This window comes from Triticum urartu, chromosome 5A, assembly GCF_056163025.1.
Source record: "Triticum urartu cultivar PI428250 chromosome 5A, HENAU_Tu73, whole genome shotgun sequence".
Taxonomy (NCBI): domain Eukaryota; kingdom Viridiplantae; phylum Streptophyta; class Magnoliopsida; order Poales; family Poaceae; genus Triticum; species Triticum urartu.
This window is the reverse complement of record NC_141877.1, coordinates 618,235,852-618,307,940: the sequence shown is the minus strand read 5'-3', so window position 1 is coordinate 618,307,940 and position 72,089 is coordinate 618,235,852. Positions and strand designations below refer to the sequence as shown.

General features: G+C 42.7%; 2 protein-coding genes and 1 pseudogene across 2 annotated transcripts; 2 read left to right on the top strand and 1 right to left on the bottom strand.

Annotated features, from left to right (window-relative positions):
• The first annotated feature begins 20,050 nt into the window (after positions 1-20,050).
• Positions 20,051-20,905, top strand: LOC125528959 (protein H2A.6). Its single transcript, XM_048693380.2, has 2 exons — positions 20,051-20,310; positions 20,411-20,905. The coding sequence occupies exons 1-2, from the start codon at positions 20,134-20,136 to the stop codon at positions 20,672-20,674; spliced, it is 441 nt and encodes a 146-aa protein (XP_048549337.1). The 5' UTR covers positions 20,051-20,133; the 3' UTR covers positions 20,675-20,905.
• Positions 20,906-25,833: 4,928 nt separating this feature from the next.
• Positions 25,834-27,705, top strand: LOC147973405 (uncharacterized). The gene is made up of 4 exons (XM_087524986.1): positions 25,834-26,119; positions 26,244-26,525; positions 26,622-26,747; positions 26,843-27,705. The coding sequence occupies exons 1-4, from the start codon at positions 25,912-25,914 to the stop codon at positions 27,703-27,705; spliced, it is 1,479 nt and encodes a 492-aa protein (XP_087381112.1). The 5' UTR covers positions 25,834-25,911.
• A 4,813-nt stretch (positions 27,706-32,518) lies between these two features.
• LOC125528961 (BTB/POZ and MATH domain-containing protein 1 pseudogene) lies at positions 32,519-33,883 on the bottom strand (annotated as a pseudogene).
• Positions 33,884-72,089: the final 38,206 nt, after the last annotated feature.

The window sequence follows — 72,089 nt, the reverse complement described above, 5'->3', positions numbered from 1 at the left end:
ACCTAAGAAGAATTTCAACTCTCCCATCATAGACATTTGATATTCTTCACTCATCATATAGGCAAATTCATCACTATAACATTGATCAGTACAGCCAAAGATAATATCATCAACATATATTTGGCACACAAACAATTCACCATCATAAGATTTAGTGAAAAGAGTAGGGTCGAGTGAACCGGGTTTGAAGCCTTTCGTCATGAGGAATTCCTTCAAGGTATCATAACACGCCCGTGGGGCCTGCTTGAGGCCATAGAGGGCCTTGTTGAGTCTGAAGACTTTGTCAAGATTCTTTGGATCTTCAAAACCTGGGGGTTGAGCAACATATACTTCTTCCTCAAGCTTACCATTGAGGAATGCACTTTTCACATCCATTTGATATAAAGTGATATCATGATGGTTAGCATAAGCAAGTAATATGCGAAGCAAGTAATATGTGAATAGCCTCAAGCCTAGCAATGCAAAAGTTTCATCGAAATCAATTCCTTCAACCTGTGTGTAGCCTTGAGCTACAAGCCGTGCCTTATTCCTCACCACAAGGTCGTTTTCATCTTGCCTGTTGCGGTAGATCCACTTTGTGCCAATGATATTGTGCTTGCAAGGATCTGGACGTTTGACCAGTTCCCAGACATTGTTGAGCTCGAACTGATGTAATTCTTCTTGCATGGCCCGAATCCACTCAGGCTCCAGAAATGCTTCATCTACCTTAGTGGGTTCTGTAATAGAGACAAAAGCATAGTGCCCACAAAAGTTAGATAAATGTGAAGCTTTTGAGCGTGTGAGAGGACCTGGCGCTTTGATGTCATTGATGATCTTTTCAACTTGCACTTCTTTTGCAATGCGAGGATGAGCTGGTTGTCGTTGAAGAATTTGATCAGCATTTTCTTCAGCACCATTTTCTTCAGTATTTTCTTCAGGTGCATTAGCTCGATGTTCTTCATGTTCTGGAATGAATTCTTCAGCAGATTCTTCAGTGGGAATGACATCCTCAGTAGCCTTGAACTTGATAGTTTCCTCGGGTGCTGGTTCATCTATCACAGTAGGTAGGTGCTCTCTTTGCGAGCCATTACACTACAGGAATCAGCTACTTTGCCGTCTGCCACGGCGGACGGCAAAGGCATGAACGGCGGACGGCAAAGGCCTTTGCCGTCAGCCGCGGACGGCAAAAGGCTCCGGCAAAGTAGGCTTCGGTAAACAGCTACTTTGCCGTCTGCTACTGATGGCAAAGTCTTTGTCGTCCGCCGCAGACGGCAAAGAGAGCGCGGCAGACGGCAAAGAAGGCGGACGGCAATAATTGCGCTGTCAGTCCGTTAAGTGGCTAATGGCAGGCCTTTGCCGTCCGCCACTGGCGGCAAACTTTCTAGTGTCTTTGCCGTCCGCCGTATGATGTCATCTACACGTCACTACATGGCAGGTTCTTTGCCGTCTGCCACTGATGGCAAAGTCTTTGCCGTCTGCCACTGTAGGCAAACTGACCAAACGGGTCAGCTCCCAGGAAGCACAGCTGGATGCCACGTGCCTTCTTTGCCGTCCGCGGCAGATGGCAAAGAGCCCGTTGCCGTCGGTGGCAGATGGCAAAGAGCCTGCATATTGGCTCTTTTATCTGTTTTTTATTAAATCCAACAATTTTCATCACAAATATAGATGACATATATAGATATATTTCAAAAGGCCATTACAGAGCAAACATATAAGATATCCAACACATAACTTCATCATCCAACCATATATATTACATGCATAGTTCCATCATACATAACAAGTTCAACATAGAGGCATCCAACCATATATATTACAATAGTTTCATCCAACGATACATGCATAGTTCAACGATACAAAAGAAACAGAGAAAGGGATAAGGAGCACTCCATCTATGCAAGCTTTCGTCAAGTGAATGAACTCTGCAAAATGAAAAATAAGAAAGTTAGAAAAAGAAGAGTAGAACAAGAAGAAGACTAGAACAAGAAGAGTATGTCATTTATGAGCTAACTTATGTGAAATGGATCATATATGAGCTAACTAAGTTGAAATGGGTCGTTTATGAGCTAGCTAAGGTGAAATGGATCATTTATGAGCTAACTTAGTTGAAATGGGTCGTTTATGAGCTAACTAAGGTCAAATGGATCGTTTTTCAGGTAACTAAGGTGAAATGGATCTTTTTTAGCTAACTTAGATGAAATGGATCATTTATGAGCTAACTTAGTTGAAATGGATCGTTTTTGAGCTAACTTAGGTGAAATGGATCATTTATGAGCTAATTTAGTTGAAATGGATCTTTTTGAGCTAACTTAGGTGAAATGGATCATTTAAGAGCTAATTTAGGTGAAATGGATCATTTTTAGGTAACCTAGGTGAAATGGATCGTTTATGAGCTAAATTAGTTGAAATGGATCGTTTATGAGATAACCTAGGTAAGATTGGTCATTTTGGAGTTAACCTAGGTGAAATGGGTCATTTTAAAGCTAACGTAGGTAAAATGGATCATTTAGGAGCTAATCTAGGTAAAATGGGTCATTTTTGAGCTAACTTGGATGAACTGGATCATTTATAAGCTAACCTAGGTAAAATGGGTCATTTTAGAGCTAACTTAGGTAAAATGGATCGTCTATAAGCTAACTAAGCTAATTATGCAATTTTTGACATAAGTAAGCTAAGTACAGATCATTTTAGAGCTAACTTAGGTAAAATGGATGGTTTTGGAGGTCAGTAAGCTTATTAAGTCATTTTGGAGGTGAAGAAGCTAAGTCTAGGTCATTATGGTAAGCATTGGAGGAAATAAAGCTAAGTCTAGGTCTTTATGCATGTGTTAAGCAAAACACTAGATAAACTTACCAAGATGTAGGAGGTGTAGGAGCGGGGTGGCTCGTGTCGGTAGCTGGAGAAGGATCGTGCGATGCTTGTCTGGAGTTACGCTGCACCAAAGATCATTTCCAATGTCTTGTTAGCATGATGACACTCAAATGTTAAGACTAGCAAGTAATGTCCATTCAAATAAAACTCACCGTGGTCCCAGGAGCAATCACTGGCATCGGCGGAGCGGTATGACCTGTCTTCTCGCACACAGACTGCACATTTGGTTTTGTCGACTCAGTCATACTAGTTAGTAATGAGACAAACACTACATGAATGTTTTCGCTAATCTGCAGAAGAAACTTACCAGAAGGAGCTCGTACATGGCCCTTGCCTGCATGTCATTCCGTGCCCTCTCCTCCTCCATCATCTTTGTCGTCCTCTCCTCCAACTCCCGCTGCCTCTCCGCCGCCTCCGCCAGAAGTTTCTCTGTTCTATCTCTCTCACTCTGTATAGCAGCCTGCAACACCACTCACATGACCATTTGTAATCATTGATGGAAGCACACACAATGTAATGGAGAAAGATAACTGAGTACGTATCACTAACCTTGATGGCGAGTTGCACTGGCAGTTCACGAGGCCTTATCTCAGGAGCGGAGATCGACTGGCGCGCCTTGATCTCCGGGAGAGTGCTAGGACAACGGATAAGTCCATCTCCAATGGCTATGGAGCCATGGGACCTCCCGCCGCCAGATATCATCAACAGCTCTGGATCAATGGGACCCTGGCTCGGGTTAAAGTCCTCCCCTTTCCTCGCCTTCCCCTCATCTCTATATCTCACGAGCTTGTTGTGGGAGGAGATGTTGGTGAAGTTGTTTGCATCATCGAGGTCAGACTGAGAGAAAGCCTTGACTTTCTTGAAAGAGGCACTGTGGGCCATGGCATACAGGTCGTACACCTCTGGCACCTTATCCGCCTTATTGTAGCGTGCCTGAAAGAGAGAAACAATGAAAATTAGTAATTAAAGGGCTCAAGCTAGCATGATGAATGAATTGCATGAATCATGAAGCAAACCACATACCCAGTTGCGCCCGAACTGATATAAGTTGGAGCTGCCTTGATGGTGTGGCACACCTTCCATTTGGGCACGTTTGTCCTTGGCCTCGTTGTGGAGGGCTAGCCATCGTTGTGAGCACCACTCATCGACCAACACCTCCCAACAATCCATCCGATCCGCACACCATCTCGGAGGCGCCTAAGTTAGCAAATAGAAACTTGAGCGCTACGGCTAAGAATTACTAAATGAAGGAACTTAAGTAGAGAATGCCTTAAGAATTACCTTCATGTACTGCTCCTTACTCAGGAACTTATCGCGGCACACCGGCTTGGTCTTCTTGATACCACGCAAGGCGTAGTAGTCTCGAACAGCCTGCACCCGAGCCTCGTGCCGTAAGTTCTGGAGTAGGCGCTTGCAGACGTTCTCGATAACATGTGCCGCGTCCTCCTCGTATCCCTCCTCACACCTGTAGAATGTCTGCAATCAAATGAGACAATATTGATTAGTACAATTAATAACTAGCTAGTTGAATATTTTTAAATGTGTAAAGGAGAAATTACCCAGAACTTTCTGATCACCATGTCTGCCCTCGTGTTGCACACGACACCGTCGATAATCTCATCCGGCGGGGCCGGGGCAGCCACGTAGTGCTCCCAGCTCAATCCACGCTCTGGAAGCCGACCCTCACCAGGCAACGTGACAAACCCCGGGAAGTTTTGCCGGCAAAGAACTCCAAGGACGGAGTTGGGCCGGCGGACACTATGATGGTGGTCCCAACCCCTGCAGCATGACAAGGCCAACGCATTAGTTATTTGAAAAAACGTGAATGCACAAGGTACAAAAATATTAAATGCACTTACGTACCTCTCCCCATCAAGGAAAATCAACCACCTCTGCTCGCGGGTCACCGGCACGGACGGGAGCCGTGTAGCACCACGCTGGTAGACGGTGCCCCCCTCCTCCTCAAGATCAGTCGGCTCCCCGCCATCATCAGCATGGCCAATCGGCTCCTCGGGCTGATCCGGCCAGGTACCCCATCCGGACATGTGCTCCTCCGGGGTCACGTGGGCCGAACTCTCGTGGGCCGAAGGCCAGTCGACCCGAGGCTCATGGGCCCAAGACCCGTGGACCGGAGGCTCGTGGACCGGAGTCCGTGTAGCCTCCTCCTCGGACGAGTCCACCCTAGCAGTCACGTGCTCGGGTGAAACGGCTGGGGGTGGCGGCGAGGAAGGCGCCGTAGCAGTCACCCTACCTCCTCTCCCACGACCACGTGCCCCACCTCCTCTCTTCCTACCTCGTCCCCTGCTGGGCACCGCGGTCGACGAAGAAGGGCCCGGCGTTGTGGCCATACTGTCCAGCAACGCTCGGCGGAGAGGTGCGTCTGGAATGGAAGACCTCAGACCACGCTCCCGACCAGCGCCCACCATCTTTCAACACCTGCCATGACAAACAGTAAACGAAATTAGTACAGCATAAAAAAAGACCGACATGAATAATAATATGTGTATCACTTAAGTGTATCATCATCAAGTACAACATAAAAAAATGTAATACCTGACACTACTAATAATCTCAATCAGTATCATCAATAAATGCATAATCATCATCATCACTATAATCAATGACGGGCTCATAGGGTTCATTGGCATCAACATGTGCAAGGCCACCTTGACGTAATCGGTCAAGCATTGACAGGTCATCCTTAAGCGGATGCATGTACACATTCATATTTTTGCCCGGATAGTTGGGTCCTGGAATTATCAACGTCAGGAAAATGTTCTTTCTTTGCATAATCTGTCCGAGGGGGAGATTGAGTGGAAAGACATATACGGGCCAACAACTGTACTGGGCTGCCGTCATACCAAACACACTGAACCCATCCGTGCTGATGCCGACTCGAGGATGCCTCGGATCTGCCGCTTTGTCAGCATGTAATTCATCAAACTTTTTCCACGCAACACCATCCGATGTGTGTACCATCATCAGATTCCCATCTGCATCTAGTTCGGTTCTTTTGCCTGTTTTGTGCCATGTCATCTGTCTGGCCGTCTCTTCGACCATGAAAAGACGTTGAAGTCTTGGTACGATTGGCATGTACCGAAGAACACTAACGGGGATTTTGGTCTGTGTCTTCTCACCCATACCGTTGTCTACCACAATATACCTGGAAGACTTGCAAATGGGACAATAGTTCAAGTCCGCATAGTCAAGCCTAAATAAGGCACATCCTTTCTCACAGGCATGTATCTTCTCATAGGGCATCTTCAGTGCACGGAGGATTTTGTCCGACTGGTACAGGTTTGCAGGCATTACATGGCCTTTGGGTAGAAAGCATCCAAATACTATCATAATTGCGTCATAGCATTCTCTGCCCAAGTTGAACTGAGCCTTCAGAGCCATTACTTGTGAGATGGCATCCAACTGACAAAGCTCAGTGTGCTCGTGGAGCGGACGTTTCGAAGACTCCAACATTTCATTGAAGGCCTTTGCAGATTCCTCCATCTCCTCGTCCGAATCCCGAGCATCATCATAGCCTTGCACCATGTTTTCCATCCCGGTACCATGCTCGTCGGTGCGACGACGATCCACCTCAGCTCGGTCACATTGGGCAGACTCACCATGAAATGTCCACACCGTATAATCGGGCGTAAAACCACTCTTCTGCAGGTGTTTGCCCATTTCAGCCTCTGTCTTCTTTTCCCAATTGCCGCACCGGAAACAGGGGCACCAGGTTTTCTTTTGGCCATTTGCAAATGCGGCTTGCACAAACCCCTTAGTTTTTGTGAACCATTCAGCGCTCCATTTGTTCTGACCAGTGTGACCGGTATACATCCAAGCACGGTCACTCATCTTGACTTTCAGAGCTACTGGACACACAACAATTATATATGTAATTCACCATGTATATATTCATCAGTTGATCTACTTTGTCAATTTTATTACGTCCATGCAACCTACACTCTAATAGGTAATGATAGGTCCTAATCCCACCCGTGTATGTGTAGATTGGGTTTATTTTCCCATGCTATGCTCCGGATCCGACGCAAAATTTCGGTAGCACCTCCCCGCTGTTCTCCTGATACACGTCTCTGCAATAAACAGAGAGGATGTGTACCCGGAGAACAACAGGGGAGGCACTGACGAAATATATGCGTCGGATCCGGAGTAAAGCATATGGGAAAACGAACCCAATCTACACATACTCGGGCTATCCATGGATAGCGTTGGACAATTCGAAAGAATCAAGGTTATAAATATGCAAATGCATGCATATTTATAACTATGACGCTTTCGAACGGGAGACACATATTGGTTACGCATACTGATGATTCAAGACACATATATAGCTAGCTATCAAGTTTCATCGGAATAGATCAAATAATTAATGGGGGAGGAGGACTTGTCATTTGTGCTCACCCACGAACGAAGGGGCAGAGCTCGTCAAACGCACGGCGAGGTCGTCGAACACCAAACCTCGCAGCGATGAAACAACTGCACATTTAAAACTACACGATCAACACAATTATATATGATGTTTTTCATAACAAAATCGAAAAATATATGACCTAACTAATAATTCACAAATATATGACCCCGTCGGCCTCTGGAAGGCCAAAGAACACCTTTTCGGGAGGTGTCGGTGGTCGGGGTGTCCTGTCGGTGTCGGGGTGCCGTGTCGGGGTCTCGGGGTCGGGGTGTCGGGTCGGGGTGCCGGGTCGGGGTCGGGGTGCCGTGTCGGTGTCGGGGTCGGGGTGTCGGGTCCGGCTCGGGGTCGGGGTGTCGGGGTCGGGGTCTCGGGGTCGGGGTGCCGTGTCAGTGTCGGGGTCGGGGTGTCGGGTCAGGCCCGGGGGCGGGGTCTCGGGGTCGGGGTGTCGGGTTGGGTGCCGGGTCGGGGTCGGGGTCTCGGGATCGGGGTGTCGGGTCAGGCTCGGGGTCGGGGTCTCAGGGTCGGGGTGTCTGGTCGGGGTGCCGGGTCAGGGTCGGGGTGCCGTGTCGGTGTCGGGGTAAGGGTGGGTGTGGTGTCAGGGTGTCGGTGTCGGGGTGTCGGTGTCGGGGTCGGGGTCTCGGGGTCGGGGTGTCAGGTCGGGGTGCCGGGTCGGGGTCGGGGTGCCGTGTCGGTGTCGGGGTCGGGGTGTCGGGTCAGGCTCGGGGTCGGGGTGTCGGGGTCGGGGTCGGGGTCGGGGTGTCGGGGTCGGGGTCTAGGGGTCGGGGTGTCGTGTCGGGGTGCCGGGTCGGGGTCGGGGTGCCGTGTCGGGTCGGGGTGCCGTGTCGAGTCGGGTTTTTTTCCTCTTTTTTCCTTTTCTTCTTCTTCCTATTCTTCCTTTTCTTCCTTCTTCTTCTTCTTCTTCTTCTTCTTCTTCTTCTTTCCTTTTTCCTCTTCTTCTTCTCCTCCTCTCCTCTTTTTTCTTCTTCTTCTTCCTCTTCTTCTTTTTTCTTCTCCTCCTCTTCTTCTTCTTCCTTTCCTTTTTCCTCTTCTTCTTCTCCTCCTCTCCTCTTTTTCTCTTCTTCTTCTTCTTTCCTCAAACTAAACTAAACCTAAAACTAAAACTAAAACTAAAACTAAACTAAACATAAACCTAAAACTAATAAAACAGAAAAAAAGGAAAAAACTAAATCTAAACCTAAAACTAAACTAAAACTAAACCTAAAACTAAAACTAAACTAAAACTAAAAAAGAAAAAACATGAAAAAAAACAGAAAAAAGGAGGGGGGCTCACCTGGGGCAGGGCCGGTGGAGGAGGGGGGCGGGGCGGTGGAGGAGCTGGCCGGGGCGGCCTGGGGCGGCGGGGGGGCCGGGCCCGGGGCGGTGGGGCGCGGGGCGGCGGGGCGCCGGGGCGGCGGGGGGCCGGGGCGGCGTGGGGCCGGGGCGGCGTGGGCGACGGGGCGGCGGGGGGCCGGGGCGGCGGCGGCGGGGGCGAGAGGCGGCGGCGGGCGGCGGCGGCGGCGGTGGGGTGGGAAGTGGTGGTGGGGCGAGAAGAGAACAGAGAGGGGCGGGGGGTACGGGCCGTTAGATACTGCCCTCTTTGCCGTCCGCCCCTCTTTGTCGTCCGCCCTTTTGCCTCTCTGCCGTCTGCTGGCAGACGGCAAAGAGGTGGGCCGTTAAGTTTTCCCAAACGGGCGGGGGGTGGGGGCCACCTCTCTCTTTGCCGTCGGCCAGCTGACGGCAAAGAATCTTTGCCGTCTGCTGGCGGACGGCAAAGAGCTTCTTTGCCGTCAGCCTGATCTTTGCCGTCTGCTTTTTGGTAGCTGATGGCAAAGAGCTTCTTTGCCGTCAGCTAGCAGACGGCAAAGAGCTGGCAGATGGCAAATTAGCTGATTCCAGTAGTGTTAGTTTCATCAAACCGCACATCTACAGTTTCCACAACCTTGGGAAGAACGTTGTTGAAGACTCTGTAGGTGCGCGAGTCCTTTCCGTAACCAAGCATAAAACCTTCATGTGCTTTCGGTGCAAATTTTGAGTTGTGATGAGGATCTCTTATCCAACATTTAGCACCGAAGACTTTGAAATAACTTACATTGGGTTTCTTATCAGTGAGGAGTTCATAGGCAGTCTTCTTGAAGAATTTGTGAAGATATACTCTGTTGATGATGTGGCACGCAGTATCAATTGCCTCAGTCCAGAAATGACGAGGCATTTTGTATTCATCAAGTATAGTGCGAGCCATCTCAGCAAGAGTCCTGTTCTTGCGCTCCACGACGCTGTTCTGCTGAGGAGTATAAGGAGCAGATAACTCATGAGTAATACCAAGTTCATCAAGATAGTCATCGAGACCAGAATTCTTGAACTCAGTGCCATTGTCACTTCTGATGTGCTTGATCTTCACACCAAAGTTGGTTGAAGCCCTCGAGGAAAATCGTTTGAAGACTTCCTGCACTTCATGTTTGTAAGTAACAAGGTGTACCCATGTGTAACGAGAGTAATCATCAACAATAACAAAGCCATATTGAGATGCTTCATTTGAAACAGCAGAATAATGATTAGGACCGAAGAGATCCATGTGAAGCAATTCAAATGGACGAGTGGTGGTCATAATAGTCTTCGCTGGATGCTTGGCCTTTGTCATCTTCCCAGCTTCACAGGCTCCACATAGGTGATCCTTGAGGAATTTGACATTATCGATGCCAATGACATGCTTCTTCTTCGCAAGCGTGTGCAAATTCCTCATGCCTGCATGACCGAGTCGTCGATGCCAGAGCCAGCCTTCTGAAGCTTTTGCAAGTAGACACATGGCTGGTTGTGGTCCTGCAGAGAAATCAACAATATATAGGTCTCCTCTCCTAAATCCTTCGAAGACTTTGGAATTGTCAGCTTCCATAACCACAACACAACGGTACTTGCCAAAGACAACAACCATATCCAGATCACAAAGCATTGAGACAGACATAAGGTTGTATCCTAGGGACTCAACAAGCATGACTTTGTCCATGTGTCGATCCTTTGTGATCACAACCTTACCTAGACCCAATACCTGACTTTTGCCTTTGTCAGCAAAGATGATGTGCTTCAGATGTGACGGGGATAATGGAGCATCCATCAATAGATTCTTGTCACCAGTCATGTGATTTGTACATCCACTATTGAGGACCCACTTAGTGGCTTTGGGTTGATCATCCTGCAGATGAATTAGTGCAGCTTACAAACTCATATACTTCATTAGTGAAGAATATGACATCAATTCATCAGATCAATTTCATCAAGCAAAAGAACAGATAAAGCAATATGAGGACGTGAGAAATGAAAGTTCATTTCTTCATGATTAGCCTGCGTCCTATCAGGCATACTCAGGTCTCCAGCAAATTCTTCAGACGATTATGTACGTCTGGAGACCTGACCCTGCAGAAGAGATTAGTTCTTTTTCTTCACCACCCGCATCTGAAGGGGTGGCAAAGAGTTCATCACTCTGGAGCTCCATACGAGAAGGATGGCATAGAAGCCAGTCCATTTCATTTCACATAAGAAGGGTTAGAATAAGCATAAGAGTAAGCAGAGAAATTCTTCGAGGACTTATGGACATAATGATTTGAAGAATAATGCACATATCCATAATCCTTAGATCTTCCCTGCGAAACAGACGGGTTAGCATGATGATGTTCATATGAAGACTTTGATCCTTTTGAGGAATATGATCCATGTGAGGAGTTTGGTCCGTATGAGGACTTGGATCCATATGAAGAATTTGGTCCATATGAAGAATTTGATCTGGGTTCCTATTCTTCACAGGTGGCGTCATGATGACATTCACCTGAAGATTTTCAAGGCATCTTTTGAGAACCCAGATTTTCTTCATAGGGGGACCGTTCCTGCAGTTAGTGCCAACATATCTAGCAAATACTTCACCATTCTGATTTTTGAACAGTTTGTAGTTGGAGTCAAATGACTCATCATCAAAATGAGGAGATTCACATGCAAATCCAGATAGGTTAGATGGATCAACTGGAGGTCCCTTTGCAGCAACCCATGTAGTTTTGGGGTACTGCTCAGGCTTCCAATATGTACCATCAGCATTGAGTTTCCTCTCAAAAGCAATACCCTCTTTCCTAGGGTTCCTGTTGAGGATCTGCTTTTTAAGCACATCACAAAGAGTCTGATGCCCTTTGAGGCTTTTGTACATGCCTGTCATGTACAATTCCTTCAACCCTACATCATCAATGATAATAGCAATGTCCTCAGATGAGGAATTAGTGATAGCAGAGGCATGTGAAGAATTTGAAACATTAGCAGCATTTGAACATTCAGGTGAAGAATTAGCAGATTCACGTTCAATGCATTTCAAACATGGAGGAACAAATTCTTCCTGAGAAGCGCTGATTTGTTGAGCAAGTCATGAATCGCGCTCCTTTTGAAGATCTTCATAACTCACTCTTAGCTTCTCAAGGTCTTGCTTTCTTTGAAGAAATTCATAGGAAAGCTTCTCATGATCAGATAAGAGAGTGTTATGCTGATCTTGAAGGGTGTCATATTTAGTATGAAGTCTCTGAAGACTTTCAGCCAAAGCTTTTGACTGATCCATTTCTTCATCCAACATATCATCGCTCTTGTTTAGCATATAGTGAACTTTTTCCAAAGCTCTTTGTTGTTTAGTGGCAAGGGAAGCAAGTTTGACATAGTTGGGTCCAAATTCATCACCGGATTCATCATCACTAGACTCGGATAGGTAGCATTCAGTTACCTCAGCATCTTTTGCCATAAGACATGATGAAGAAGATGATGATTCTGGTTCAAATGTCATTGCTTTGAGAGATTCCTTGAAGTCCTCAAACCAAGGATCATGACAGGTTTGATGACCTTCATAGACCTCAGAGAGACGGTCCCAGATGATCTTCACATGATTGAGATGCATGATATTTCTGAACTGATTTTGTGACAGACTGGAGCAGATGACATCCTTCGCCGTGAGGTTGAGAAGAGTGTACTTGCGAATGTCATCAGCTTCCGCCATCTTGCACAGATCGGTCAGACCAATCTCAGTGACGGTCCACAGCTCACTGCTCATCGCCATGAGGTGTTTCTTCATCATGGCCTTCCACTTGGGATACTCGTGACCATCAAAGATGGGGCATGTCACTTTCGTCATACCTGCGGTCGACATAACTAAAACTCTAGGCGGTTAAACCAAAATCACACAGAACAAAGGAGTACCTTGCTCTGATACCAATTGAAAGTGCGTTATATCGACTAGAGGGGGGGTGAATAGGCGATTTTTATGAAATTCTTCACTGAGGAATTTGCCGGTGAGGAAATTCCTTAGCGAAGAACTACTAGCAGCGGAATGAGTACTCAAAAGTAAGCATAACAGAATACAGGCATAGTCATCATGATGAAATGAAGATAGGCAAAGAGTACAGGAAGCGTAAGCATAGGATAACACAAGATGAAGACAATCAGACTGAAGAAATTGAACTAAGGAAATTGAGAAGATATTCAGTCAAAGTCTTCAAGCACAGATATGAACAAGCACACAACATAGTTATGAGGAAATGGAAGAGTTGAGGAAATGCAACCAGTAAGCTCGGTGAAGACAATGATTTGGTAGACCAGTTCCAACTGCTGTCTCAGTTGTACGTCTGGTTGGAGCGGCTGAGTATTTAAACTCGAGGACACACAGTCCCGGACACCCAGTCCTGAACACGCAGCTCAGGACACCCAGTCCTCACCGTATTCTCCTTGAACTAAGGTCACACAGACCTCGTCCAATCACTCATGGTAAGTCTTCAGGCGACTTCCAAACCTTCACAAACTCGGTCAATCGGCGATCCATAATTCCTCTTGGATGCTCTAGACCATGACGCCTAACCGTCTGGAAGAAGCACAGTCTTCAAAGGTAACAAGCGTCGGATCCACTCAGGATCAAACTCTTCAGTGATGCTCAATCACTTGGGGTTTGTAGGTGTTTGGGTTTTGGGTTTTTGGTTTTTCCTCACTTGATGATTTTCGCTCAAAGTCCTCAGAGGATGGGTTGCTCTCAAATGACAAGTGTCAGTTTCTCTCGGAGCAGCCAACCAGCTAGTGGTTGTAGGGGGCGGCTATTTATAGCCTAGGGAGCAGCCCAACATGATAAGACATAAATGCCCTTCAATGATATGACCGTTAGGTGGATAGATATTTTGGAACAGCTGGCGCATAGCATAGCAACGGTCGGAATTTTGAGTAGCAAAATCCTCAGGGCTATCATGTTCCTCACTGTGTAGGCAATCCGCACTGGCGAATTCCTAACTCCTCAGTCAGGACAAATTCCTCAGAGACCAGAAGAACTTCGTCTCTATCACTGAAGAAATTGACTGAACTGTATGAGATTTCCAATGGCTTCACTCGAAGGGATTGGTAGGTATGGGATTTTGAGTTGAGCATCACATGGAAATTTTTCCTTAGTATTTCCTCGACCCCCTTTAACAGTACGGTGTTTCCTATGACTCAAGAAAGAGAAAATGAAACTACGAAAACAAAAGTCTTCACGCTTCATGTTCCTCGAATGAATACCAAGTCTTCAAGGTCACACCAATTTCTTCACTTTCAAGGTCTTCAGAAGGTCTTCAGAAATCCAAAGTCTTCAGTCGAAGAACTTTATTTTTAGGGGTCAACTTTCTCTATAAATATCAAACTCCTCATAGACTTATAGACCTGTGTACACTCACAAACGCATTAGTCCCTTAACCTATAAGTCTTCAATACACCAAAATCACTAAGGGGCACTAGATGCACTTACATTCCTGATCTGGTGGCTACGGGATTGCTCAAACCAAGGGCAGGGAGAAATCCCTGCTCGGCTTGTCGATGCTTGCAGCAGCGATACTCACGAGTGTTGTTCCCTTCTTGGAGGTGTTGCCATGGCCTCCCTCTACGCCCCTCTTCGAGCACCAGGGGAAACCCTGGGTCTAATTCTTTGGATCGGACGACGATGGCGCCACAAAGTCATTATCCTTCTTGTAGGCTCGTCTTGTGTGCTCGCGACATCCCCGGTGATGAATTTGTGGCTGTTGGTTGCTGCGTAGGTTAGGATCTCCTCTCAAGTTAGGGGTTTTGCTGTGTTGTTTGCTTGTTCGGGCCGAGTACCCATTCTGTGCTTTGGGAACCTTGTTCACACCATCACGCGTTCGTGACCTGTGTTGTACTCCATGTACTCATTCTATTTTCTTCTATCAATTAAATGATACGCAAGCTTTGCGTATTCGCGAAAAAAAATATATATATAGTAGATCAACATTGCACAAAAGTCAATCCCTACATGAACGACATAGGCTAAAAGTACACTTGTACCCTTATCGGTCTCGATAAACAACTTTCCCAAGATTCAAAGCTAAGAAATCCTGCTAATTTCATTCAATCAAATAAAATGTATTATCAAGCGAGAACATAACACATGAACACAATCTATGCATACTACAAAGTATGCTTATGAGTTTTCACAATACAATGTCTCCGAGCTTAGAGGAAGATTATTGCTAATTTCTCCATGGGATCAGGGTTTGCAAATGGATGGCTCCTTCGCGCGAAGAAGATGGCTTATTGGCAGGAGTTGACTCTTTGGTTAAAGAAGATGGCTTCTTGGCAGCAGCTAGTTGTTTGGCCGAAGATGATGGCTTCTTCGTAGCAGCTGGTTATTTGGCCGAAAAAGATGGCTTCTTCATAGTAGCCGGCTGTTTGGACAATGAAGATGGCTTCTTCGCAGTAGCTGGCTCTTTGGCCAAAGATGGCCCCTTTGGCAGCTTAGATATAGCTAGCGTGCCTAAAACTTGAAGAGGGCCACGATAAAACATACTAGTTGGGCGCATCATTTCATTGTTAATTAAATGAGCCACCAAATATCTAATGCAAACATGGTCTTTGTGTGTGTCATATTTGTGTTGCATCAAGCCCATGTTGTTTTTGAAATCACTATGACTCTTTACTAGATTCTACTCACGGACTAACTCATCCAAACCGACACACACGTAAAACCTAACATGGCGCTTCCCGGCGACTGTTGCGAAACAGGAAGTGGTGGTGATTAAGCTAGTAGCAACCTTTAAGGGCATACTCTTCTTTGTTGGTGTGCCTGAACAAGTAGAACGCATAGTCCATTGCGCCCTTGATATCTTTAAGGTCCCATTTTTTCTGGCCATTACCATCTTTGGCCCTCATGGTATCATCATAGCACACTTTGTTCCAAGAGGGGACGATAACCACAAGGATCCAATGGTTAATTATGCATACGAGGGACAAAGGCTTTACTATACATGCGTGTATGCATAAAAAATAAATTCTGACTAGGTTGAAAGACTTACAGGATTTTTTAGGGCGTGATGATGTATGATTTATCTTTCTGAGCTACCCACGCCCGTGCAATATACTCGGAGACACACGTTGTGTTTTTCTAGAGCTCGTGCCAGGTGCAAAAGCAGGAATCGATGAAACCAACATCTGAGTAATGCGCTTGGCCTCTTTGGCTTGGAAAAGAGTCCATGGTCTAATTATGGACAACTCTAGTTTTCCCTAGGTTAAATAAATACCAGAAGTCCTAGTACTCAATGTTGAATTCATTTTCTTTAGAATCACGAGAGAAGTGAAACCAATGGCACCAAGACCCGGAAGTTGTCTCGGTATCCCTTTGGGTCACTACATTGAATCATGTACGCTTCATGCAGAGTTAGTCCCTCCTCCTCAAGGTTCTGAAGGGCCTTCGTGTCGAGCATTGGCTCACCTCTAGTGTACTTTGCGCGTCACCCTAGCTTCATTGTTGAAGACATATCGGCCTAGATGCCAATAGTGCTTTTTTCTTGCATTGAGAAAGATCAACAATAGTAGGGGACGGACCCTTCAGGGCAGTGTGCTCAAAGTGATCTATGACATCAATTTCCATATTAATGCCTAGATCCCGCAACTCGTTAAACGTGGCGTGGTCTTCAGTACATAAATGAGAAGGTTGTCGAACTCTGCCGCTATATTGTCCATGTGACAAACTTCGCGGAGAGGACATCCCTTTGATAATTATGTCTTTTTCGGCCAAAGGATCAATTTATTTATGCACTATACGAGCTTCGTGGATGTGTCTTCAGTTGGTTCGGACACTAAAAACTTCTCCCATCCTGGTTCAACTATATCCACCTGCACTAACGCCATATCCAGCATTATAGGGTTATGGTGCACACTGACCCATTCTATAGTTGGGATGGACAAGTGGGGTTCATGCCAGGTATGGTATATGTAAGTGACATTTAGGTTTGACTTGTGATATAAAAGTATAGCATTCTTAAAATCTATGTATCAAACTGAGTTACATGGTGGTAATAAGGGTACAATGATATGTAGTATTGAATCTAACTGTTAAATAGTAAATGGGGTGTGGACCTATGAGGCCTTCGGTGGCCGAGCCTTGGCTACTTTGTCATCCGGTGTGTGGAGGAGAAGACTTTGTCAATATGATAGAGAGAGGTGATTTTTTAATATAATTTGAAGTTGGTTTGAAGCTCCTGTCTTGCTCCTCTAAAAATCGAATGACAATTTTTTGAGCATGGAAAATTGAAGGCCCGAGATGGTAAATGATATTATCGCGAGAATGGCAATTTCCTTCAGTAAGCTTGACAAATTATTGCCATGTTCAATTGGAATTTGTAATGCTTGCTAAAGGAAATTGTCATCCTCGCGACAACATAATTTGCCCCAAAGACATTTGATTTGCCAGGCTTAAAAAACAGACGTCGGATTTATAGAATTTTTTTCATGTATGCATGTTTGCTTGCAAGAATGAGGCTACTGCATGTTTCGAGCTGAATTGAAGGTAAGACTAGAAATTACTTGCATTTTTTATTAGAGCGGAATTACTCGGTAGTTGGAACATGTGTGGAGTGTGTTCATGCGTACTTCCCAAAGGAACGTTGGTCATATTTCACAACGAAATGTCTCTCTCATAGTACTACAACCTTGAGAAAATCAATTAGAATTTTCGTAAGTGCATGAGATCCGGTTGTAAATAATATAATTTATTGTAGTGAATGTACTATCTGATAATGATAATCTTCTGATGGTTGTTTTGCAGGTTATCGTGTGAATAATGTTGCTCCGGTTCTCCATTCATATTAATTTACATTCATCAAGCCTTATATGTAATAGAGATGACGCAAGCAAGCACCTTGATCCTCAGGCTTATAAAAGTTACAATTATATATACTCGGCTTGGCATTTGTTTGTCTTGCTTGAGTTAAATCATCTCCGGCGTTGTGCGCTTTTTAGCGGAGGTCCACAATTTGGTATGCTCGCATATACTTGCCTTCAATTACTGCTCTTATGTTGTATGCAATTGCTGTAACTCATGTTGCAGTTCTATTACACCAAAATGTGTTATATTGAGCTTGTTCTATGCTAATTTTTAAATCTAGAACTACCATGGTGGAGGGATGTTAACACTCTTTTCTTAGTGACCATGTAACTTACAATAACTATGCAAAAGTATGTCATGTCTTTGAAAACACTATAATTCGCTTGAGCTTGTCACATTTAGATTTCTTGACTCACTAACGATGTGCAAGCTTTAGAGAAAAGAACTCATCATATCATGGAGGCACACGTTGCTAAAATTGCAGAGAGACAAACGGTAATTCTAGCTAAGTTCGCTAGAAAGCCGCCACCCAATCTGGTAGAGAGTGTCAAGATGATGAAAAACAATGAAGATTCTCCAGAGGTGCTTGATAAGAGTCATATACCCGAACAATCATACTCTATTGCAAACTTACTGAAGATATTGACACTCAAACATTCAGTACCCGAGGTATCAAATGATGAGGCGTATAAACACTTCGTTGATCAAGTTGCAATAAAGGTATGTGAACTAGATGCCGAAGAGAAGAACTTATATGTAAGCTTCTCGCTAAACAAGAGGGTATATTTGAGTGATTGAATCTTGAAATTGAATTGAACAAGTCCAATGCTTTATGTGATATAGGGGCCAGTGTTTCCACTACCCTAGGACAATTTATGATAATCTCAATCTTGGTCCTTTTGTTACTAGTGAAATTAAGTTGGACATGTCAAATTCTACCTTCCACAAGTATTAGGGAATAAACATGGTGTGGTCATTCAAATTAATGATTGCCTTGTTATGGTTGATCTTGTTATAGTTGATATTCCTCAATATCCCATTGCACCTATTATACTAGATAGGTTGTTCTTAAGGACCATTAAAGCTACCATTAATGTAATTGAAGTAAACATGTGATTTGACCTTCTATCGAATGATCCTTTTGTTAAACACCCCCCTCCCATGAAAAAAGATGAACAATAAAGTCTGGACATGCTGCCTATATATGTATTATCACAACATTATCTGGCATGAACATGAGTGTTCCATATTGCACTTACACACATGAGAAAGTCATTGTTCACACTTTTTATGCATTGGATAATTACACTTGGCGAACCAATGAACGCCATCCAAGTCTCCACCATAAGAAACACCTTCCAATGACATTTGCACGTTTTTTATTTCCACTTGGTTAGGATAGGCGAGTTTGCCACACAGGAGATGGAAATCCTTACTTTCAAACAAACGGGGAGGAAAGAGTTTAAAAAGGAGTTTGGTTAGAATAAGAATTAAATGATGAAGCAACAACTCTACGTCTAAGGAACTTCTACAATGTATTATCTGCTTGGTTCAAACATGTGCTAGATACTCTTTGAGGAGGAATTTTTCTAGGTACTAATACTTTGGATGCTTTTAATGTAATAGAGGGTCTAGTTGAGGTCACGATCAAAAGAAAACAAACCATGGTTGGTAAGTGAGAATGCCATTATCATCGAGAAACTTGAGAAATTATGTGAAGTTATTCCTATTTTGGAATCATTAGGTAATAGTGCTAAAAATACTCCAAGGGACTCTTGATAAGACTAGACGTGACTTTGGAAATAATATGAAAAAGTTAGTAGAGTTTGAGACAAGTTTGAGCAACATGAACAATGAGGTGACTAGTTATTCCACATATTGAGAACACCGAGTGATGTCACGACAAGCAAACGCGTTCCAGAACATGGCCCACAGCCTGTAGTATCTCTTTTTTTGTGAGTAATGCCTGTAGTATCTCAGCTAGGTTGAACTGGGCCACAAATGCAAGGGACAAAAATCGATGCAAGATACCAAACAAAAGTCAAAGGTATATACTTTACACCCGGCAAAACTCACCATGTGCATAATACGGAGCGAAGCAACAAGGAGCTTTCTGTGAGTCCAGCAAATACATGGGAGCATATTTTACTTGCTTCGTTTGGTAGTGTTGGACGTTGTGTAAATTGTAAATGGTTTGTGTCGTTAGACACTGATGTACTTTATCATCCACTTATGCAAACATTGATAAAAAATCTAATACTACCACATAACATTTTCTTTTACAATTTGCATAAGTAGCATTCGCTGGATTTATTTTATCGTGATTGGTGAATGGAGGAAGTTTATAACCAGATTTCTCTAAGTGAAATGTCTATTGGATGCAAGATAAGTGTGAAAAAAATATCATGTATAAATGCTGCAGAGAGAGAACCAAGTCCAGTGGTAAAAACAACATCCCTGCTCTCTGATTCGCCGATCGGACCCTCCCACGGATCGCCGCCAGCCAAACCAATCTCCACCGTCCGCTCCCCCAAGATCCGACGGTGAGCGCACTACGTCACGCGGATCGCCCTCCCCTGCCCTGAAGCTCCTGCCTCCAATAAAAGCCGCGCCCTCGCCGCCGTCCCAACACACAGACTCAGAGCATTTCGAGCAAGCACCGCCGCCGACGCATCTCGAGTAGTTTCCAGCTCGCCGGAGGAGGAGAAAGATGGCAGGAAGGAAGGGCGGCGACAGGAAGAAGGCGGTTACCCGCTCCGTGAAGGCCGGGCTCCAGTTCCCCGTGGGCCGCATCGGGCGCTACCTCAAGAAGGGCCGCTACGCCCAGCGCGTCGGCTCCGGCGCCCCCGTCTACCTCGCCGCCGTCCTCGAGTACCTCGCCGCCGAGGTATGTACCCATCTTTCCTGTCCCCGAGCATCTCTTCTGCTCTGTTCTTCTCGTGCTCGACAGATGACTGATTTTGTATGGGTGGGCTTCTGAATCTCAGGTCCTGGAGCTTGCAGGCAACGCTGCCAAAGACAACAAGAAGACACGCATCATCCCCCGCCACCTGCTTCTCGCCGTCCGCAACGACCAGGAGCTCGGCAGGCTGCTCGCTGGCGTGACCATCGCCCACGGCGGCGTGATCCCCAACATCAATTCCGTGCTGCTCCCCAAGAAGTCCGCCGCCGCCGAGAAGGAGGCCAAGTCGCCCAAGAAGAAGGCCGCCACAAAGTCCCCCAAGAAGAAGGCCGTCGCCACCAAGGAGTAGGCGCCCCGTAGCCTAGCCTGCTCCTTGATTCAGGGAGAAGATGATGAGACTTTTGATTGATTGGATCATGTGTATCTAATTGCCTATAGTCTAGTGGCTCTTTCATCACTTCGATGAGCAAGCCAGTAAGGGCTCTGTTGTACCCGATTAATGTCGAGAATGGCTGAAGATGCAATCCTTCACCATCATGTGCTCTACTGAATGTTTGTTGCGCTGCTTTTGCTTCAGAAAGTGTGCATCTATCCCCTTGTACCTTCTGTCAGTTTATAAGACGATAACAGAACTAATTTGGATAAAGAAGAGTTTAACTGTAAACGCAAGTTTCTTCAAAACTCTTTGCAGACAAACATGACGAATTAAGACTTGTCCATGCTTGATTATGCGTCAGGAAATTACAAAAAACCAAAACATTCTTTCAGACAATTCAATTTTGATCTTCCCCCCCTCTAGCTCAGTTGGTTGCAGATTATTAAGCATTTTTTTTCCTGTTCTAGTTGAGCCGGTGACAAGGGATCTAAACTTTCGCTAGTTACATGTAGTATATGATGCCCTTGGCAAATGAGGTAGTACAGTACTACTATTGGACCGAACTACTGCTTACTGAAAAATTAAGACATCGCAACGCTCATCAATCAAAATTTAAGACGAGGGCAGAGCTAGTAGTCAGGCCCTCCAGATGAGGTACTAGTAGAAGAATTTTTGTGACAGGAGGGTAAATACAGTATTGCTGGGGTAAATAAGGAAATTGATGCTGTGCTTGATGTTCTTCAATAAAAAGCACCATTTTCAGAAAATCAGCCGTTTCACACATGATGTTTATGACAAACTAATAAGTATCCCTCTTGCCCCCCCTTTTTTTTTTACATTTAGCGTCAACTGTAACTGTGCTTTCGAAATCAAAATATTTATGTTATCATATTACAGCTGGTGGGAGCAATTCTAGAAAATACTGCAAAATCTCGTACGGCAAAATCAGTTTACAGTATACTGCAAAACGTTCACACGGTAGGGCTTATGTTATTTTTTTCCTGAATAAAGACACCCAAAAGGTATCTTAGATCTAATCAATATCGAGGAAAGGGAAGGTGAATACAACGGATACATAATAGGACGTAAAGCAACCAATAAAAGCACAAAGTTACATTAAAAGCATACAAGTCTTCTTCCTATTGTACGCCGCCCGTCGGAGCTTGAAAATTGCACTGAACCAATAACAAAGAAAAGCAACAACTGCAAACGCCCTCGCCATACTGCAAATGTTTATACGGTATGGCCCGTGGTCTGGTAGAACAGACCATGTAAAAATTATTTCAGGTCAGATGTGGAGCCCACAAGTCATCCGTTGAATTTACAATAGGGTCCCTAAAAAATAGCACAAAGCACCCTGAAAGCAAAAAATAAATTAAAATTGGGTCCTGGACGTAGAATGATGCAGATGTTGGGTGAGTATGTCGGTGTCAAAACCGGCGGATCTCGAGTAGGGGGTCCCGAACTGTGCGTCTAAGGCGGATGGTAACAGGAGGCAGGGGACACGATGTTTACCCAGGTTCGGGCCCTCTCGATGGAGGTAATACCCTACATCCTGCTTGATTGATCTTGATGATATGAGTATTACAAGAGTTGATCTACCACAAGATCGAAGAGGCTAAACCCTAGAAGCTAGCCTATGGTATGATTGTTTTCCTGTCTATCGACTAGCCTGACCCTGGTTTATATAATGCACCAGAGGCCTAGGATAACAAGAGTCCTAGCCGAATACGCCGGTGGGGGAGGAGTCCTTGTCTTGACCATCAAGTCTTGTGGAATCTTCCTTGTATGCGGCAGCTGTCTGAACTGGCCCATGAGTATACGGCCATGGGGGTCCTCGACCCAATCTAACTGATCGGGAGACGGCGTGGTGAGTACCCCCTAGTCCAGGACACCGTCAGAGTACTTGTTGCATGAATTTTCTATCCTCCCATTTTTGCGGTGAAAGGGATTGTGCAGGTAAGCTGATTCGACCCGTGTCTTGGTTAATACGAAGCTACAAATGAAGATGTTTGTAATGTAGAGTGGACGCTGAAATTATACCAAAATTCCGCGAGAGCCAAATAATGACTCCATTCTTCGGACATGCCAACAACGAAGATTGATTTCGAGGCATTGATTCACCTTTTCCGTTTGACCATCCATATGAGGATGGTGTGCTCATGTTCCGCTCAGTGCCAATTGTGTCGAATAGTTATGTCCAAAACTTGCTTGTGTACACCGGACCTTGTCTGATATGATGGATGCAGATAGACCGTGCAACTTATAAACATTGTCAACATAGGAAAAAGCCACTTTTACTGCGAGTGACTGAGTGGAAGGAAATGAGCGTATCTGGTAAATTTGTCCACATCGACCAATATGCACTTGAACTTCCCAGACTGTGGTAGCTCGTCAATCCATAATGACTACCTTCCGGGCGCCGTTCGGCAAAGGCAATGGTTCAAGGAGGCTGGGGTATTTCACTCACTCTAGTTTATCTTGTTGGCAGATCAGGCAGGCCTAGACATACTGAAGTACTTGTCTCTTCATTTTTGGCCATGCAAAGAGAGTTTGCGCAATCGGTGATATGTGAAGGTATCCAGAATGGCCCCCACCTAGCCGGCGTGAACCACTTTGAGTATTTTGTGTTGTAGTGTAGGAGCTCCTCCCAACCAGATGCGGCCTCTGAAGTAGAGTAACCCATATTTAGAGTAAACTATTACTTAGTATCGGGTTGTGTTTGTAGGTTCTAAATTATCTTACTCACCCGAGGATTGGACGCGTAACTGGCAACAACATACTGTAGCCAAGCTGGTCGACAGACTGAAATTGCTGACATATGTTCCTTTGAAAGAGCAAGTCGAGAAAGTGCATCAGAAGCATTATTAGTGTATCATTACCTGTAAATGATCTTGTACCTCAGACCCATCAGCTTGGTGAAGGCCTTTTATTGCCAAGGAATAGAGAGTCGTTGATCATCCAAGTGAATGGGGATGCGTTGGTCCGTTCTAGTGATAAATTCTTCAGTTTGTAAGTAGGGGCGCCATTGTTCAACTACCATCAATGTTGCCATGCTTATTTCTCATAGGTAGATAGACCCTCGATTCTTAGGACCCAGAGGCTTGCTCATATATGCGATGGGGTGGCGACATCGGTGTAATACTTCTCCCACACCATACTCACATGCATCCGTGTCTATGGTGAAAGGTTTAGTAGAGTCCGGTAATTGCAGAATGGGTGCAGAGATAAGGTGTTGCTTCAGTAATGTAAATGCAGTTTGTGTTTCATCTGTCCACACAAAAGGTTGATGTTTTTTCAACAAGTTGAACAATGCTCTTGCTATGATTCCAAAGTGATCCACAAACTTCCTATAATAAGTTAATAAACTGCAAGTCCCAAAAAGCTTCTGACCTCTTTAATATTATTGGAAATTGGCCATTGCTGAATGGTTCTGGTCTTGCTGGGGACCCTGTGCATCAATGAAATGTCCCAAGTATACAACCTGTGATTGGCCAAATGAACATTTGGATTGCTTAGCCTGCCATTGATCTCGATGAAGTAACTGTAGCACTTTGATGATCCACAAGTGTAGGGAGTCGCAACAGTCATCGAGTGTAGTATTTCACACAAATTTATTGATTCACACAAGGGGAGCCAAAGAATATTTATAAGCTTTAAGAGTTGAGTTTTCAATTCAACCACACCTGAGAAGTTATTTCCTTGCAGCAAACGGAGCGCCGAGGGCCCCACAAGCTCAGCCAACGCGCACCAGGGGGAGGGGGCGTCCCCTGAGCTTGTGGCCCCCTCTGTTAGTTCTTTGCGCCAGTATTTTTTATACATTCCAAAACAATTCTCCATATAATTTCGTCCAATTTTGAAAACTTTTATTTCTGCACAAAAACAACAGCAAGACAGTTCTGCTGAAAATAACGTCAGTCCAGGTTAGTTTCATTCAAATCATGCAAATTAGAGTTCAAAGTAAGAGGAAAAGTGTTTGGAAATTTAGATACGTTGGACCTAATCCAACATACTCGTCTCTCGGCTGAGGGTGACGTGGTTTATTGGGGTCTTAGCAGAAATGCTAAATTCTCGACCAAATCCATGTATAAATGGCTAGAGAAATCTTTTAGTGGTTGCAGCTATAAATGGATTTGGGAGGCTAAACTACCTCTCAAAATCCAAATTTTTATGTGGCAATTAGCCCAGAATGATGTTCTTACCTGTCAAGTTATGACGAGTAGGAAATGGCCTGGTAATCTATCCTACTTCTTTTGCAGTGAACCTGAGGCCACCACACGATTTATTTTACTTGTTCGGTTGCTTGGGTGATCTGGCAATCGGTGGGGGTTGTGTTAGGGACTAAGCTTTGTCCTAATAACTATTGGCGATATTATGTTTGGAGTCGCAAGTTTCTTCCTGATGGTTACAAGTTTCATACGGTTGGTTTAGGTAGTTGCCCTTCTGTAGTGCTTGTTAGTTGCTAAAAAACGTTTCTTGTGATGTTGGTGTTATGTCCCTATTTTACGGGCATGTAATAGGACTAGTTTATTTTGGTGCTATCAGATTTTTGACCCATAACATTCGTTTCAATGGCGGCGAATGTTGTGGGTTTTCTGTAGCGTGTTGAACTTGCCGCCTCTCTTTCCCCCTCCTCCCGAATGTTTCTGAGACTGATGTATTTTCGTTCTATGCAATGGAAAGGGGGCTAGCCCGGTTTTAGAAAAACGCGTTCACGGTAAAACTTTTATTGGTAGTTTTGTTTTTCAGCAATCTGACAAATAAATAAAAAAATCTAGTGCCATTTTTATTCGTTTGGAACACTGGAATTTTGTAAAATTAAAATGAAATAGTTTCTCTTCCAGCAAAGAAAATGACAAAACTGGATAGCATCGGCCTAGCCCCCCGCTATTGATGATTTGGGCCGTTAGTTGGGCTATCAGAATTGCATTAGGCCCGTTTCTGAGGCTCTTCCTTCCTCCCGTGTCGTTCCCTCCAAAACCAACGGACGACCAACCGCTGAAGGAATCTCTCTGCTTCTTGAAATCGATCGGTTGCAGCGGGCGCTCTGTCCGTCGTCGTCTATATAGCTAGCCTCCCTCGCCTCGCCTCGCCTCGCCTTCCTCCTCTCCCATCCTTTCTCATACGTAGCTTCCTTCCATCCGCCCTCTCCCTCTCCTCTTCAATTGGGCGCACCAGCGGTTCTTGCGAAGCTGTTCGACCGAGGCGAGATGGAGGACAAGCGGAAGGCCGTCGCCAACAATGAAGAGCGAAGGCAGCGCCAGCGGCGTGAGCGTGAGGCGGAAGCCGTGGAAGACACTGCGACTTCAGGGCGGACGCCGACTGCAGGCGGCAACGGGACTTCGCAGGAGCTTCCACGGGTGACGGCGGCGACTACGCCCGCTCTACGCCCCCCACCCGTCGCCTCTTCCCAGTTCGGTGCGTTTCCTTCCAACCCAAGAAAAGCTGTAAATCCTTTCTCTCTGGTCCACCCTGCGGTTCTTGGTTCTTCACTGACGACGGAGTTCGATTTCTTGGCTTCTGTTGCGTATTTCTGTTGCAGCAGACAACGGGCGTCCGCAGCACGCGCAGATCGGCAACGCCGGTGCGCCTATGGGTCACGGCAGTACTGTCATTGATCAGCAGCGCCTCCGCGACCAGCCTTCTTCTTCACGGGCAAGAGCACCAGGATGCACTTGTTGCGGCGGAGCGCCCACCACGCGGGTTGTTCTCAACCTGCTCGTGTGCGAGGCTTGCTACAGGCGGTTTTTTCACGCCGGTGCGCCTCAGCAGCACGCGCAGATCGGCTACGCCGGTGCGCCTCGGGGAGCAGTGCGCAATCCAGGTGCGTTCCCTCCCAAGAAAAAAAAAACCCTTTCTCTCTGTTCCGTGCAGTTCTTGATTCTTCCCTGACGCCGGACTTCGATTTCTTGGCGAGCAGTGGCAGTCCCTACCCGTGAGCAGCAGTTCTTGGCTAACATGGATGCGCCGCCGAGGCCTTTTTCCATGTTTCCCTTCCGGTGGGGCCCGGCGAACCCCGCACTGGAGCGGCAGTCTTCTTCACCAGGTGCGTTCCCTCCCAAGAAAACAAATCCTTTCTCTCTGTTCTTGGTTCTTCCCTGACGCCGGAGTTCGATTTCTTGGCTTCTGTTTCTGTTGCAGCCCGCAATGGGCCTCCGCAGCAGGCGCAGATCAGGCCTCCACCCCTCCACACCTTGGCACCGCCACCGGAGCGGCAGTCTTCTTCACGGGCAAGGGAGCAGCAGCTCCAGGCCCAGGCTGATGCGATGAGGCTGCAGGTGGCCAATATTCTGAACAACCCTTTCTCGCTCGTCCGGTCGGGCCCGGCGAACCCAGCGCCTCAGCGGCAGTCTTCTTCACCAGGATGCTACAGCAATATCTTCACCGGCAACGGGCCCTTGTTCAGCAGCGCCGGTGCACGTGCACCCCAGGCTCAGGGTCACGGTACTGCCATTGATCAGCAGCGCCAGCTCGACCTCCTCCGCGGCCAGCCTTCTTCTTCACAGGCAAGGGCACCAGGATGCTCTTCTTGCGGAGCGCGCGCCACGCGGGTTGCTCTCAAGATGCCCTTTTGCGACGCTTGCTTCAGGGATACATTCATGGCCAACGCGCCTCCTCCTCAGCATACGCGGATCGGCTCCATGCTTCCGAGTCCAGTCCCCAGCTACAACTACGCGCAGACCGGCACCGTGCGTCCGCAGCACACGCTGGCCGGCAATGTGTCTTCGAGTCCAGTCCCCACTCCCAGCAACGTGCATCCGGAGCTCCCAGCAACGCCGTCGCCGAGTTCAGTTCCCACTCCCAGCAACGCCGGCGCGCCTCAGGGTCAGCAGCAGTACCGGGATTCGGTGGTGGAACTGCTGGCGGCGACCGAGCCTTCTCCTCCGGCGGGTTCTCAGCGTGCCGCCTATTCGAGGTGCGAGGCTTGCCGCTTGTCCGGCGATAAGGCGTGCATGTTTTGCCACAACCCCGGCCCACCGCCGCCACCGCCAGGGCAGAGCTAGCTAGCTCACCTCGCCGCTGTGAGTGGAGAATGATTCCTCTGATGTGGCCAAATTAAATGTGGCAATGCTTGAGTGGATGATGAAACTATATACTTGTAGGACTTGTTTCCTTGTTTATTTGCTCACTCAGTGGATCTTTTCTGACGCTCATTCAGTGTGCAAATTTGAGTGCTCATTCAGTGTGCAGTCTGATTCGTTAATCTTTGGCTCTTTTCTGAAGCTTTAGTTTTGCCTTGTGTTTAACTGATTTTTGGCTCTTTGTGTATGATTGATTCACTTTCAGTTTAACCAAATGAGTACTCCGAGTTTAGTTCCTACTATTCCAGTTTAAGCTTATGTTCTGGCCAATATATAGCAGATTGGTTTGGTCCTACTATATCTTTCAGTCCTTTGTCGTCGCTAAATGATTTGCGTGGAGAATAGGCTCTGGATGCTTTGGTTTCCTGACGCTTTAGTTTTGCCTCAAGTGTTTGACTTTCAGTTCAACCAAATGAGTAATCAGAGTTTAGTTGCTACTGTTCTGGTTTAAGCTTACGAGTGATGATCGTTGTAAATTCTAGTAATGTGCTGCGGCCAATATATATATAACAGATTCAGTGCTGCATATGCTTGTCGTCGGTAAGTGATTCAGCGTGGAGAATACGGCTGTGGATGCTTTGGCTTTGCCTCTTATGTTTGACTGGTTTAGTTTCAGTTAAACCGAATGAGTGCTGGAAGTATTTAGTTTTAGTTGTCAGGACTTTTGGTACTCTGAACTTCCAGTCTCTGAACATACATAAAGAGATCAGCATCTTCTCTGAAGAATTTGACAGCTACCAGGGAGACGGACAGCTACGATGCGCTCCAGCTATGAAACATCAACATCTCTATGCTTCTGCTTATTTAGATAGATACTTGAGTAGACCAATGAAACTACATACTTGTGCTTATTTCCTTCTCAGTGCTATGGCATCAGTAAATGAAACTATATATATCCGTTAGTCTTTGGTTCTTTTCTAACTCTTCAGTTTTGCCTCAAGTGCTTGACTGCTTCACTTTCAGTTTAACCAAATGAGCGAGCTTCCTTGCTACTGATTACTCAGCTTAAGCTTACATTTTACAAGTGATCATCATTGAAAATTCTTATACTAATATGCTATGGCCAAGGCCAATACATATAATAGACCATTCTTTTGTGCATATGCTTGTGGTTGTTTCCTTCAATATCTTGCTTAGCTTTATAACATATCTTCCTGAGATTTTACTTATTACAGTCTTATAGTAGTAATATCTTGTTGTTTCCTAATGTTTTGGTTTGTTTGAATGGTTTAGTATCTGTTAAAGCGAATGAGTGCTAAAAAAAGTTCGGACTATGCGTCAGGACAATAGTTCTCTGAACTTCCCGTCTCTGAATATACCTGAAGAAATCGACACCTTCTCTGAAGAATTCGACAGCTACGAGCATCAATACACGAACCGGTATGCTGCCACCTGCCAGGGAGACGGACGGCTGGGATGCGCTCCAGTTATGAAAGATCAACGCCTCTCGAAGACCGATGGCTCCACTGTTCAGTGTCCGACAACGGCTACAGTTAACTGACGTTTAATTGCTGTAAACTTCAGTTAACTCTGTTTCACCGCATGTCGATCAAGTATTATCCGTAGCTAATTCTAGACCTAGAGTTGAGGTCCATCCCATCTCCAAGAACTGTATCCAGTGACTTTAATCTTCCCTCCTTAGATACCAATTTGTCATTATTGCTAGCGATTATTTTGTGGGTTCTTCTGACAATATGTCTCTCGTGTTTGGAGATATAGGCAGCACCTGATATCTAGGTTTATCTTAAACAAGTACTGTAATGTGCAATCTTCTGATATTTATGCAGAATACTAAAGTGCTGCAAACAATATCATATACTAGTGACGTACTCCCTCTGTAAACAAATATAGGACGTTTTAGTCACTAAACTAGTGATCGAAAACGTCTTATATAAGTTTACAGAGGAATGCTACATTTCAGAATTGTACAGCAATGCTAGTCATGAAAGAGACCTTTAACCTGGATCCTACTATGGTCGTGTGCCTGCCCGAGAATAGGCTGATTCTTTTCTTTTCTTTTCTTTTTTGCAGGGAGAATAGACTGATCCGTTAGTAATATTTTCTTGTTTCCTCATATGTTTGACTGATTCAGTTTCAGCTAAACTGAATGAGCGCTCAAAATTTTGCAAAATCTTCTCTAGTTCTAAAGTCTAAACCCGAGAGTTTGGCGCGAATTTTACACCGGGGCAATGCTGTGACTTGTTGCTGTTTCTAAGGTTGGTGCGATTCTGAAGTCGCACTCTGCAGACTGCTGTCAGTGTCACGTTGGAAGCTAAGATATTGCCCCGATTCTGAAGTTCAGTTCCTCAGTAGGCTCACAGCCTCACACACAGAGTGGGTCTGATATGCGTAAAGGAGCCGTTTGTTGGCGTACTGGTTTCGTGGTCATGTGAGATGCGACCCAGTCCGGGGCAACCGCATTCACCTGCAAAACCAATAAGGCAAAATGCCAGACAAGCTTAGTGTTCCTGCCACCGTATTCTAGGTTGGCCTGCCATGACATGACATGGCTGCTACTTGCATTTATGTTTCTTCCACTGTATTCCCTGGCCTGGCCAATGCTGCTGATGATCCCGGAAACCGAGGTGATGTTGTTGATCCTTCCCTGTGTGTGAATCAACCAGTTAAGAAAATTTACCAATAAATTCTTTTTAAGAATAGAAACCGAATGTAGTCAAGAAATTCTGAACAGCCACAGGCTAGCGAAAGCATATTTGACGCCGATTACGGAGGCCAAGTGAACATCTCATCTCACCTGGGCCCAGAGGTAAATGCCGGTAAGGTTGTCCCTACTTCATCCGCATTAGCAGTGCCACGTGATCCCTGCGCAACAAGAAATGACCTAGTTGGTTGTGCAGGGTTAGGCAGAGAGATGAAAACAAGGAAGAACCTGCATTATTCACCAGGACGTCCAATTGTCAATTGCCTAAGAAAACATCCAATATCATGGATAAAGTATGCATGCACTCAGAGAACTTTTTTGTTATTGTTTTGCCTAGAGTAATGAACTGATATCAACTCGCCGCTCTCATCATGGATTCAACCTCGGCTTCGATGGAGACATCAGCGGAAAAGATGATGGTGGTGCCACCAGACTATTCAATCTGAACGGATCACGATATGTGTTTGTATGGCACAAGGAAGACAAGCATGAAATGAAAAGTATTTTATGAGGTAAAATGCACATGTATGCGAGCAACTGTATCATACATTCATACCTTGCCAATACATTGAGTGTTTGACTGACTCACCTTCAGTTTAACCAAAATGATCGAGTTCTCAGAGCCTCGTTGGCGATTCATTGCTACTGATTCAGTTTAAGCGTACAAGCGGAGATCAATCTTAAATAAATTATAATAATATGCTGTGGCCAATACATTAACAGATTCAGTGCTGCATATGCTTGTCACTCTTTTCTTTTGTATCTTTCAGTACTTTGTCGCCGGTAAATGATTTATCGTGGAGAATAATCTTTTGTTGTTTACTGATTATTTTGTTTTACCACGTATTTTTGTCTGGTTTATTTTCACTTACACCGATTGAGTGCTCAAGTTTTTTTCGAACTATGCGTCAGGACACTAGTTCTCTGAGCAAGGCTTTGCTTCAACTATGATCAATTTAACTGCTGAGCCTTTTCTGCTTTGCTCTGTTTTGACAGAACAGAATGATTTCTGTGATGCATGTGCCCTAATGTGGCAAGGCATACATACTTGAGTAGATGATGAAACTATATACTTGTAAGACTTGTTCCCTTGTCAAGTGCTCTCACATTAGTAGATGATATATACTTCATACTTGCTGTGGATGTCATTCAGTGTGTAGTCTGATTCATTAATCTTTGGCTCTTTTCTGACGCTTTTGTTTTGCCTCAAGTGTTTGACTGATTCACTTCCAGTTTAACCAAATGAGCAATCAGAGTTTAGTTGCTACTATTCCAGTTTAAGCTTACGAGTGATGATCATAGTAATATGTTATGGCCAATATATATAACAGATTCAGTGCTACATATGCTTGTCGTCGGTAAGTGATTCGGCGTGGAGAATAAGGGTGTGGATGCTTTGGTTTTGCCTCGTACGTTTGACTAGTTTAATTTCAGTTAAACTGAATGAGCACTCAAATTTTGTTCAGAGTATGCGTCAGTATACTAGTTCTCTGAACTTCCTGTCTCTGAACACACCTGATGAAATCGGCAACTTCTCTGAAGAATTCGACAGCTACCAGAAAGACGGACGGCTAGGATGCACTTCACTTGTAAAAGATCAACGTCCCTCGAAGACCAAGGGCTCCCCTGTTCACTGTCCGACAACGTCTGTTTAACTGATGTAAGCTTCAGTTAACACTTTTTTTTGTTTGCGGGGGACAGTTCACGCAGTTAACTGAAGTTTTTTGCATCTAATATAACGTTGTTTGTACTTTGCTAACTAAATAGTTTGTACTTTAAAGAAGTGAAAATATCTTCGGTTTTTTTCATGCCACACCCTTTTATCCCTGGGAAGGCAGATGCTTATAAATTGGTCTTGCATAAAACAGAAACTCTCAACAACCAACTCACATTATAGAATTACATCTCTTACCCCTGCCAATTTGCCAGTTCTTTCTCTTGTTTTACAATGATGGCAAGTCACGCTACCGAGGAGCTGCGATTCATCGCATAACTGCCTCCGGAGCCATGGTGGACTGGTGGCGCGTGAGAGGGAAATCACACAAATCTGTGAGGAGACGAACTTTTATAGAAAGTGAAAGGGAGAGGGGAATCCTATTCCATTCTCATTGCATGCTAACGTAAACCATCTGGGGTATCAAATGCTCAACAAAGGTTGCATACAAGAAGGAACTCTTGAAAGAAGATTAAGAGCAAGTATTATAGGTAGCAGAGAAGCACTCCAGGTAAAATCAGCAACCTGATAAATAAAAAGTTCTGATTTGGATAGGTTGATTAGTGCGACTTTCACGCCATTCATATCACTTGAGAATTAACCTAACCACTCTTGGATCCGTCTAACATTGAGCTGATTATCCCTATGACAAATTGGTATGAGAAATTTAGCAAATCTGCCAATATAACTGCTCATGCTTCATGAAACTTTTCTTCTCTTCTTCAATACGTCCTCTATGAAAGATGGGCAAGTCGCCTTGAGATCCTTGAAACCTGATAATTCGATAAACTGAAGACAAGCATCCTTAAGCTGGAGGCAGTTATGTTGGTCAGCTAAAGCCAATGTGGTTGCCACAGTGTCCTTGTTCAGATCCTTGCAAAGGATGCTTTGGCAAACCAACTTGAGTCTATCCATTGCATATCTGTCAGCAGCCACTAGTAAAAGCTGGACCATCTCAGTATCCTCGCCGCTAGGCAAGGAGTCAGTATAGATGAAATGGAGCAGGGCCTTGAAAACAGCAGGTTGCATGTCCTTGATGGTTATGCACTGCCCTGGCCTTGCCTCCCGCATTGACCCATAGAGCTCTGCTTTAAAAATAGGCGACCGCATAGCGAGAACAAACCTATGTGCTTCAATGGCCTCTCCTCCAACAATGAAACTGACATCAAATCCCTTCTTTTCTTCAAGCAGCTTGGCAACATGCTCAGTCATGTCAGCTGGTGGCATGTCGATTACGGGGAACGATTTGGTTCCGGTAACATGTGGCTTCTTGAAGACAGTGACAACACACTCAATCGTGAGGCGATCATCCCTAAGGTATGCGGATCCCTCGATCTCGTTCCGCCTTATGAAACAAGGAGTCTGTGGAGCAACCCTAGTAGTATCAGCGGGATTGAAAATCCTAGGTCCTATGTTATGCACTGAAAACGAGCATCCGGTGTACTGGTCCACCAGCCTCATGTCGCAAGATGCGCGAACTTTAGTTCTGTGGCTCACAAGCACGAGATAAACTGAGATGTAATCTTGGCCATATCCATTGAAACCATCAGGGAAGAAGGAGATGGCCCAGTCGTGGCCGCCGACGGTGAAAAATCTGGAACGAATATAGCTGTCGCGGTCGTGGCCCATGCCCCTGTGCTTGCTGTAACCCAAGATATCAAACACATGTGTGCCTTAGCCTCCTCCAGTGGGGTGCACGTGGACACTGTCTTACATGTCTTCATCTGGTGAGAGGAAAATTCCCGGACGGAGGAGAAAGAATCGCGGCGAGGGGGCTCCCGCGTGGTAATCTGCTGGTGCGAAAGAAAAGCCCATTAATCCCAGAGGAAAGCAGAGTGGAAGATGGAGATGTAATCGGTCGTACCTTCAGGCCTCCGATGGTGACGTCGGAGATGGAGATGGAGATGAAATCGGCCAGAGAGGGCGGCGGAGGAGAGGACGGAGATGAAGTCGCCTAGTTTTCTTTTTGATGAGAACTATACTTTCCTTCTTTCGGGGGAGGAAGAGGGCGAAGACCTCTCTGGCTGGGCTTGGGGTTTAGTTTCTGGTCCGCTGGTTTGTACCCAAAGGATATATATACTTCAAAAACGGAAAAGGATATCGGAAACCGTCAAACGCGGGAGCTCCTACGCCCCACGGCACGGACGACCATCGCCGACGACGTCCCGCAACGAACGGCCGCCCTGCCATCCGTGGCCGGCGTCCCTATCTTGATGTCTCGAGCCAGCTGTTCCTCTAAAGTGGTGCACAGCTCCAGGCACAAGATGATGATTCCTTGTAACATGATCCAGAGAGCCATCACGGAGATCATCTCTATTCTTATAAAAACCGAGTTGATGATGATGGTGTGCTTGTCATCTTACAATATAGACCACCTCTTTTATATCCGACGAATAGAAAGTAAACTATGACAATTTTGTAAATAGGTACCCGCATCTCTCTTCACATTTGCTGATAAGGCCTTCCCTCATTCATCCTTATCTCTCACAACCTCATTGTTGAGCAATTAAAAAAGAAAGCCTCTTGAACAATCTGGCATGGTGGCCGCTGCCGGCACCGTCCATCCCCATGCCTCCGCTCAGTCCGACCACCAATCACCACCACACACCACTCCTCCTCACCTTATCTCTCATCTTTCTCGAGATATCAATAGTTTTTACACCTAGGATTACTCCCGCATGGGTCAATTATAACAGGTGTTTTATAAAAAAAATTACATCTTGATGTTCCGTAAAATGCACGGGCATCTTGCTAGTTTTTCCAGAGTGTTTGCTATATATGCAAGATATGTTCCGAGTCCTCAATCTCTCCACAAAGAGAACTGCATATGGTATTACCGTTACGTTCCAAGATCTAGTCACTAGCCGGAAGGCGCCGTCTAATCGCTTGCCAAAGAAAGATATTAATTTTGAGGGGAATGTGATCCCTTCACACCCTCGAAAACTTGCCCGTGGGACGGCTCAACATGAGTCTAGAGTAAAAGATTTAACCGGAAACTTGCCAGAAGCTGAATGAGGTGAGATGATTCGCTCCCTATCGTTGAGAGAGTTGGAAATAGGGCACATAAGGGAGTGAATAGTATAAAACTACCGCAATTCACCTTAGGGTTCCAAAAAACTACTAAAAATATATTTTTGATCGATAACTACCACTTTTGGCGTCAGCTGTTTCAAAAAACCAAAAACCAAAAACGATCGCTAACAATTTAAGTTGTTTTCTGACATTCCGGGCCGGCCAATTAGGCCACACGTCAACACGGCACGAGACGACGCGGCCATTAACCGGACTTACACAACCGGTGCGGTCAGAACCCAAACGGGCTCGCTCATAAACGGACAGAGGTGGCATTGTCTTCCTCACTCCCCTGCCCGTACTCCTCGTACTCTCACTCTTCTCTCTGGTCCTACCTCGCTGCCGCCGCCCACATGTAAGAAGCCACATCACCACGTATGGACCTGCTTGCTAGCATCCACGTCAGCACTACACTGGGCCCACATGTCAGAATCGTTGACCGGTCAAACGACACATCGTCACCGAAAAAACAATGTCTGGTCCCACATGTAAGCAGCCACATCAACATCTTCTAGGCCCATATGTCAACAGCGTTGATTGATCAAAATTGACGCGACTTATTATTCACGGGACCGTCAACGATAAAACCCACAGCGGACCCACATGGATGAAGCCACGCCAGCAACTGCTAGCCCTACTTGTTAGAATCTTTGATCGGTCAAACCCGCGGACCGATCACTGGTGACCAATTATCATCAACAAAAACTATCTTAGACGACAAATTGGCCTATCATAGATGACATTCTAGGTCGTCACCAAAAACGTCCATCATTGACAATTTTGGGTTTGTCACCTAAGACACGATCTTCCGTAACGAAGGAATTGGTACCGTGAAGATCTGTTTTATGATGACGCTTCCGTGAAGAAAAACGGTTTTACGTGACACAAGTGAAACATCATAAAATAGAGAAAATTTTGTAGTGCACTCACCACCCCCCTCCCCGACTGTTCCTCTCCCTATCAACGTTCGTCAATGTCCTCTCCGCCATTGTCCATCGATCACCGTTTTTATATATGCATGATTATGTATGTATGGCTGTATGCCATGCGGTACCGACTATGAGCCGAGGAAACATTTGTGAGATGTGTATTGCCTTGTGTGGTTTATTTTTCAAGAAAATATACATGAGTGCCAATGTTTTGACGAAATGTTGATTCATCAATGTGTAATCAAATTTCTAGTTTTCGGTTTGTTTCACTTTTGGCAAACTCATGCCTATTTTTATAATGAATTTTATATATTGTTACAATTATAGATATTTTTAACATTATCTAACAATTTAATATTCTATTGGTTTGTCAATGTAGTAAATGAATTGCATGTGTGGTAGGTGTGGCAACAGGAGGGTACTAAGGTGCGACCAGGTGGTTCAACACCACACTAGGTACCTAATGAATAATTACCTCTCCCTTGTGCTTGCAGAGAGCTTCACACAAAAGACAATATGTTTTATGAATGGATAATTTCTTTAATGTTGCTAATTTTTGTTTATGAACAAATGTCTAATTTTTTATTTGATTTTGCTCACAACGTACAATGCTTTGCAAGAGGAAGTCTTGGAGATCCCGAACATTCACATGGACTAGGAGACCAAAGTTAAACTCATGTCCGTACAAAGGAGGGCTTTAACTTGTAGTATATATCATAAATGAAAAAGAATCAAGCCTTTCTTGGTTACAAAGGTTGGAGAGTATTGGCCAAAGCATATGATAACCCATAAGTATAGGGGATCACAACAGTTTTCGAGAATAGAGTATTCAACCCAAATTTATTGATTCGACAGATGGAGAGCCAAAAAATATTCTCAAGTATTAACAGTTGAGTTGTCAATTCAACCACACCTGAAAGACTTAATATCTGCAGCAAAGTGTTTAGTAGCAAAGTAATATGAAAGTAACGGTAATGGTGGCAACGGTAATAGTATTGGTTTTGTAGTAATTGTAACAATGGCAACGGTAAAGTAACTAAGTAAAGATCAATATGTGAAAAGCTCGTAGGCAATGGATCAATGATGGATAATTATGTCGGATGCGATTCCTCATGCAACAGTTATAACATAGGGTGACACAGAACTAGTTCCAAATTCATCAATATAATGTAGGCATGTATTCCGAATATAGTCATACGTGCTTATGAAAAAGAACTTGCATGACATATTTTGTCCTACCCTCCCGTGGCAGCGGAGTCCTATTGGAAACTAAGGGATATTAAGGCCTCCTTTTAATAGAGTATCAGACCAAAGCATTAACACTTAGTGAATACATGAACTCCTCAAACTATGGTCATCACTGAGAGTGGTCCCGATGATTATCACTTCGGGGTTACCGGATCATAACACATAGTAGGTGACTATTGACCTTGCAAAATAGGATCAAGAACTCACATATATTCATGGAAACATAATAGGTTCAGATCTGAAATCATGGCACTCGGGGCCTAGCGACCAGCATTAAGCATAGCAAAGTCATAGCATCATCAATCTCAGAACATAATGGATACTAGGGATCAAACCCTAACAAAACTAACTCGATTACATGATAAATCTCATCCAACCCATCACCGTCCAGCAAGCCTATGATGGAATTACTCACGCACGGTGGTGAGCATCATGAAATTGGTGATGGAGGAAGGTTGATGATGACGATCGGTACGGATTCCCCTCTCCGGAGCCCCGAACGGACTCCAGATTAGCCCTCCCGAGAGAGATTAGGGCTTGGCGGCGGCTCCGTATCGTAAAACGTGATGAATCCTTCTCTCTGATATTTTTCTCCCCGAACGTGAATATATAGAGTTGGAGTTGAGGTCGGTAGAGCATCAGGGGGCCCACGAGACAGGGGGTGCGCCCCAGGGGGGTGGGAGCGCCCCCCACCCTCGTGGACAGGGTGTGGGCCCCCTGACGTTGATTCTTTCGCTAGTATTTTTTATATATTCCAAAAATATTCTCCGTGAAGTTTCAGGTCATTCCGAGAACTTTTATTTCTGCACAAAAATAACACCATGGCAATTCTGCTGAAAACAACGTCAGTCCGGGTTAGTCCCATTCAAATCATGCAAGTTAGAGTCCAAAACAAGGTCAAAAGTGTTTGGAAAAGTAGATACAATGGAGACATATCAACTCCCCCAAGCTTAAACCTTTGCTTATCGTCAAGCAATTCAGTTGACAAACTGAAAATGATAAAGAAAAACTTTTACAAACTCTGTTTGATCTTGTTGTTGTAAATATGTAAAGCCAGCATTCAAGTTTTCAGCAAAGATTATGAACTAACCATATTCACAATAATATTTAGGTCTCATGTTTACTCATATCAATGGCATAATCAACTAGCGAGCAATAATAGTAAATCTTGGATGACAACACTTTCTCAAAACAATCATAATATGATATAACAAGATGGTATCTCACTAGCCCTTTTTGAGACCGCAAAACATAAATGCAGAGCACCTCTAAAGTTCAATGACTGACTAAACATTGTAATTCATGGTAAAAGAGATCCAGTCACAGTCATACTCAATGTAAACTAATAGTAATACATGCAAATGTCAGCGGTGCTCTCCAACTGGTGCTTTTTAATAGGAGGGTGATGATTCAACATAAAAGTAAATAGATATGCCCTTCTCAGAGGGAAGCAGGGATTTGTAGAGGTGCCAGAGCTCAATTTTGAAATAGAGATAAATGATATTTTGAGTGGTATACTTTCATTGTCAACATAACAACCGAGCGATCTCGATATCTTCCATGCTACACACATTATAGGCGGTTCCCAAACAGAATGGTAAAGTTTATACTCCCCCTACCACCAACAAACATCAATCCATGGCTTGTCCGAAACAATGGGTGCCTCCAACTAACAACAATTCTGGGGGAGTTTTGTTTGCAATTATTTTAATTTAAGCATGGGACTGGGCATCCCGGTTACCAGCCATTTTCTCGTGAGTGAGGAGCGGAGTCCACTCCTCTTGTGAATAACCCACTTAGCATGGAAGATATAGACAACCCTAGTTGATACATGAGCTATTCGAGCATACAAAACAGAATTTCATTTGAATGTTTAGAGTTTGGCACATACAAATTTACTTGGAACGGCAGGTAGATACCGCATATAGGAAGGTATGGTGGACTCATATCGAATAACTTTTGGGATTTATGGAAGTGGATGCACAAGCAGTATTCCCGCTTAGTATAAGTGAAGGCTAGAAAGAGACTGGGAAGCGACCAGCTAGAGAGCGAAAACAGTCATGAACATGCATTAAAAATAATCAACACTGAGTGCAAGCACGAGTAGGATATAATTCACCATGAACATAAATATCATGGAGGCTATGTTGATTTTGTTTCAACTACATGCGTGAACATGTGCCAAGTCAAGCCACTCAAATCGTTCAAAGGAGGATACCACCCTATCATACCACATCACAACCATTTTAATAGCATGTTGGCACGCGAGGTAAACCATTATAAACTCCTAGCTAATTAAGCATGGCATGAGCAACTATAATCTCTAATTGTCATTGCAAACATGTTTCATTCATAATAGGCTAAATCAGGAACGATGAACTAATCATATTTACAAAAACAAGATAGGTCGAGTTCATACCAGCTTCTCTCATCTCAATCAGTCCATCATATATCGTCATTATTGACTTTCACTTGCACGACCGAATGGTGTGGATAATAATGATAGTGCACGTGTATTGGACTAAGCTGGAATCTCCAAGCATTTAATGCACAGGAGAAGACAAGGTAATATGGGCTCTCTGTTGGATCAACAATAATGCATATGAGAGCCACTCAACATTTTCATCCTGGTCTTCTCCTCTTGACCCCCAAAGAAAAGAAAAGAAACAAAACTATTTACACGGGAAAGCTCCCAACAAGCAAAAGAAGGACGAGAAATCTTTTTGGGTTTTCTTTTTAATTACTACTACTACTACTACAAGCATGGAAAGTAAACTAGCTAAAAACTACAACTATTTTTTTTGTTTTTCTTAAGGTTTTTCAAACACACAAGAAGAATGCTGGAAAAGAAAATAAACTAGCATGTATAGTACAATGAAAAAGTATGAGCACCGACAACCGGCATGAGTGTGTGAACATGAATGTAATATCGGTGAGAGATACGTACTCCCCCAAGCTTAGGCTTTTGGCCTAAGTTGGTCTATGACCACGGCTGGCCTGGTGGATATCCAAAGTTGTAGATGGGGTCGTACTGAGATGCAGCAGCTACTACCTGACGAGCTGCAGCTTGGAGGCGAGCTGCCTCCGTCCTCCTCTCGTACTTGTTCGCGTCCTCCCTGGTTATAACATATCTCCCTTCTGCCTGAAAGTCAAAGAAAGTAGGAGCAGGGAGAGCAACATGAACGGTGCGCTGTCAGTCAAAGATTAGTTGGTACTGGAGGAACTGATCGTTCCTCTCAACAAACTGATGGCGAACCATGGCATTATAATCTAGGTAAGAAGGGGGCAACTCAATATCATTTCCACGTATGGTTATATCAATATAGTTAGCTACACGAGTTGCCTAAATTCCACCAAACAAATCTCCACTTATACTGTTGTGATGCAACCTACGTGCAACAATAGCCCCCAAGTTATATTGTTTATCACCTAATACCGCACTCTTGAGGACAGTAAGATCTGGAACAAACATGTGACAAGCCTCATCTTTACCGTTAATGCATCTACCAATGGAAAGAGCAAAATAATGTATGGAAGGGAAATGAATGCTCCCTATGGTAGCTTGTGTGATTTCCCTAGATTCCCCCACAGTAATACTAGCAAGAAAGTCTTTATACTCAGATTTGCGAGGTTCACTAACATTGCCCCAGTGCGGGAGTTTACAAGCAGTATTAAAATCTTCTAGGTCCATGGTATATGATTTATCATAAAGATCAAATAAAACAGTGTGAGAATTGCGCGAGGATGTGAATTTAAACCTTCTCACAAATGAATCCGTTAGATAGAGGTATTGCCGGCACTTATCTGACACAAAGCTCTCAAGATCAGCGTTACGCACATATGCGTCAAATTCATCCTTGATGCCTGCCTGGACCATGAACTCCTCTGACGGCCATTCGCAAGGCCGCACTTGAGCTTCCCTTGGTAGTTCATTGTCCGACTCACGTATCGCGAGCCTGGGGCCTTGCTTCCTTGAGGAACCACCTTGGTACATTTTCCTAAACATTTTTCTTCCTCTGAAAAATTTCTAAAATTTTTAGTGACTCAAAATAAAAGTGAACCAAACTCAACAAGATTGATAGCAACTGCTCCTACAAGTGCCTAGAGGCCATATCATGCATTAAAACTACTTTTAACCATATAAATTTGACATGCAAGCTTAAGAACAGGGTCACCTAAGCAGAAAATTTTTGCAATAAATAAAGCACTAGAACAAAGACTAATTGGACCATTGGAGGAGTCACATACCGAAGAACAATCCCCCAAAGCAGTTTTCTGAATGGAGTTTTGAGCAAGGAGATCGAAAATGACAGCAAGATGAGCTAGAACTCAGGTTTGAGCTGGTGGAGGATTTTTCTGGAGGAAGACGAAGTGTGTGGGTGCAAGAATAAGTGGAGGGGGCCCACATGGGGCCCACGAGGCAGGGGGCGCACCCCATGGGGGTGGGCGCGCCATGGACCCTCATGGCCAGGTGGTGGGTCTCCCTGGTGTGTTCTTAGTGCCAAATATTCTTAAATATTCTAGAAAAAATCATATAAAATTTTCAGGAAATTTGGAGAACTTTTATTTTCGGGGTATTTTGTATGCAAGGATAATTCAGAAAACAGACACAAAATAGTATTTTTTTTCTTTATTTAATCTAAATATCAGAAAGTAAAAAGAGGTTACGGAGAGTTGTGCTTTCTAACTTCATCCATCTCATACTCATCAAAAGGAATCCACTAACAAGGTTGATCAAGTCTTGTTAACAAACTCTTTCCAAATCGCATGAAACCAGAGAATTTTCGAATAACACTAGGTTACCTCAACGGGGATATGCATGTCCCCAACAATAATAATACCATATTTCTTCTTGACATTAGGAAGAGGAAATTCAAAACCTCCAATAATAATCGTTGAAGTTTTTCCAATAGAATTAATACTGCGGACTTGAGGTTGTTTCCTCGGAAAGTGTACCGTATGCTCATTACCATTAACATGAAAAGTGACATTGCCTTTGTTGCAATCAATAACAGCCCCTACAGTATTCAAAAAGGGTCCACCAAGAGTAATAGACATACTATCGTCCTCGGGAATATCAAGAATAACAAAGTCCGTTAAAATAGTAACGTTTGCAACCACAACATGCACATCCTCACAAATACCGACAGGTATAGCAGTTGATTTGTCAGCCATTTGCAAAGATATTTCAGTAGGTGTCAACTTATTCAAATCAAGTCTATGATATAAAGAGAGAGGCATAACACCAACACCGGCTCCAAGATTACATAAAGCAGTTTTAATATAGTTTCTTTTAATGGAGCATGGTATAGTTGGTACTCCGGGATCTCCTAGTTTCTTTGGTATTCCACCCTTAAAAGTATAATTAGCAAGCATGGTGGAAATTTCAGCTTCCAGTATCTTTCTTTTATTTGTAACACTATATTTCATGTACTTAGCATAAGGACTCATTTTAAGCATATTAGTCAAACGCATACGCAAAAAGATAGGTCTAATCATTTCAGCAAAGCACTCAAAATCCTCATCATCCTTTTTCTTGGATGGTTTAGGAGGAAAAGGCATGGGTTTCTAAACCCATGGTTCTCTTTCTTTACCGTGCTTCCTAGTAGCGAAGTCTCTCTTATCATAACGTTGATTCTTTGATTGTGGGTTATCACGATCAACAACAGGTTCCATCTCTACATCATTGTCATTGCTAGGTTGAGCATCAACATGAACAACATCATTAATATTATCACTAGGTTCTTGTTCATTACCAGATAGTGTTTCATCATCAGAAATAGAAATATCATTGGGATTCTCAGGTGTGTCAACAACAGGTTCACTAGAAGCATGCAAAGTCCTATCATTTTTCTTTTTCTTCCTCTTAGAAGAACTAGGTGCATCAATGATACGTCTCCAACGTCTCTATAATTTTTTATTGTTCCATGCTAGTATATATTCTGTTTTGGATGTTTAATGGGCTTTATTATACACTTTTATGTTATTTTTGGGACTAACCTATTAACCCAAGGCCCAGTGCTAATTGCTGTTTTTTTTGCCTATTTCAGTGTTTCGCAGAAAAGGAATATCAGACAGAGTCCACACGGAATAAAACCTTCGGGAGCGTGATTTTTGGAACAAACGTGATCCATAGAACTTGGAGTGGACGTTAAGAAACAACTGAGGAGTCCACGAGGCAGGGGGCGTGCCCTCCCCCCTGGGCGCGCCCTCCCCTCGTGGCTCAACCGACCTACTTCTTCTGTTGGGTTTCGTAGTAATTTCAAAAAATTTCCTACGCACACGCAAGATCATGGTGATGCATAGCAACGAGAGGGGGAGAGTGTGATCTACGTACCCTTGTAGATCGAAAACGGAAGGGTTAACTTGGTTGATGTAGTCGTACGTCTTCACGGCCCGACCGATCAAGCACCGAAACTACGTCACCTCCGAGTTCTAGCACACGTTTAGCTCGATGACGATCCCCGGACTCCGATCCAGCAAAGTGTCGGGGAAGAGTTCCGTCAGCACGACGGTGTGGTGACGATTTTGATGTTCTACCGTCGCAGGGCTTCGCCTAAGCACCGCTACAATATGACGAGGTGGAATATGGTGGAGGGGGGCACCGCACACGGCTAAGGAACGATCACGAAGATCAACTTGTGTTCATGGGGTGCCCCTTGCCTCAGTATATAAAGGATGGAGGAGGAGGAGGCCGGCCAAGGAAATTGGTGCGGCCAGGATGTGGAGTCCTACTAGGACTCCTTGTCCTAGTAGGAGTCCACCAAGAGGGGAGGAAGGGAGAAGGAAGTAGAGGAGAAGGAAAGGTGGCCGGCCCCCTTTTCCCTAGTCCAATTCGGACCAGAGGGGAGGGGGGGGGCGCAACAGCCCCTTGGCCCTTTCTCCTCTTTCCACTAAAGCCCATCAAGGCCCATTGCTTCTCCCGTAACTACCCGGTACTCCGAAAAATACCCGAATCACTCGGAATCTTTCCGATGTCCGAATATAGTCGTCCAATATATCGATCTTTACGTCTCGACCATTTCGAGACTCCTCGTCATGTCCCCGATCTCATCCGGGACTCCAAACTCCTTCGGTACATCAAAACTCATAAACTCATAATATAACTGTCATCGAAACCTTAAGCATGCGGACCCTATGGGTTCGAGAACAATGTAGACATGACTGAGACACGTCTCCGGTCAATAACCAATAGCGGAACCTGGATGTTCATATTGGCTCCTACATATTCTATGAAGATCTTTTATCGGTCAGACCGCATAACAACATACGTTGTTCCTTTGTCATCGGTATGTTACTTGCCCGCGATTCGATCGTCGGTATCCCATACCTAGTTCAATCTCGTTACCGGCAAGTCTCTTTACTCGTTCCGTAATACATCATCTCACAACTAACTCATTAGTTGCAATGCTTGCAAGGCTTATGTGATGTGCATTACCGAGAGGGCCCAGAGATACCTCTCCGACAATCGGAGTGACAAATCCTAATCTCGAAATACGCCAACCCAACATGTACCTTTGGAGACACCTGTAGAGCACCTTTATAATCACCCAGTTACGTTGTGACGTTTGGTAGCACACAAAGTGTTCCTCTGGCAAACGGGAGTTGCATAATCTCATAGTCATAGGAACATGTATAAGTCATGAAGAAAGCAATAGCAACATACTAAACGATCGGGTGCTAAGCTAATGGAATGGGTCATGTCAATCAGATCATTCAACTAATGATGTGATCCCGTTAATCAAATAACAACTCTTTGTCCATGGTTAGGAAACATAACCATCTTTGATTAATGAGCTAGTCAAGTAGAGGCATACTAGTGACACTCTGTTTGTCTATGTATTCACACATGTATTATGTTTTCGGTTAATACAATTCTAGCATGAATAATAAACATTTATCATGATATAAGGAAATAAATAATAACTTTATTATTGCCTCTAGGGCATATTTCCTTCAGTCTCCCACTTGCACTAGAGTCAATAATCTAGTTCACATCGCCATGTGATTTAATAGCAATAGTTCACGTCACCATGTGATTAACACCCATAGTCCACATCGATATGTGACCAACACCCAAAGGGTTTACTAGAGTTAGTAATCTAGTTCACATCGCTATGTGATTAACACCCAAAGAGTTCTAAGGTGTGATTATGTTTTGCTTGTGAGATAATTTTAGTCACCGGGTCTGTTATATTCAGATCCGTAAGTATTTTGCAAATATTTATGTCAACAATGCTCTGCACGGAGCTACTCTAGCTAATTGCTCCCACTTTCAATATGTATCTAGATTGAGACTTAGATTCATCTAGATTAGTGTCAAAACTTGCATCGGCGTAACCCTTTACGATGAACCTTTTTTTCACTTCCATAATCGAGAAACATATCCTTATTCCACTAAGGATAATTTTGACCGCTGTCCAGTGATCTACTCCTAGATCACTATTGTACTCCCTTGCCAAACTCAGTGGTAGGGTATACAATAGATCTGGTACACAACATGGCATACTTTATAGAACCTATGACCAAGGCATAGGGAATGACATTCATTCTCTTTCTATCTTCTGCCGTGGTCGGGCTTTGAGTCTTACTCAATTTCACACCTTGTAACATAGGCAAGAAACTCTTTCTTTGACTGTTCCATTTTGAACTACCTCAAAATCTTGTCAAGGTATGTATTTATTGAAAAACCTTATCAAGTGTCTTGATCTATCTCTATAGATCTTGATGCTCAATATGTAAGCAACTTCACCGAGGTCTTTCTTAGAAAAACTCCTTTCAAACACTCCTTTATGCTTTGCAGAATAATTCTACATTATTTCCGATCAACAATATGTCATTCACATATACTTATCAGAAATGCTGTAGTGCTCCCACTCACTTTCTTGTAAATACAGGCTTCACCGCAAGTCTGTATAAAACTATATGCTTTGATCAACTTATCAAAGCGTATATTCCAACTCTGAGATGCTTACACCAGTCCATAGATGGATCGCTGGAGTTTGCATATTTTGTTAACACCTTTAGGATTGACAAAAACTTCTGGTTGCATCATATACAACTCTTCTTTAAGAAATCCATTAAGGATTGCAGTTTTGTTATCCATTTGCCAGATTTCATAAAATGCGGCAATTGCTAACATGATTCGGACAGATTTAAGCATAGATACGAGTGAGAAACTCTCATTGTAGTCAACACCTTGAACTTTGTCGAAAACCTTTTGCGACAATTCTAGCTTTATAGATAGTAACACTACTATCAGCGTCCGTCTTCCTCTTGAAGATCCATTTATTTTCTATGGCTTGCCGATCATCGGGCAAGTCAACCAAAGTCCATACTTTGTTCTCATACATGGATCCCATCTCAGATTTCATGGCCTCAAGCCATTTTGCGGAATCTGGGCTCACCACCGCTTCTTCATAGTTCGTAGGTTCGTCATGGTCAAGTAGCATGACCTCCAGAACAGGATTACCGTACCACTTTGGTGCGGATCTCACTCTGGTTTACCTACGAGATTCTTTAGTAACTTGATCTGAAGTTACATGATCATCATCATTAGCTTCCTCACTAATTGGTGTAGTAGTCACAGGAACAGATTTCTGTGATGAACTACTTTCCAATAAGGGAGAAGGTACAATTACCTTATCAAGTTCTACTTTCCTCCCACTCACTTCTTTCGAGAGAACCTCCTTCTCTAGAAAGGATCCATTCTTAGCAACGAATGTCTTGCCTTTGGATCTGTGATAGAAGGTGTACCCAACAGTAACTTTTTGGGTATCCTATGAAGACACACTTTTCCGATTTGGGTTTGAGCTTATCAAGATGAAACTTTTTCACATAAGCATTGCTACCCCAAACTTTAAGAAATGACAACTTTGGTTTCTTGCCAAACCACAGTTCATACAGTGTCGTCTCAACAGATTTAGATGGTGCCCTTTTAACGTGAATGCAGCTGTCTCTAATGCATAACCCCAAAACGATAGTGGTAGATCGGTAAGAGACATCATAGATTGCACTATATCCAATAAAGTACGGTTATGACGTTCGGACACACCATTATGCTGTGGTGTTCCATGTGGCATGAGTTTGTGAAACTATTCCACATTGTTTTAATTGAAGACCAAACTCGTAACTCAAATATTTGTCTCCGCGATCAGATCGTAGAAACTTTATTTTCTTGTCACGATGATTTTCTACTTCACTCTGAAATTCTTTGAACTTTTCAAATGTTTTAGACTTATGTTTCACGAAGTAGATATACCCATATCTGCTCAAATCATCTGTGAAGTTCAGAAAATAACGATACTTGCCGTGAGCCTTAACACTCATCGGACCGCATACATCAGTATGTATTATTTCCAATAAGTCAGTTGCTCGCTCCGGAGAATGGAGTCTTAGTCATCTTGCCCATGAGGCATGGTTCGCAAGCATCAAGTGATTCATAATCAAGTGATTCCAAAATCCCATCAGCATGGAGTTTCTTCATGCACTTTACACCAATATGACCTAAACAGCAGTGCTACAAATAAGTTGCACTATCATTATTAACTTTGCTTCTTTTGGTTTCAATATTATGATTATGTGTATCACTACGATCGAGATCCAACGAACTATTTTCATTGGGTGTGTAACCATATAAGGTTTTATTCATGTAAACAGAACAACAATTTATTCTCTTACTTAAATGAATAACCGTATTACAATAAACATGATCAAATCATATTCATGCTTAACGCAAACACCAAATAACACTTATTCAGGTTTAACACTAATCCTGAAAGTATAGGGAGTGTGTGATGATGATCATATCAATCTTGGAACCACTTCCAACACACATCGTCACTTCACCCTTAACTAGTCTCTGTTTATTCTGCAACTCCCGTTTCGAGTTACTAATCTTAGCAACTGAACTAGTATCAAATACTGAGGGGTTGCTATAAACACTAGTAAAGTACACATCAATAACATGTATATCAAATATACTTATGTTCACTTTGCCATCCTTCTTATCTGCCAATCACTTGGGGTAGTTCCGCTTCCAGTGACCAGTCCCTTTGCAGTAGAAACACTTAGTCTCAGGCTTAGGACCAGACTTGGGCTTCTTCACTTGAGCAGCAACTTTCTTGCTGTTCTTCTTGAAGTTCCCCTTCTTCCCTCTGCCCTTTTCTTGAAACTAGTGGTCTTGTCTACCATCAACACTTGATGTTTTTCTCGATTTCTACCTTCGTCAATTTCCGCATTACGAAGAGCTTGGAATTGTTTCCGTTATCCCTTGCATATCATAGTTCATCACGAATTTCTACTAACTTGGTGATGGTGACTAGAGAATTCTGTCAATCACTATCTTATCTGGAAGATTAACTCCCACTTGATTCAAGCGATTGTAGTACTCAGACAATCTGGGCACATGCTCACTAGTTGAGCGATTCTCCTCCATCTTTTAGCTATAGAACTTGTTGGAGACTTCATATCTCTCAACTCGGGTATTTGCTTGAAATATTAACTTCAACTCCTGGAACATCTCATATGCTCCATGACGTTCAAAACGTCTTTGAAGTCCCGATTCTAAGCCATTAAGCATGGTGCACTAAACTATCAAGTAGTCATCATATTGAGCTAGCCAAACATTCATAACGTCTGCATCTGCTCCTGCAATAGGTCTGTCACCTAGCGGTGCATCAAGGACATAATTCTTCTGTGCAGCAATGAGGATAAACCTCAGATCACGGATCCAATCCGCATCATTGCTACTAACATCTTTCAACACAATTTTCTCTAGGAACATATCAAAATAAACACAGGGAAGCAACAACGCGAGCTATTGATCTACAACATAATTTGCAAAATACTACCAGGACTAAGTTCATGATAAATTTAAGTTTCAATTAATCATATTACTTAAGAACTCCCACTTAGATAGACATCCCTCTAATCCTCTAAGTGATTACATGATCCAAATCAACTAAACCATGTCCGATCATCACGTGAGATGGAGTAGTTTCATTGGTGAACATCACTATGTTGATCATATCTACTATATGATTCACGCTCGACCTTTCGGTCTCCGTGTTCCGAGGCCATATCTGTATATGCTTGGCTCGTCAAGTATAACCTGAGTATTCCGCGTGTGCAACTGTTTTGCACCCGTTGTATTTGAACGTAGAGCCTATCACACCCGATCATCACGTGGTGTCTCAGCACGAAGAACTTTCGCAACGGTGCATACTCAGGGAGAACACTTCTTGATAATTTAGTGAGAGATCATCTTATAATGCTACCGTCAATCAAAGCAAGATAAGATGCATAAAAGATAAACATCACATGCAATCAATATAAGTGATATGATATGGCCATCATCATTTTTTGCTTGTGATCTCCATCTCCGAAGCACCGTCATGATCACCATCGTCACCGGCGCGACACCTTGATCTCCATCGTAGCATCGTTGTCGTCTCGCCAATCTTATGCTTCCACGACTATCGCTACCGCTTAGTGATAAAGTAAAGCATTACAGCGCGATTGCATTGCATACAATAAAGCGACAACCATATGGCTCCTGCCAGTTGCCGATAACTCGGTTACAAAACATGATCATCTCATACAATAAAATTTAGCATCATGTCTTGACCATATCACATCACAACATGCCCTGCAAAAACAAGTTAGACGTCCTCTACTTTGTTGTTGCATGTTTTACGTGGCTGTTACGGGCTTAAGCAAGAACCAATCTTACCTACGCTTCAAAACCACAATGATAGTTTGTCAAGTTGGTGCTGTTTTAACCTTCACAAGGAACGGGCGTAGCCACACTTGGTTCAACTAAAGTTGGAGAAACTGTCACCCGCAAGCCACCTATGTGCAAAGCACGTCGGGAGAACCGGTCTCGCGTAAGCGTACGCGTAATGTCGGTCCGGGCCGCTTCGTCCAACAATACCGCCGAACCAAAGTATGACATGCTGGTAAGCAGTATGACTTATATCGCCCACAACTCACTTGTGTTCTACTCGTGCATATAACATCAACATATAAAACCTAGGCTCGGATGCCACTGTTGGGTTTCATAGTAATTTCAAAAATTTTCCTACGCACACGCAAGATCATGGTGATGCATAGCAACGATAGGGGGAGAGTGTGATCTACGTACCCTTGTAGATCGACAACGGAAGCGTTAACTTGGTTGATGTAGTCGTACGTCTTCACGGCCCGACCGATCAAGCACCGAAACTACGGCACCTCCGAGTTCTAGCACACGTTCAGCTCGATGACGATCCCCGAACTCCGATCCAGCAAAGTGTCAGGGAAGAGTTCCGTCAGTATGACGGCGTGGTGACGATTTTGATGTTCTACCGTCGCAGGGCTTCGCCTAAGCACCGCTACAATATGACCGAGGTGGAATATGGTGGAGGGGGGCACCGCACACGGCTAAGGAACGATCACGAAGATCAACTTGTGTTCATGGGGTGCCCCTTGCCTCAGTATATAAAGGATGGAGGAGGAGGAAGCCGGCCAAGGCAATTGGTGCGGCCAGGATGTGGAGTCCTACTAGGACTCCAAGTTCTAGTAGGAGTCCACCAAGAGGGGAGGAAGGGAGAAGGAAGTAGAGGAGAAGGAAAGGTGGCCGGCCCCCTTTTCCCTAGTCCAATTCGGACCAGAGGGGAGGGGGGGCGCAGCAGCCCCTTGGCCCTTTCTCCTCTTTCCACTAAAGCCCATCAAGGCCCATTGCTTCTCCCGTAACTACCCGGTACTCCGAAAAATACCCGAATCACTCGGAATCTTTCCGATGTCCGAATATAGTCGTCCAATATATCGATCTTTACGTCTCAACCATTTCGAGACTCCTCGTCATGTCCCCGATCTCATCCGGGACTCCAAACTCCTTCGGTACATCAAAACTCATAAACTCATAATATAACTGTCATCGAAACCTTAAGCATGCGGACCCTATGGGTTCGAGAACAATGTAGACATGACTGAGACACGTCTCCGGTCAATAACCAATAGCGGAACCTGGATGTTCATATTGGCTCCTACATATTCTATGAAGATCTTTTATCGGTCAGACCGCATAACAACATACGTTGTTCCTTTGTCATCGGTATGTTACTTGCCCGCGATTCGATCGTCGGTATCCCATACCTAGTTCAATCTCGTTACCGGCAAGTCTGTTTACTCGTTCCGTAATACATCATCTCACAACTAACTCATTAGTTGCAATGCTTGCAAGGCTTATGTGATGTGCATTACCGAGAGGGCCCAGAGATACCTCTCCGACAATCGGAGTGACAAATCCTAATCTCGAAATACGCCAACCCAACATGTACCTTTGGAGACACCTGTAGAGCACCTTTATAATCACCCAGTTACGTTGTGACGTTTGGTAGCACACAAAGTGTTCCTCTGGCAAACGGGAGTTGCATAATCTCATAGTCATAGGAACATGTATAAGTCATGAAGAAAGCAATAGCAACATACTAAACGATCGGGTGCTAAGCTAATGGAATGGGTCATGTCAATCAGATCATTCAACTAATGATGTGATCCCGTTAATCAAATAACAACACTTTGTCCATGGTTAGGAAACATAACCATCTTTGATTAACGAGCTAGTCAAGTAGAGGCATACTAGTGACACTCTGTTTGTCTATGTATTCACACATGTATTATGTTTCCGGTTAATACAATTCTAGCATGAATAATAAACATTTATCATGATATAAGGAAATAAATAATAACTTTATTATTGCCTCTAGGGCATATTTCCTTCATCTTCCTCCTATATATACTCATATACCCTGAAAACATCCAGGAGCACCACGAAACCCTATTTCCACCGCCGCAACCTTCTGTACCCAAGAGATCCCATCTTGGGGCCTTTTCCGGAGCTCCGCCGAAGGGGTCATGATCACAGAGGGCCTCTACATCAACTCAATGGCCTCTCCGATGATGTGTGAGTAGTTTATTTCAGACCTTCGGGTCCATAGCTATTAGCTAGATGGCTTCTTCTCTCTCTTTGGATCTCAATACAAAGTTCTCCTCGATCTTCTTGGAGATCTATTCGATGTAACTCTTTTTGCGGTGTGTTTGTCGAGATCTAATGAATTGTGGGTTTATGATCAAGTCTATCTATGAACAATATTTGATTCTTCTCTGAAATCTTTTATGTATGATTTGTTATCTTTGCAAGTCTCTTCGAATTATCAGTTTGGTTTGGCCTACTAGATTGATCTTTCTTGAAATGGGAGAAGTGCTTAGCTTTGGGTTCAATCTTGCGGTGCTCGATCCCAGTGACAGAAAGGGAAACGACACATATTGTATTGTTGCCATCGAGGATAAAAAGATGGGGTTTATATCATATTGCTTGAGTTTATCCCTCTACATCATGTCATCTTACCTAATGCATTACTATGTTCTTATGAACTTAATACTCTAGATGCATGCTGGATAGCGGTCGATGTGTGGAGTAATAGTAGTAGATGCAGGAAGGAGTCAGTCTACTTGTCATGGACGTCATGCCTATATACATGATCATGCCTAGATAGCCTATAAAACAACGAGCTACTATCATTTCTTCATTATAGATTGAGATCTTCTTCGGACATGATGCACAAATAGATGGAATAGCAGCAAATAGCATATTTATATCCTTCATATTTGTAGAAAGAAATCTCATCTCCAAGTAACTCCATCTTTTTCAGCTCTTCTCATAATTATCCGCTTTTCTATCAATTGCTCGACAGTAATTTTTTCACCCGCCGTAATACTTAAGCTATTTTGAGAGAAGCCACTAGTGAAACCTATGCCCCCCGGGTCTATTCTCCATTATATTCATCTCCCCTCAACAAGTTATTTCTATTACCTTTTATTTTGCATTATTTAATTTTTATCTTTATCATAAAAATACCAAAAATATTATCTTATCATCTCTATCAGATCTCACTCTCGTAAGTGACCGTGAAGGGATTGACAACCCCTTTATCGCATTGGTTGCGAGGTTCTTATTTGTTTATGTAGGTACGAGGGACTTGCGTGTGGCGTCCTACTGGATTGATACCTTGGTTCTCAAAAACTAAGGGAAATACTTACGCTACTTTGCTGCATCACCCTTTCCTCTTCAAGGGAAAACCAACGCAGTGCTCAAGAGGTAGCAAGAAGGATTTCTGGTGCCGTTGCCGGGGAGTCTACGCACAAGTCAAGACATACCAAGTACCCATCACAAACTCTTATCCCTCGCATTACATTATTTTCCATTTGCCTCTCGTTTTCCTCTCCCCCACTTCACCCTTGCCATTTTATTCGCCCTCTTTTTCCGTTCCCCTTCTCTTTTTCCATTCGCTTTTTCTTTCGCTTGCTTCTTGTTTGCTTGTGTGTTGGATTGCTTGCTTGTCACGATGGCTCAAGATAATACTAAATTGTGTGACTTTGCCAATACCAACAACAATGATTTTCTTAGCACTCAAATTGCTCCTCTTACCGATGCTGAATCTTGTGAAATTAATGCTGCTTTGCGGAATCTTGTCATAAAAGATCAATTCGCCGTCCTTCCTAGTGAAGATGCCGCTACCCATCTGAATAGCTTTGTTGATTTATGTGATATGAAAAAGAAGAAAGATGTGGATAATGATATTGTTAAACTGAAGCTATTTTCATTTTCTCTTAGAGATCGTGCTAAAACTTGGTTTTCGTCTTTGCCTAAAAATAGTATTGATTCATGGAATAAGTGCAAAGATGCTTTTATCTCTAAATATTTTTCTCCCACTAAGATCATTTCTCTTAGAAACGATATGATGAATTTTAAGCAACTTGATCATGAACATGTTGCATAAGCTTGGGAGAGGATGAAATTAATGATACGTAATTGCCCTACACATGGTTTGAATTTATGGATGATTATACAATTTTTTTATGCTGGATTGAATTTTGCTTCTAGAGATCTTTTAGATTCGGCCACGGGAGGCACTTTTATGGAAATCACCTTAGGAGAAGCTACTAAACTCCTAGATAATATTATGGTTAATTATTCTCAATGGCACACCGAAAGATCTACTAGTAAAAAGGTGCATGCAATTGAAGAGATTAATGTTTTGAGTGGAAAGATGGATGAACTTATGAAATTGTTTGCTAATAAGAGTGTTTCTTCTGATCCTAATGATATGCCTTTATCTACTTTTATTGAGAATAATAATGAATCTATGGATGTGAATTTTATTGGTAGGAACAATTTTGGTAACAATGCTTATAGAGGAAATTTTAATCCTAGGCCGTATCCTAGTAATTCCTCTAATAATTATGGTAATTCCTACAACAATTCTTATGGAAATTATAATAAGATGCCCTCTTATTTTGAATCTAATATTAAATAATTTATTAGTTCGCAAAAGAGTTTCAATGCTTTGATTGAAGAAAAATTGTCTAAGATTGATGAGTTGGCTAGGAACATGGATAGAATTTCTCTTGATGTTGATTCTTTGAAACTTAGATCTATTCCACCTAAGCATGATATCAATGAGTCTCACAATGCCATGAGAATTTCCATTGATGAGTGCAAAGAAAGAACCGCTAGGATGCGTGCTAAAAAAGATTGCTTTGTGAAAGCGTGTTCTTCTAGTTTCCATGATAATAAGGATGAAGATCTAAAAGTTATTGATGTGTCTCCTATTAAATCTTTGTTTTGCAATATGAATCTTGATAATTATGGGACTAGAGATGAGTCAACTTTAGTTAGAAGGCGTCCCAATGATTCAGAGTTTTTAGATCTTAATGCAAAAATTGATAAAAGTGGGATGGAAGAGGTCAAAACTTTAGATAGCAATGAACCCACTATCTTGGATTTCAAGGAATTTAATTATGATAATTGCTTTTTAATGGATTGTATTTCCTTGTTGCAAACCGTGCTAAATTCTCCGCATGCTTATAGTCAAAATAAGGCTTTTACTAAACATATCGCTGATGCTTTAATGCAATCTTATGAAGAAAAACTTGAGTTGGAAGTTTCTATCCCTAGAAAACTTTATGATGAGTGGGAACCTACTATTAAAATTAAAATTAAAGATCATGAGTGCTATGCTTTGTTTTATTTGGGTGCTAGTGTTTCCACGATTCCTAAAACCTTGTGTGATTTGCTAGGTTTCCGTGAATTTGATGATTGTTCTTTAAACTTGCATCTTGCGGATTCCACCATTAAGAAACCTATGGGAAGAATTAATGATGTTCTTATTGTTGCAAATAGGAATTATGTTCCCGTGGATTTCATTGTTCTCGATATTGATTGCAATCCTTCATGTCCTATTATTCTTGGTAGACCTTTCTTAGAACGATTGTTGCAATTATTGACATGAAAGAAGGGAATATTAGATTCCAATTTCCATTAAGGAAAGACATGTAACACTTTCCTAGAAATAAAACTAAATTACCTTATGAATCTATTATGAGAGCTACATATGGATTGCATACCAAAGATGATAATACCTAGATCTATCCTTGCCTTTATGCCTAGCTAGGGGCGTTAAACGATAGCGTTTGTTGGGAGGGAACCCAATTTTATTTTTGTTTCTTGCTTTTTGATTCTGTTTAGTAATAAATAATTAATATAGCTTCTGTTTATATGTGGTTTTATGATTTTAATTAGTGTTTGTGCCAAGTAGAACCTTTGGAAGACTTGGGGAAAGTCTGCGATCTTGCTGTAAAAAACAGAAACTTTAGCGCTCACGAGATTTTCTGCCATTTTGTACTGGAGAGTCCTATTTAGTTAATTATTTTTGCAGATGATTAATATATTAATTACTCACGTACAGAAATTTATTTTAGAATTTTTGGCGTTCCATAAGTATTAGAAACCTACAGATTACTACAGACTGTTCTGTTTTTGACATATTCTGTTTTTCGTGTGTTGTTTGCTTATTTTGATGAATCTATGGCTAGTATTTGAGTGTATGAACCATAGAGAAGTTGGAATACAGTAGGTTTAACACAAATACAAATAAAGAATGAGTTCATTAAAGTACCTTAAGTGGTGGTTTGTTTTCTTTTACTAACGGAGCTCATGAGATTTTCTGTTTAAGTTTTGTGTTGTGAAGTTTTCAAGTTTTGGGTAAATATTTGATGGATTGTGGAAAAATGAGTGGAAAGAGCCTAAGCTTGGGGATTCCCAAGGCACCCCAAGGTAAAATTCAAGGACAACCAAAAGCCTAAGCTTGGGGATGCCCCGGAAGGCATCCCCTCTTTCGTCTTCATCCATCGGTAACTTTACTTGGAGCTATATTTTTGTTCACCACATGATATGTGTTTTGCTTGGAGCGTCTTGTATGACTTCAGTCTTTGTTTTTTTTAGTTTCCCACAATCATCCTTGCTGTACACACCTTTTGAGAGAGACACACTTGAATCGGAATTTATTAGAATACTCTATGTGCTTCACTTATATCTTTTGAGCTAGATAATTTTGCTCTAGTGCTTCGCTTATATCTTTTAGAGCACGGTGGTGGTTCTATTTTATAGAAATAATTGATATCTCATGCTTCACTTATATTATTTTGAGAGTCCTTTAGAATAGCATGGTAATTTTCTTTGGTTATAAAATTAGTCCTAATATGATAGGCATCCAAGATAAAAACCTGAAAGTGCATTAAATACTAAGAGAAGTTTGATACTTGATAGTTGTTTTGAGATATAAAGGTGGTAATATTAAAGGTGTACTAGTTGAGTAATTGTGAAATTGAGAAATACTTGTGTTGAAGTTTGCAAGTCCCGTAGCATGCACGTATGGTGCGTTGTGTGACAAATTTGAAGCATGAGGTGTTCTTTGATTGCTTTCCTTATGAGTGGCGGTCGGGGATGAGCGATGGTATTTTCCTACCAATCTATCCCCCTAGGAGCATGCGCGTAGTTCTTGGTTTTGATGACTTGTAGATTTTTGCAATAAGTATGTGAGTTCTTTATGACTAATGTTGAGTCCATGGATTATACGCACTCTCACCCTTCCATCATTGATAGCCTCTTTGGTACCGTGCATTGCCCTTTCTCACCTTGAGAGTTGGTGCAAACTTCGTTGGTGCATCCACACCCTGTGATATGATACTCTCTATCACACATAAGCCTCCTTATATCTTCCTCAAAACAGACACCACATGTACCTATTATGGCATTTCCATAGCCATTCCGAGATATATTGCCATGCAACTTTCCACTGTTCCGTTTATTATGGCACGCATCATCATTGCCATATTGCTTTGCATGATCATGTAGTTGACATCGTATTTGTGGCAAAGCCACTATGCTTAATTTTTCATACATGTCACTCTTGATTCATTGCATATCCCAGCACACTGCCGGAGGCATTCACATAGAGTCATATTTTGTTCTAAGTATCGAGTTGTAATTCTTCAGTTGTAAGTAAATAAAAGTGTGATGATCATCATTAGAGCATTGCCCCATGTGAGGAAAGGATGATGGCGACTATGATTCCCCCACAAGTCAGGATGAGACTCCAGACGAATAAAAAAAGGAGACAAAAAAAGAGAAGGCCCATATAAAAAAAGAGAGAAAAAGAGAGAAGGGACAATGTTACTATCCTTTTTCCACACTTGTGCTTCAAAGTAGCACCATGATCTTCATGATAGAGAGTCTCTTATTTTGTCACTTTCATATACTAGTGGGAATTTTTCATTATAGAACTTCGCTTGTATATTCCAATGATGGGCTTCCTCAAATGCCCTAGGTCTTCGTGAGCAAGCAAGTTGGATGCACCCCCACTTAGTTTCTTTGATGAGATTTCATATATTTATAGCTCTAGTGCATCCGTTTCATGGCAATCCCTACTCCTTGCATTGACATCAATCGATGGGCATCTCCATAGCCCATTGATTAGCCGCATCAATGTGAGACTTTCTCCTTTTTTGTCTTCTCACACAACCTCAATCATTATATTCTATTCCACCCATAGTTCTATGTCCATGGCTCGCGCTCATATATTGTGTAAAAGTTGAAAGAGTTTGAGAAGGCTAAGTATGAAACAATTGCTTGGCTTGTCATCGGGGTTGTGCATGATGAGAGCATTTTGTGTGAAAAAAATGAAGCATGGCCAAACTATATGATTTTGTAGGGATAAGCTTTCTTTGGCTATGTTATTTTGGTAAGACATATTGCTTGGTTAGCATTCTTTAAGTATTATTATTTTTATGTCAACATTAAACTTTTATCTTGAATCTTTCGGATCTAAACATTCATGCCACAATAAAGAAAATTACATTGAAGAATATGCTAGAAAGCATTCCACATCAAAAATTCTGTCTTTATCATTTACCTACTCGAGGACGGGCAGGAGTTAAGCTTGGGGATGCTTGATACGTCTCCAACGTATCTATAATTTTTTATTGTTCCATTCTATTATATATTATGTTTTGGATGTTTAATGGGCTTTATTATACACTTTATATTACTTTTGGGACTAACCTATTAACCCAAGGCCCAGTGCAAATTGCTGTTTTTTTTGCCTATTTCAGTGTTTCACAGAAAAAGAACATCAAACGGAGTCCAAACGGAATGAAACCTTCGGGAGCGTGATTTTTGGAACAAACGTGATCCAGAGGACTTGGAGTGGACGTCAAGAAACAACCGAGGAGTCCACGAGGCAGGGGGCGCGCCCTCCCCCTCGTGGGCCCCTCGTGGCTCAATCGGCCTACTTACTCCTCTTATATATACTCATATACCCTGAAAACATCCAGGAGCACCACCAAACCCTATTTCCACCACCGCAACCTTCTGTACCCAAGAGATCCCATCTTGGGGCCTTTTCTGGAGCTCCGTTGGAGGGGGCATCGATCACGGAGGGCCTCTACATCAACTCCATGGCCTCTCCGATGATGTGTGAGTAGTTTACTTCAGACCTTCGGGTCCATAGCTATTAGCTAGATGGCTTCTTCTCTCTCTTTGGATCTCAATACAAAGTTCTCCTCGATCTTCTTGGAGATCTATTCGATGTAACTCTTTTTGCGGTGCGTTTGTCGAGATCCGATGAATTGTGGGTTTATGATCAGGTCTATCTATGAACAATATTTGATTCTTCTCTGAAATCTTTTATGCATGATTGGTTATCTTTGCAAGTCTCTTTGAATTATCAGTTTGGTTTGGCCTACTACATTGATCTTTCTTGCAATGGGAGAAGTGCTTAGCTTTGGGTTCAATCTTGCAGTGCTCGATCCCAGTGACAGAAAGGGAAACGACACGTATTGTATTGTTGCTATCGAGGATAAAAAGATGGGCTTTACATCATATTGCTTGAGTTTATCCCTCTACATCATGTCATCTTACCTAATGCCTTACTCCGTTCTTATGAACTTAACACTCTAGATGCATGTTGGATAGTGATCGATGTGTGGAGTAATAGTAGTAGATGCAGGCAGGAGTCGGTCTACTTGTCACGGACATGATGCCTATATACATGATCATGCCTAGATATTCTCATAATTATCCGCTTTCCTATCAATTGCTCGACAATAATTTGTTCACCCACCGTAATACTTATGCTATCTTGAGAGAAGCCATTATTGAAACCTATGGCCCCCGGGTCTATTCTCCATTATATTCATCTCCCGTCAACAAGTTATTTCTATTACCTTTTATTTTGCAATCTTTACTTTTTATCTTCATCATAAAAATACCAACAATATTATCTTATCATCTCTATCAGATCTCACTCTCATAAGTGACCGTGAAGGGATCGACAACCCCTTTATCGCGTTGGTTGCGAGGTTCTTATTTGTTTGTGTAGGTACGATGGACTTGCGTGTGGCCTCCTACTGGATTGATACCTTGGTTCTTAAAAACTGAGGGAAATACTTACGCTACTTTGCTGCATCACCCTTTCCTCTTCAAGGGAAAACGAACGCAGTGCTCAAGAGGTAGAAAACAACATTAGTTCTCTGAGAATCTTGTTCAATTCTCTTAAGGTGGCCCTCAGGATACAAAGGTTCCTGAGTAATTTTACCCCCTCTAGTCACAACTCTAACAACATTATCATTTTTCTTATTATTTAATTCATTGAGCAAATCATTCTGAGCTTTAAGCACTTGTTCTACTTGAGTGGTAACCATAGAAGCATGATTAATAATAAGTTTAAGTTCACCTTTAACTCTAGACATATAATCACTCAAGTGTTCAACCATATAAGCATTGCATTTCAATTGTCTACCAACATAAGCATTGAAGTCTTCTTGTTTAACCATAAAATTATCAAACTCATCCAAGCTTTGGCTAGCAAACTTAGTAGATGGGATTTCACCCTTATCAAATCTATAGAGAGAATTTACCTTTACTACCTGTGTCGGGTTATCAAGACCATGTATTTCTTCAATAGGTGGTAAATTCTTAACATCTTCAGCTTTAATACCCTTTTCTTTCATAGATTTCTTTGCCTCTTGCATATCTTTAGGACTGAGAAAATAGAATACCCCTTTTCTTCGGAGTTGGCTTAGGAGTTGGTTCAGGAAGTGTCCAATCATTTTCATTACTCAACATATTATTCAATAGCAATTTAGCTTGATCAACAGTTCTTTCCCTGAAAACACAACCAGCACAACTATCCAGGTGCTCTCCGGAAGCATCGGTTAGTCCATTATAAAAGATATCAAGTATTTCATTTTTCTTGAGAGGATGATCAGGCAAAGCATTAAGTAATCAGAGTAGCCTCCCCCAAGCTTGTGGGAGACTCTCTTCTTCAATTTGCACAAAATTATATATTTCCCTTAAGGCAGCTTGTTTCTTATGAGCGGGTAAATATTTAGCAGAGAAGTAATAAATCATATCCTGGGGACTACGCACACAACCAGGATCAAGAGAATTAAACCATGTTTTAGCATCACCCTTTAATGAGAACGGAAACAACTTGAGGATAAAGTAATAGCGAGTTTTCTCATCATTAGTGAACAAGGTGGCTATATCATTTAATTTAGTAAGATGTGCCACAACAATTTCAGATTGATAGCCATAAAAAGGATCAGATTCAACCAAAGTAATTAACTCAGGATCGACAGAGAAATCATAATCCTTATCAGAAATACAGATAGGTGAAGTAGCAAAAGCAGGGTCATATTTCATTATAGCATTCAAAGACTTTTCTTTCAGCTTAGCTAACAGTTTCTTAAGATCATTACCATTGCAAGCTAAAAAGTCTCTAGCAGTTTCTTCATCCATAACATAACCCTCAGGCACAACAGGCAATTCATATCTAGGGGGAGAATCTTCATCATCACTTTCATCAATATTATCAGTTTCAATAATTTCATTCTCTCTAACCCTAGCAAGTTGTTCATCAAGAAATTCACCTAATGGCACAGTATTATCAAGCATAGAAGTAGTTTCATCATAAGCATCATGCATAGCAGAAGTGGCATCATCAATTACATGCGACATATCAGAATGAATCGCAGGAGTAGGTGTCGCAAGTTTACTCAAAACAGAAGGTGAATCAAGTGCAGAGCTAGATGGCAGTTCCTTACCTCCCCTCGTAGTTGAGGGAAACATCTTGGTTCTTTCATCTTTCAAGTTCCTCATAGTGATCAACAGATATAAATCCCAAGTGACTCAAAGAATAGAGCTATGCTCCCCGGCAATGGCGCCAAAAAATAGTCTTGATAACCCACAAGTATAGAGGATCGCAATAGTTTTCGAGGGTAGAGTATTCAACCCAAATTTATTGATTCGACACAAGGGGAGCCAAAGAATATTCTCAAGTATTAACAATTGAGTTGTCAATTCAACTGCACCTGAAAGACTTAATATCTGAAGCAAAGTGTTTAGTAGCAAAGTAATATGGAAGTAACGGTAATGGTGGCAACGATAATAGTATTGGTTTTTTTAGTAATTATAACAATGGCAACGGTAAAGTAACTAAGCAAAGATCAATATGTGAAAAGCTCGTAGGCAATGGATCAGTGATGGATAATTATGTCGGATGCGATTCCTCATGCAACAGTTATAACATAGGGTGACACAGAACTAGCTCCAGTTCATCAATGTAATGTAGGCATGTATTCCGAATATAGTCATACGTGCTTATGGAAAAGAACTTGCATGGCATATTTTGTCCTACCCCCCCGTGGCAGCGGGGTCCTATTGGAAACTAAGGGATATTAAGGCCTCCTTTTAATAGAGTACCGGACCAAATCATTAACACTTAGTGAATACATGAACTCCTCAAACTACGGTCATAACCTGGAGTAGTTTCGATTATTGTCACTTCGCGGTTACCAGATCATAACACATAGTAGGTGACTATTGACTTGCAAAATATGATCAAGAATTCACATATATTCATGGAAACATAATAGATTCAGATCTGAAATCATGGCACTCGGGGCCTAGTGACCAGCATTAAGCATAGCAAAGTCATAGCAACATCAATCTCAGAACATAATGGATACTAGGGATGAACCCTAATAAAACTAACTCGATTACATGATAAATCGCATCCAACCCATCACCGTCCAGCAAGCCTATGATGGAATTACTCATGCACAGCGGTGAGCATCATGAAATTGGTGATGGAGGAAGGTTGATGATGACGATGGCGACGAATTCCACTCTCCGAAGCCCCGAACAGACTCCAGATCAGCCCTCCCGAGAGAGATTAGGGCTTGGCGGCGGCTCCGTATTGTAAAACGCGATGAATCCTTCTCTTTGATTTTTTTCTCCCCGAACATGAATATATAGAGTTGGAGTTGAGGTCGGTGGAGCATCAGGGGGCCCACGAGACAGGGGGTGTGCCCCACCCTCGTGGACAGGGTATGGGCCCCCTGACGTTGACTCTTTTGCAAGTATTTTTTATATATTCCAAAAATATTCTCGGTGAAGTTTGAGGTTATTCCAAGAACTTTTATTTCTGCACAAAAATAACACCATGGCAATTCTGTTGAAAACAACATCAGTCCGGGTTAGTTCCATTCAAATCATGCAAGTCAGAGTCCAAAACAAGGTCAAAAGTGTTTGGAAAAGTAGATACGATGGAGACGTATCAACATACGCGTTTGAAGTTCGGATGAAGATCTACATGAGTATTGCTGGGCAACCTAATCTTGACCTCATGGTGCATTTGCCAAATCTTCTGGTCCTCCATCCATGTAGTTTTTCTTAACCATATGTGATAAATTTTGAGTATCATTTATATGATTTCCTGCAACTACACTACAAAAAATACACTTCCGTGATGATACGTGTTTGTCACAGTAGGTCACGTTTTTTGTCATGCATGTACATCCATGACGATTTTATGACGGAATCAAGATAGTCATACATGTGCTGTCATAGAAGTGTTCCATGACATTACCAAAATTATCATCACGGAAGTGTCCACTTCCATGATGATAAATCACGCGTCACATAAGTGCTTTCATCAAGGGTGACCGACACGTGGCATCCACCGTAACGGAATGTCGTTAAGCTATCGAGTCCAGTTTTGGATCCGATAACCCGTTAACAGCCCCGACCAATGGGGATTTTCCATGTGTAAAATCATCATTGGCTGGAGGAAACACGTGTCGGCTCAGCGTTGGGACAGATGTCATACACTCATTGGACCCAAGGCACCTATGATACGTCAGCACGTGGCACGGCCCAATAGAGGCCCATTCCTGTGAAAAGGCCGGCCCGTTTGACTTGGTCAAAATGTGGCGGGCCGGCCCATCGGAAGCCTGTTAACGGTCTGTTCACATATAGCCCATTTACAACCTGCTAACCCAGGGCCCGATACTGCTACCTCTTGAGCACTGCGTTGGTTTTCCCTTGAACAGGAAAGGGTGATGCAACAAAGTAGTGTAAGTATTTCCCTCAGTTTTTGAGAACCAAGGTATCAATCCAGTAGGAGGCCACGCACGAGTCCCTCGCACCTACACAAACAAATAAATTCCTCGCAACCAACGCAATAAAGGGGATGTCAATCCCTTCACGATCACTTACGAAAGTGAGATCTGATAGATATGATAAGATAATATTTTTGGTATTTTTATGATAAAGATGCAAAGTAAAGAAAGCAAAATAAATGGAAAAGGAAATAGCTTGTTGACGGAAGATTAATATGATGGAAAATAGACCCCGGGGCCATAGGTTTCACTAGTGGCTTCTCTCGAGAGCATGAGTATTACGGTGGGTAAACAAATTATTGTTGAGCAATTGACAGAATTGAGCATAGTTATGAGAATATCTAGGTATGATCATGTATATAGGCATCACGTCCGAGACAAGTAGACCAACTCCTGCCTGCATCTACTACTATTACTCCACACATCGACCGCTATCCAGCATGCATCTAGAGTATTAAGTTCAAAAGAACAAAGTAACGCTTTAAGCAAGTTGACATGATGTAGAGGGATAAACTCATGCAATATGAAATAAACCCCATCTTGTTATCCTCGATGGCAACAATACAATACGTGCCTTGCTGCCCCTACTGTCACTAGGAAAGGACACCTCAAGATTGAACCCAAAGCTAAGCACTTCTCCCATTGCAAGAAAGATCAATCTAGTAGGCCAAACCAAACTGATAATTCGAAGAGACTTGCAAAGATAACCAATCATACATAAAAGAATTCAGAGAAGATTCAAATATTGTTCATAAATAAACTTGATCATAAAACCACAATTTATCGGTCTCAACAAACACACTGCAAAAGAATATTACATCGAATACATCTCCACAAGAGAGGGGGGAGAACTTTTTATTGAGATCCAAAAAGAGAGAAGAAGCCATCTAGCTAATAACTATGGACCCGAAGGTCTAAAGTAAACTACTCACACTTCATCGGAGAGGCTATGGTGTTGATGTAGATGCCCTCCGTGATTGATGCCCCCTCCGGCGGAGCTCCGGAAAAGGCCCCAAGATGGGATCTCACGGATACAGAAAGTTACGACGGTGGAATTAGGGTTTTGGCTCCGTATCTGGTAGTTTGGGGGTACGTAGGTATATATAGGAGGAAGAAGTACATCGATGGAGCAACATGGGCCCCACGAGGGTGGAGGGCGCGCCTGGGGGGGGGGCTAGGCATGCCCCCTACCTCGTGCCCTCCTGGTTGCTTTCTTGACGTAGGGTCCAAGTCCTCTGGATCATGTTCGTTCCGAAAATCACGTTCCCGAAGGTTTCATTCCGTTTGGACTCCGTTTGATATTCTTTTTCTGCGGAACTCTGAAATAGGCAAAAAACAGCAATTCTGGGCTGGGCCTCCGGTTAATAGGTTAGTCCCAAAAATAATATAAAAGTGTATAATAAAGCCCAATAATGTCCAAAACAGGATATAATATAGCATGGAACAATAAAAAATTATAGATATGTTGGAGACATATCAAGCATCCCCAAGCTTAATTCCTGCTCGTCCTCGAGTAGGTAAATGATAAAAACATAATTTTTGATGTGGAATGCTACCTGGCATAATTTCAATGTAATTCTCTTAATTGTGGTATGAATATTCAGATCCGAAAGATTCAAGACAAAAGTTCAATATTGACATAGAAATAATAATACTTCAAGCATACTAACTAAGCAATTATGTCTCTTCAAAATAACATGCCCAAAGAAAGTTATCCCTACAAAATCATACAGTCTGGCTATGCTCCATCTTCACCACACAAAGTATTTAAATCATGCACAACCCCGATGACAAGCCAAGCAATTGTTTCATACTTTTGGTGTTCTCAAACTTTTTCAATCTTCACGCAATACATGAGCGTGAGCCATGGACATAGCAATATATGTGGAATAGAATGGTGGTTGTGGAGAAGACAAAAAGGGAGAAGATAGTCTCACATCAACTAGGCGTATCACTGGGCTATGGAGATGCCCATTAATAGATATCAATGTGAGTGAGTAGGGATTGCCATGCAACGGATGCACTAGAGCTATAAATATATGAAAGCTCAACAAAAAGAACTAAGTGGGGGTGCATCCAACTCGCTTGCTCACGAAGACCTAGGGCATTTTGAGGAAGCCCATCATTGGAATATACAAGCCAAGTTCTATAATGAAAAATTCCCACTAGTGTATGAAAGTGATATCATAGGAGACTCTCTATCATGAAGATCATGGTGCTACTTTGAAGCACAAGTGTGGTAAAAGGATAGTAGCATTGTCCCTTCTCTCCTTTTCTCTCATTTTTTTGGGCCTTTTTCTCTTTTTTATGGCCTCTTATTTTTTAGTCCGGAGTCTCATCCCGACTTGTGGGGGAATCATAGTATCCATCATCCTTTCCTCACTTGGGACAATGCTCTAAAAATGATGATCATCACACTTTTATTTACTTACAACTCAACAATTACAATTCAATACTTAGAACAAAATATGACTCTATGTGAATGCCTCCGGCGGTGTACCGGGATATGCAATTATGCATGAGTGACATGTATGAAAGAATTATAAGTGGTGGCTTTGCCAAAAATACAATGTCAACTACATGATCATGCAAAGCAATATGACAATGATGAAGCGTGTCATAATAACGGAAAGGTGGAAAGTTGCATGGCAATATATCTTGGAATTGATATGGAAATGCCATGATAGGTAGGTATGGTGGCTGTTTTGAGGAAGGTATATGGTGGGTGTATGATACCGGCGAAAAGTGCGTGGTATTATAGAGGCTAGCAATGGTGGAAGGGTGAGAGTGCGTATAATCCATGGCCTCAACATTAGTCATAAAGAACTCACATACTTATTGCAAAAATCTATTAGTTATCGAAACAAAGTATTATGCGCATGCTCCTAGGGGGATAGATTGGTAGGAAAAGACCATCGCTTGTCCCCGACCGCCACTCATAAGGAAGACAATCAATAAATAAATCATGCTCCGACTTCATCACATAACGGTTCACCATACGTGCATGCTATGGGAATCACAAACTTCAACACAAGAATTTCTCAAATTCACAACTACTCAACTAGCACGACTCTAATATCACCATCTCCATATCTCAAAACAATTATCAAGTATCAAACTTCTCATAGTATTCAACACACTCATAAGAATTTTTTATTAATATTGAATGCCTAACATAATTAAAGCAAATTACCACGCTGTTTTGTAGGACTCTCAAAATAATCTAAGTGAAGCATGAGAGAACAATAGTTTCTATAAAACAAATCCACCACCGTGCCCTAAAAGATATAAGTGAAGCACTAGAGCAAAAACTATATAACTCAAAAGATATAACTGAAGCACATAGAGTATTCTAACAATTTACGAATCATCTATGTCTCTCTCAAAAGGTGTGTACAGCAAGGATGATTGTGGAAAACTAAAAAATAAAGACTCAAATAATATAAGACGCTCCAAGCAAAACACACATCATGTGGTAAATAAAAATATAGCTCCAAGTAAAGTTACCGATGGAAGTAGACGAAAGAGGGGATGCCTTTCGGGGCATCCCCAAGCTTGGGGTTTTAGGTGTCCTTAGATTATCTTGGGGTGCGATGGGCATCCCCAAGCTTAGCCTCTTGCCACTCCATGTTCCATAATCCATCAAATCTTTTACCCAAAACTTGAAAACTTCACAACACAAAACTTAAAGTAGAAAATCTCATGAGCTCCGTTAGCGAAAGAAAACAAAACACCACTTCAAGGTACTGTAATGAACTCATTCTTTATTTATATTGGTGTTAAACCTACTGTATTCCAACTTCTCTATGGTTTATAAACTATTTTACTAGCCATAGATTCATCAAAATAAGCAAACAACAAATGAAGAACAGAATCTGTCAAAAACAGAACAGTCTGTAGTAATCTGTATCTAACGCAAGTTCTGGAACCCCAAAAATTCTAAAATAAATTTCTGGACGTGAGGAATTTATCTATTAATCATCTGGAAAAACAATTAACTAAATATCACCTTCCAAATAAAACTGGCAGCAATTCTCGTGAGCGCTAAAGTTTCTATTTTTTTACAGCAAGATTAAAAAGACTTTCCCCAAGTCTTCCCAACAGTTTTACTTGGCACAAACACTAATTAAACACAAAAAACACAAAAAAAACAGAGGCTATATAAATTATTTATTACTAAAGAGGAGCAAAAATCAAGGAATAAAAATAAAATTGGGTTGCCTCCCAACAAGCGCTATCGTTTAACACCCCTAGCTAGGCATAAAAGCAAGGATAGATCTAGGTATTGCCATCTTTGGTAGGCAATCCATAAGTGGATCTCATAATAGATTCATATGGTAATTTAATATCCTTTCTAGGTAAGTGTTCCATGCCTTTCCTTAACAGAAATTGGAATCTAATATTCCCTTCCTTCATATCAATAATTGCACCAATCGTTCTAAGGAAAGGTCTACCAAGAATAATAGCACATGAAGGATTGCTATCTATGTCAAGAACAATAAAATCTACGGGCACATAATTCCTATTTGCAACAATAAGAACATCATTAATTATTCCAACAGGTTTCTTAATAGTTGAATCCGCAAGGTGCAAGTTTAAAGAGCAATCAAATCACGGAAACCTAGTAAATCACACAAAGTCTTTGGAATCGTGGAAACACTAGCACCCAAATCACACAAAGAATAGCATTCATGATCTTAATTTTAATTTTAATAGTAGGTTCCCACTCATCATAAAGTTTTCTAGGGATATAAACTTCCAACTCAAGTTTTTCTTCATAAGATTGCATCAAAGCATCAATGATATGTTTGGTAAAGGCTTTATTTTGATTATAAGCATGCGGAGAATTTAGCACAGATTGCAACAAGGAAATACAATCTATAAAAGAGAAATTATCATAATTAAATTCCTTGAGATCCAAAATAGTGGGTTCATTGATATTTAAAGTTTTGACTTCTTCAATCCCAATTTTAACAATTTTAGCATCAAGATCCGAATTTTTGGAACGTCTTCTAGGTAAAGGTGGATCATATTAAGTCCCATCATTATCAAGATTCATATTGCAAAACAAAGATTTAATAGGGGACACATCAATAACTTTTAGATCTTCATCTTTATTATCATGAAAACTAGAAGAACACGCTTTTATAAAGCAATCTTTCTTAGCGCGCATCCTAGCGGTTCTTTCTTTGCACTCATCAATGGAAATTCTCATGGATTTGAGAGACTCATTGATATCATGCTTAGGTGGAATAGATCTAAGTTTCAAAGAATCAATATCAAGAGAAATTCTATCAATGTTCCTAGCCAACTCATCAATCTTAAGCATTTTTTCTTCAATCAAAGCATTGAAATTCTTTTGCGAAGTAATAAATTCTTTAATATTAGATTCAAAATCAGAGGGTATCTTATTAAAATTTCCATAAGAATTGTTGTAGGAATTACCATAATTATTAGAGGAATTACTACGATACGTCCTAGGATTAAAATTACCTCTATACGCGTTGTTACCAAAATTATTCCCACCAACAAAATTCACATCCATAGATTCATTATTATTCTAAATTAAAGTAGACAAACAAATATCATTAGGATCAGGAGAAACACTTTTATTATCAAATAATTTCATAAGTTCATCCATCTTTCCACTCAAAACATTAATTTCTTCTATCGCATGCACTTTCTTATTAGTAGATCTTTCAGTGTGCCATTGAGAATAATTAACCATAATATTATCTAGGAGTTTAGTAGCTTCTCCTAAAGTGATTTCAATAAAAGTGCCTCCCGCGGCCGAATCAAAAAGCTTTCTAGAAGCAAAATTCAATCCGGCATAATTTTTTTGGTATAATCATCCATAAATTCAAACCATGTGTAGGGCAATTACGTATCATTAATTTCATCCTCTCCCAAGCTTGTGCAACATGTTCATGATCAAGTTTCTTAAAATTCATAATATCATTTCTAAGAGAGATGATCTCAGCGAGAGGAAAATACTTAGAGATAAAAGCATCTTCGCACTTATTCCACGAATCAATACTATTTTTAGGCAAAGACGAAAACCAAGCTTTAGCATGATCCCTAAGCGAAAAAAGGAAATAGCTTCAATTTAACAATATTATTGTCCACATCTATCTTCTTTTGCATATCACACAAATCAACAAAGTTGTTTAGATGGGTAGCGGCATCTTCAATAGGAAGGTCGGAAAACGGATCTTCCATGAAAAGATTCAACAAAGCAACATTAATTTCACAAGATTCGGCATCGGTAAGAGGAGCAATCGGAGTGCTAATAAAATTATTGTTGTTGGTATTAGTAAAGTCACAGAATTTGGTATTATCTTGAGCCATTATGACAAGCAAGCAATCCAACACACAAGCAAACAAGAGACGGGCAAAAAGAGGCAAATAGAAAAGAGAAGGAGGATGGAGAGAGAGGGCGAATAAAACGGCAAGGGTGAAGTGGGGGAGAGGAAAACGAGAGCCAAATGGAAAATAATGTAATGCAGGAGATAAGGGTTTGTGATGGGTACTTCGTAAGTTGACTTTTGTGTAGACTCTCTGGCAACAGCGCCAGAAATCCTTCTTGCTACCTCTTGAGCACTGCGTTGGTTTTCCCTTGAAGAGGAAAGGGTGATGCAGCAAACTAGCATAAGTATTTCCCTCAGTTTTTGAGAACCAAGGTATCAATCCAGTAGGAGTCCACGCACGAGTCCCTCGTGTTGGGGAACATAGCAGAATTTTAAATTTTTCTACGCAACACCAGGATCAATCTATGGAGTCATCTAGCAACGAGAGAGAGAGGAGTGCATCTACATACCCTTGTAGATCATGAGCGGAAGCGTTCAAGAGAACGGGGTTGATGGAGTCATACTCGTCGTGATCCAAATCACCGAAGATCTTAGCGCCGAACGGACGGCACCTCCGCGTTCAACACACGTACGGAGCGAGGACGTCTCCCGCGCCTTGATCCAGCAAGGAGGAGGGAGAGGTTGAGGAAGAGGGCTCCAACAGCAGCACGACGGCGTGGTGGTGGTGAAGCTGCAGTACTCCGGCAGGGCTTCGCCAAGCTCTTACGGAGGAGGAGAGGTGTTGGGGAGGGGAGGGGCTGCGCCTTGGATGTTGTGTGTAGCCCTCCCCTCACCCCTCTATTTATAGGGGAAGGGGGAAGGGGGCCGGCCCCCTCCAGATGAGATCTAGAGGGGGGGGGGCGGCCAAGGGGAGGGGGCTTGCCCCCCAAGCAAGGGGCGCCCCCTTTAGGGTTTCCCCCCAACCCTAGGCACATGGGCCCTAGGGGGGTGTGGCGCCCCAGCCCACTTGGGCTGGTTCCCTTCTCCATACAGCCCATAAGGCCCTCCGGAAGAGGTGGCCCCTCCCGGTGGACCCCTGGAACCCCTCCGGTGGCCCCGGTACAATACCGATATGCCCCCGAACCTTTCCGGCGACCGTATGACAACTTCCCATATATAAAACTTTACCTCCGGACCATTCTGGAACTCCTCGTGACGTCCAGGATCTCATCCGGGACTACGAACAACATTCGGTAATCACATACAAGTCTTCCTAACAACCCTAGCGTCACTGAACCTTAAGTGTGTAGACCCTACGGGTTCGGAAGACATGCAGACATGACCGAGACGACTCTCCGGTCAATAACCAACATCGGGATCTGGATACCCATGTTGGCTCCCACATGCTCCACGATGATCTCATCGGATGAACCACGATGTCGAGGATTCAATCAATCCGTATACAATTCCCTTTCTCAATCGGTACGTTACTTGCCCGAGACTCGATCGTCGGTATCCCAATACCTTGTTCAGTCTCGTTACCGGCA

Coding starts and splice junctions, on each gene's coding strand:
- LOC125528959 (XM_048693380.2), top strand. CDS start 20,134: ATGGCAGGAAGGAAGGGCGGCGACAGGAAGAAGGCGGTTACCCGCTCC. Junction 20,311..20,410: donor TCGAGTACCTCGCCGCCGAG/GTATGTACCCAT, acceptor TCTGAATCTCAG/GTCCTGGAGCTTGCAGGCAA.
- LOC147973405 (XM_087524986.1), top strand. CDS start 25,912: ATGGAGGACAAGCGGAAGGCCGTCGCCAACAATGAAGAGCGAAGGCAG. Junction 26,526..26,621: donor GGGAGCAGTGCGCAATCCAG/GTGCGTTCCCTC, acceptor CTTGGCGAGCAG/TGGCAGTCCCTACCCGTGAG. Junction 26,748..26,842: donor GCGGCAGTCTTCTTCACCAG/GTGCGTTCCCTC, acceptor TTTCTGTTGCAG/CCCGCAATGGGCCTCCGCAG.